The 72,089-nt window shown below is 38.2% G+C and overlaps 1 protein-coding gene across 2 annotated transcripts; it reads right to left on the bottom strand.

Annotated features, from left to right (window-relative positions):
• Nucleotides 1-16,084: 16,084 nt before the first annotated feature.
• On the bottom strand, nucleotides 16,085-63,761 carry ACSL4 (acyl-CoA synthetase long chain family member 4). 2 transcript variants are annotated; one of them, XM_049767564.1, is made up of 15 exons: nucleotides 63,711-63,761; nucleotides 47,182-47,716; nucleotides 46,300-46,477; nucleotides 44,922-45,031; nucleotides 44,667-44,805; nucleotides 38,032-38,182; nucleotides 37,758-37,881; nucleotides 37,017-37,088; nucleotides 34,362-34,501; nucleotides 30,910-31,082; nucleotides 27,450-27,524; nucleotides 23,304-23,495; nucleotides 21,613-21,727; nucleotides 19,642-19,799; nucleotides 16,085-16,745 (listed from the first exon to the last, which is right to left on the bottom strand). In XM_049767564.1, the coding sequence occupies exons 2-15, from the start codon at nucleotides 47,530-47,532 to the stop codon at nucleotides 16,588-16,590; spliced, it is 2,136 nt and encodes a 711-aa protein (XP_049623521.1). In that variant the 5' UTR covers nucleotides 47,533-47,716; nucleotides 63,711-63,761; the 3' UTR covers nucleotides 16,085-16,587. The 2 variants fall into 2 exon arrangements, with proteins under 2 accessions (XP_049623521.1, XP_049623522.1); XM_049767565.1 differs by having other exon boundaries at nucleotides 47,182-47,421.
• Nucleotides 63,762-72,089: the final 8,328 nt, after the last annotated feature.

Genomic DNA, 72,089 nt, shown 5'->3' with positions numbered 1-72,089 from the left:
GGTGCTTGTGGGTTTATCTTATAGACTCTTATTTTGTAATTATGTATATGCTCATTTTATCCAAATTTTATTGAGTATATTTCTAACAAATAAATGTTGAATCTTGTCAAAATAAAATAAAGATAGATAGATAAAATAACATAAAATAAAATTGGAGACATCAACTTCAATATCTACACCAAAACAAAGAAGTTCCAAAAATAAAAATAAAAACTAAATAAATAGATTAAAAAAGATTATTTTGTGTCTTTTTTTTCCTGAATAGGCATAGTAAATATTGAGGATATTAGAGAGGGAATTTTCATGGCCTAGTAGATACAAGATTTCTTCACCCTTGAAGTATAGTGTCATGGGTTTGACTGTAGTAGACTCCTTGTCTGTTCATTTACTCTCCCCTTGTTGCTTTTGTGGTATATGGAAGACTTCTGCTTCATCATGGGCAATAAAATCAGACCTCTGTAACTAGAGATCTTGGCAGCTTCACAGGTCAAAGAATGGAGCTTATGATGAAGTCTTTCTTTGTGTTTCTAGGAGTTCTGTTCCTTCCATGTCGATTTAATCTGTCTTCTATAGTTGGTGGTCATGGTCATTGTGCTGCTCCTCGGATGACGTCTGGAATAGAGTCTTTCGTTACGTTTCCAGAAGATCTGTTCAGTTGTGATAGTCTCCATCAGATCCCTGGAATTAGAGATCTTGTTTGTTTTACAGATCAGAGACCAAAACCTAGGCTAGAGCTTTTTTATTGGTCCCAGGATGCATACTGTCCAGTTATGGTTGCAAAAACCAATCATCTGTAGATAGCGATCTTGGCTTTTGCACAGATCAGAGGAGGACATGTCTTCTAATTTTGTCTTATCATTGGCTGGTGAGGTAGAACAACCTGCTATTAGATCAAGTTGTTCCCATTTCCTTGATTTCCATATCATTTTAGAACTGGCACATATTGGTGTCAGAGCAGCATTATGGATGCCCCAGAGGGAATTTGGTTCCTGGAGCTGTTGTAGAGAACAGTATCATTTCCATGTCTGGCATCCAGGAGTCAAGGCTGGATGGTCGGTGTCTAATTCCCTGGAGTCTAAGCTGGGTCCACATGACATGTGTTCAAGGTGGGAGATGCCCCTGTGTTGTAAAAAAGTAAGAATTCTTATCCCTAGTAGATAAGAGCTTGTTTTATACGTGATATTTCCCCTTTTTTTAGTATGCCTTTGCAGGAAGAAGTGGTGCTACATTATATTGCTGGTGCATTTGGGGGTGGAAAGAGAAGAAAACAGGAACAGGACAAAAAATAAAAATATATATGCTCACATATATATATATATATATATATAAAGAAAAAAGATTATTGAAAAAGTAAGTAAAAAGTAATGAAAGGAACAAAGTGATGTAGGAGATTACCTTACATTTGGGGGAAAACAGGTTAGGAGGTCATTACTAATACTACATTACTAATACTACATTACTAATACTGTCATTACTAATACTATCCACTTAGCTCTAACATTCTCCAACCCCATCCAGTGGCACAATGATCATTTTAGCATTATACATTTTGGACTGATCCCATTTCCATAGTCTTTTCTAGACACATATACTGATACTATTTAGAAAAGACTACGAAAATGGGATCAGTCACACATTTATAATACTAAACTGATCATTGTGCCACTGGATGGGGTTGGAGAATAATGCTTGTATAGTATCTGTGAACTAGAGAAAGCTTAAAAATCTCCAAAAGTCTAAATCTCCACTAACTATGTATTTCACTGGTACTACAGATGCTTTCTAGCATTCTACCCACAACCTGGAATTACATATATCTATAAAACAGTGGTACAGATTTCCTGTGGCAATGTGTTGGAAAATAACCAATCCACCCAAAATCTTCTTTCATTTAGTAATAAAAATTACTCATTAAATAATCAAGAGATGTTATAAATTTATTTTCCCTTTAGTAACAGTCTAAAATTAAAATTGTCACAGTATTTATTAGGTGGGTAAAATATCTAAAAACAGGACCCTTGGAATAATATACAATTTATACATAAATGATTATAGAGCTTCAACATCTTATACTTACTTTCATTGCATTTTGTGTTCACTTAAACTGTTTGAGATTCTTGACAGTTTGCTAGCAATTTAACATGTTAAAATTATGTATATCACTCAAATCATTTTAAATTATAAATATTCCCTTTGATCTTTTCATGTTATTTGTAAATAGGTTTACTATCTATTCAATGCTTTAAGGTATAAATTTTGGCCTTCAGAGAGATAGTACAGCAGGGAAGGCACTTGCCTTGCACAAACCCGGATTAAATCTGTGGCATCCAATATTGCACCCAGAGCACCAATAGGGGTGATTTCAGAGTGTAAATCAAGGCATAACCCCTGAACATTGAGAGATGTGGCTTAAAAACAAACAAGATATACAATTCATTCTCTACCTTCCACTTCTTCCCTGTCAGAAGAGCTTCTTGAGCATTATATCTCTATTACGTCTTTAATTCCAGTAAAGATGGAAACAAATGGAGTACTCTATTTACATAGAGTACTCACATCTTCATGATGAACTATGTTGTTATTCATCAAATATATCCATCTTTAAAAACCCACATGTGCAATCTGTTGGAATTATATACATTCATAGGGTAGACTGATTTGTATATCAGCTAAAATTTAAGTCTGAAGTTGAATTCAAGGGTATATTAAAACTGTTATATGTTTATAGAAAGAAATAAAAAAAGAAAGAAGAAAGAGAGAGAAGAAAAAAGAAAGAAAGAAAGAGAGAGAGAAAGAGAGAAAGAAAGAAAGAAAGAAAGAAAGAAAGAAAGAAAGAAAGAAAGAAAGAAAGAAAGAAAGAAAGAAAGAAAGAAAGAAAGAAAGAAAGAAAGAAAGAAAGAAAGAAAGAAAGAAAGAAAGAAAGAAGAAAGAGGGGCCGGAGAGATAGTATGGAGGTAAGGCGTTTGCCTTTCATGCAGGAGGTCATCGGTTCAAATCCCGACGTCCCATATGGTCCCCCTTGCCTGCCAGGAGCAATTTCTGAGCATGGAGCCAGGAATAACCCCTGAGCACCACCGGGTGTGACCCAAAAACCACCAAAAAAAAAAAGAAAAGAAAGAAAGAAAGAAAGAAAGAAAGAAAGAAAGAAAGAAAGAAAGAAAGAAAGAAAGAAAGAAAGAAAGAAAGAAAGAGAGAGAGAGAAAGAAAGAAAGAAAGAAAGAAAGAGATAGAAAGAAGAAAGAAAGAAAGAAAGAAAGAAAGAAAGAAAGAAAGAAAGAAAGAGAGAGAGAAAGAAAGAAAGAAAAAGAGAGAGAGAGAAAGAAAGAAAGAAAGAGAGAGAGAGAGAGAGAAAGAAAGAAAGAAAGAAAGAAAGAAAGAAAGAAAGAAAGAAAGAAAGAAAGAAAGAAAGAAAGAAAGAAGGAAGAAAGAGGGGCCGGAGAGATAGTATGGAGGTAAGGCGTTTGCCTTTCATGCAGGAGGTCATCGGTTCGAATCCCGACGTCCCATATGGTCCCCCTTGCCTGCCAGGAGCAATTTCTGAGCATGGAGCCAGGAATAACCCCTGAGCACCACCGGGTGTGACCCAAAAACCACCAAAAAAAAAGAAAAGAAAGAAAGAAAGAAAGAAAGAAAGAAAGAAAGAAAGAAAGAAAGAAAGAAAGAAAGAAAGAAAGAAAGAAAGAAAGAAAGAAAGAAAGAAAGAAAGAAAGAAAGAAAGAAAGAAAGAAAGAAAGAAAGAAAGAAAGAAAGAAAAAGAAGAAAGAAAGAGAGAAAGAAAGAAAGAAAGAAAGAAAGAAAGAAAGAAAGAAAGAAAGAAAGAAAAAGGAAAGGAGGAAAAGGAAAGGAGGGAAGGATAAGAAAGAAGAAAAACAAAAAGATCATGAAGATTACAAAGATAGTAATCTTTACAAAAAGTCTATACAAAAACATAAAGGAAGGAAGGAAGGAAGGAAGGAAGGAAGGAAGGAAGGAAGGAAGGAAGGAAGGAAGGAAGGAAGGAAAAAAGGAAGGTAGGAAGGAAGTAAGGAAGGAGAAGGGATAAGAAACAAGAAAAACAAAAGGATAATGAATATTACAAAAATCACCACCCTGTGATACTGCTCTGTACTGGCTCTGTATTGTGCTCAGGTATTACTTCTAACTCTGTATGGGGTACCATATGTCATGTTGAGGATCAAATGTGGGTTAGCCACTTGTATGACAATTGTTCCACTTGTTCTACTATCTCCTCTCTGCTCCACTATCCCATTCAAAGGTCCTAAGAAGATCCAAATGAGAAAAGAGGCTGGGGCCAGAGCTGTGGCGCTAGAGGTAAGGTGTCTGCCTTGCCAGTGCTAGCCTAGGGGGGATCATGGTTCCATCCCCCGGTCGGTGTCCCATATGGTCCCCCAAGCCAGGAGCGACTTCTGAGCGCATAGCCAGGAGTAACCCCTGAGTGTTACCGGGGCTGGCCCAAAAACCAAAAAAAAAAAAAAAGAAAAGAAAAAAAAATAGGCCAACTTGTCACTATGTGCAGAAGACCCAGTAATAATCATAGTAGTCCTAAAGAATCAATAAAACTCCCATGGGGCCGGTGAGGTGGCGCTAGAGGTAAGGTGTCTGCCTTGCAAGCGCTAGCCAAGGAAGAACTGCGACCACGGTTCGATCCCCCGGCGTCCCATATGGTCCCCCCAAGCCAGGGGCAATTTCTGAGCATCAAACGGGTGTGGCTGAAAAAAAAAAAAACTCCCCTACAATGAACCAATATAACATAGTAGCCCGCTACCAAGTCAATATGCTATAATAGAATGTATTCTTATATAAAAGGAATTAGCAAAGAATGATATAAAGGCATATATGTAACTTAAAATGGTTCCCAAAACATCAAGTGTTTAGGAATCAACTTAACAAAATATGTGGGAGATTTATAGCATTATAGTTTTAAATCATTTAAGAAAGAGAAAGAAGACCATAGGATCAACAAAATGATTCAAAAAACCCTATCAGAAATGGGGAGAGGAAATAAACAGACACTTCTCAGAGGAAGGCAGGTGGATTAACAGTAGGTACATGAAAAAGTTTTCAGGATCACTTATCTTTAGGGATAAACAAATCAATACAATAATGAGATATTACCTTACTCCAGTAAGAAAGGCACATATTAAAAATATTCGGAACAATCTGTGTTGACGGGGATGCTATAAAAAAAAAACCTCTCATCCTCTGCTGGTAGGAATCTGTTTCAACCCAGGTGGAAAAATTGTATAGAGTTTTCAGTAAACTTAGACTTGAGCAGGCATATGGCCCAGAAATTTTACTATTGCATATCTACACCCAGGATAAAAACATTAATTCAAGGAATGTATGCACAACATTCCCCATTGATACACTTTGTGTAATAGCTAAGACAGGGAAACAACCTAGGTGTCTAATGACAGATGAATAGATTATGAAGATGTGGTATATACACAATGAAGACAATGCAACTACAAGGAACCATGAAATCCTGCAGCTTTCTGCAACCTGGTTGGAACTGGAAGATAGAACGTTGAGTAAAGTAAACCGGAAAAAGAAAGACAAACATCGGATGATCTCACTATCTTCACTATATAAAATAAGCAGATGAGTAAAGGGGGGGGGGATGTCTAGATCACCCTTGCTCACAAAGATAAGAAAGAAGAACGGAGAAGACAAATCAAGTTGGGAAGAAGATGAAGACAGGAAGTAATGGGGAAACAAGCGTATTGGTGATGTGGAGGACTTAGATAGCTAGAAATCTAATGCGCATACTCACCGACACTGAAAAATGAGATCTAAGCTTCACCCATAGAACTTTGTAATGTGATTGTCAAGATGGCAGGCAGGGGGTTGGGGTCGGTTTGGGGGATGATGAAGTATGGAAACAGTGATGATACGAGTTCACACTGGTAGTGAGATTGGTGTTGAAATATTGTATATCTAGGGGCCGGAGAGATAGCATGGAGGTAAGGCGTTTGCCTTTCATGCAGAAGGTCATCGGTTCAAATCCCGGCGTCCCATATGGTCCCCCGTGCCTGCCAGGAGCAATTTCTGAGCATGGAGCCAGGAGTAACCCCTGAGCACTACTGGGTGTGACCCAAAAACCACAAAAAAAAAAAAAAAGAAATATTGTATATCTAAAACTCAACTATCAAAAAGATTGAAAGTTAAAGTTTAACTAAATTAAAAACACTTTGAAAAGCCTCTTAGAATACACTTTCTAATTATCTGGGGACCTGAAAAGTGCCATTCTAGCGAATATTCTCTTCCTTCCCATATCCCACATCCATTTAAGTAGCAAGCACCCTTCTCTGTTCCTCACAGAAATCATAACACTTTTGGGTTTGGGGAGCACTACCTAATCTCAGAAAGTTCTTCTCCCCCCACTTGACTCCTTGAAAATATTCTTTGATTTTAATTATTGTAGTCTGGGTCCCATGCTTTCTACTTTATATATTTTTACACTGGTCAACAACCGATTGAGAGAAGTATAAAAATTAAGAATTCCAATTAATTGTAGTTACTTTGCAGTTTTGCTTCAAACACATATTTGGCCTTGTCTTGTACCCAGGAAATACATTTCTTTTATATACTTAGGAAAAAAAGCCAAGTTTAACTGTATGTATCATTTAAATCTGACCTTAATTTGCTGGCTGCTAAAATCTAGATTAATATCCTAAAGCATGATCAAGTTCTATGTGATAGCATTGACTGGAAAGCCAATCAAAGTATCACAAGTTTTACATGCATTATCTCAATTCTTATAAGAAGACCCTTTTTGGGGCTGGAGAGCTAGCATGGAGGTAAGGCATTTGCCTTGCATGCAGAAGGTCAGTGGTTTGAATCCCGGCATCTCATATGGTCCCCCATGCCTGCCAGGTGCGATTTCTGAGCATAGAGCCAGGAGGAACCCCTGAGCACTGCCGCTGTGACCCAAAAACCAAAAAAAAAAAAAAAAAAGACCCTTGCGAGACTTCTAGGAATTACTCTAGAAACACAAAAACACAACACAAAAATGCAATCTGCATTCCTCTGTTCATTGCAGCACTATTTACAATAGTGAATAACGGGAAACAATCCAAATGCCAAAAAAGAGATGAGTGGATACACAATGGGATACTGAAATTTGCTTATACATGGATGGATATAAAGTGTATTATACAGAGTAAAATGAGTAAGAGGGAGAGGGATAGACATAGAATGATCTCAGTCATTTATGGAATATAAGGAAAATAAAAGTTAATATGGTAATAATATCCAGAGTTAAGTGACAAGGGCCAGGTGGACCAGTACATAGCTGGAAACTTGCCACAAATAGAGGAACACCGCAGTTAGAGCAAACAAGGGACCACTATGAGAATGATAATTAGAAATGGCCACTCAGGACAATAAGCATGATATCCCTTCATTAAAAATAGTGCAAACCACAGTGTCTAAAAATAAAAAAGAGAGAGGAGCAAAAGTCCTGCTCCAGGGACAGGCAGGAGAGAGGGAGGGAGGGAAACGAGGGACATTGGTGGTGAGAAACGTTCATGGGTGAAGGGTTGCATACATTGTAAGACTGAAACTAGGGGGCGGAGCGATGGTGCAGTGGTAGAGCGTTTGCCTTGCATGGGGCTGACCCAAGATGGACCTTGGGTCGATCGACGGCGTCCCATATGGCCCCCAAAAGCAGGAGCGATTTCTCAGTACAGAACCGGATTAACCCCTGAGTGTCACAGGGTGTAGTCCAAAAACAAAGCTAACTAAAAAGCCTGAAACTCAATTATGAACAACTTTGTAATCACAGTGTTACAACAGTGCTTAAATAATTTTTAAAAGACCCTTGTGAGAGTAGACACAAGATCATATACAGATGAGAAAAATACCTAAGAAATTCAATAACTTGCCTAAATTCACAAACTGAGATTACAACTGACCTTCTGAACTAAAAAGTTACTATATAATAATACAATATAACTAAAATGTTACTATATAATGCCATTTTTACAGAAGCTAGCAAGAAGAAAAAATATGTTTTGTTTGAAAGTCATGTCTAAATAACACTCTTATTTTTCACCAAAGAAGCTTGCCTGATTTCTTCCATTAGTTAATGGAAGAACTATGAGAACCCAAGTAAGCCCCTAGTATCTACTTCAGGAATATTTTTTCCACTCCACTTCTCAGACTAATTCGATTCTTTGAGCAATTTAGATTATATTTCCAGCTTTTTGATGATGAGGAAAATCGAAAAATCACTTTGAGATATTTGAAAAAAAAAAAAAAAGCATGAATATAAAAGGATGGTGCAAGGTCAGCTTTCCTGTTGGGCTAAAACACAAGATTATAATTTAAATGGTCAATATGGGTCAGTTCATGTCTAAAAGCCATCCTGAAAACGTTTCTTCCACTCAATCTTCTCTGGCAAGGAAAAGAAAATCATGTGGATATTTAGAGTAATCTGGGGAGAAGGAGTGGGGAAAGGAATCCCCAAGGCTTCGCTCTCTTGAATCGACAGTGCCATCTACTGGCTTTAGTCTCTGTCCATTCAGATTTTCTTTGAAGTGTCTGCCCTTTTTTATTTTTATTTTTTATTAATATCTTTATTTAAACACCTTGATTACAAATATGATTGTACTTGGGTTTCAGTCATGGAAAGAGTTTTCTTTAGGAATCTGAGTTAGTTTATTTGCTTTATTATTTTATTTAATTTATTTATTTTATTTTATTGTTTTATTTATTTAATTTTATTTTTGGTTTTTGGGTCAGCAGCGCTTAGGGGTTACTCCTGGCTCTACCCTCAGAAATAGCTCCTGGCAGGCTCGGGGGACCATATGGGATGCTGGGATTCGAACCACCGTCCTTCTGCATGCAACGGAAACACCCTACGTCTATGCTATCTCTCTGGCCCATTTATTTGCTTTAATGATATTCTTTTTACAGTTTTGGTTCAGTAACTCAAAATATCTAACTTAGAGGGGCCCGGAGAGATAGCACAGTGGCGTTTGCCTTGCAAGCAGCTGATCCAGAACCAAAGGTGGTTGGTTCTAATCCCGGTGTCCCATAGGGTCCCCCGTGCCTGCCAGGAGCTATTTCTGAGCAGACAGCCAGGAGGAACCCCTGAGCACTGCCGGGTGTGGCCCAAAAACCAAAAAAAAATAATAATAATACTAAGGTAAAAAATACATTTTCTTCAATGTTGATGTTCAGGACTTCCAAGTGCTCCCAACATGTGGGTCCATTTTTTCATTCTTTTTGGTGTCCTTTAATTTTTGGTTTGGGGCCAACACACGGTGGCATTCAGGGGTTACTCCTGGCTCTCAACTTAGAAATTACTCCTGACAGACTCAGGAAGACCATATGGGGCGCTTGGAATCGAACCTGGGTCAGTCCTGGGTTGGCTGCATGCAAGGTAAATGCCCTACCCACTGTGCTACCTCTCCAGCTATTTTTTCATGTTGATATTCTCAGGGATGTCTTCTTAGAAATATCTTGGTTTACTTTCTTTCTTTACAAAATAATGGGGTCTTTGACATTTCACATCACTCCATTTCTATTCTGGAAATTTTGGAATCACACAGGACCTTTCATGTGGATTTCATTTGGGGAAAAGAAACAACATGGTTTCATTTGTTTTTGTTGTTTGTTTTCAGCCTATGGCATGATTTATTTTTGTCTGTCCTGTTTGGGTTCAGATGGAACACCTCGGTGACCTCTGCAGATTGTCCCTGTTACTGCAGTTACGATGAATTGACCCCACCTCCATTTCACGTAGGATGGATGGTGAACAGACGGACACTGCGGGCTGCATGTGGCCAGGATGGAGAGAACTGCCCGCTGCACTTACCTGTTTCTCTTGCTACTTTGTTGTTTGTTTCTTTGTGTTGATTTTGTCCCTAGCATAATTTCCACTCTAAGTAAAACAAGTCTCCTAAAAAAAAAAGAAATATATTGGTTTGCGGGGCCGGAGAGATAGCATGGAGGTAAGGCATTTGCCTTTCATGCAGAAGGACGGTGGTTCAAATCCTGGCCTGCCAGGGGCAACTTCTGAGCATAGAGCCAGGAGTGACCTCTGAGCGCTGCTGGATGTGACCCAAAAACAAAAACAAAAAAAGAAATATCCTGCTTTGCCATCTCATTCTTTCCATCTCTGTCTTTCTAGTGCCAAAGGAACTCTTGGGCTAATCTGCAAAAAATAAAATTATGGAGCTTAAGGAAATTAGCAGATAACTAAAAACCTCCTTCCTTGATTACCTATGAAGATTGTTCCCTCTTCCATAGACTAGTTTTCAGTTTAACACTAAAGAGATCCTAGGAAGGGGATTTAAAGTAGGAATTTCTAGCAGGAAGGTCTCTAAAGGGAATTGAGAGAGGTTAATTTCAGAACTGCTTTTGATGAATTTTGTTTTGTTTTTATTTGTGTGTGTGTGTGTGTGTGTGTGTGTAATTTCCCAGAGCAGCAAGGAGTACCACAGAGAAGGACATGCCTGGAATGTTGGCGAACACGGGAATGTGAGTGGAAATTTATGGCTGGAGAAATCTGCTAAAACAGATTAAAAAATCTTTTGAGGGCTAGAGTCCTACAGGGTAGTATAGAAATTATGGAGCTTTCCTTGCATGCGGGCGACCCAGATTCAATCCCCAGCATCCCATATGGTCCCTTCAGACCTGCCAGGAGTGATCCCTTAGCACCCAAAAAGGAATAAGCCCTGAGCACTTAAAGGTGTGGCCCTAAAGCCAAAATACATATAAAAAAGAGGTGGGGGCTGAAGAGATAGTGAGTAGGGCATTTACCTTGAACTCAGCCAACCCAGATTTGATCCCTGATATCGCATATGTTCTCCTGAACGCTTTCAGAAGTAATTCCTCAGTGCAGAGTCAGGAATTACCCTTAAGCACTGCCAGGCATGGCCAAAAAATAAGTGAAAAAAAAGAGGTTAATCTTTTGGTCTAAGTCAGGAGTGGCGAACACGCGGCCCTCGAGCCGCATGCGGTTCCTGGCCAAAATGAATGAGGCTCTTTGCCTCTTATCATGATTTTGTAGACTGTGGCTCTTTGCCAAGTTTGTATTTTGTTCTGCTGCTTCTGAGGAGGGACCTCTGAGGAAAGATCTCTGAGCAGTAGTCCTGCGCCATCAAGTCTCCCATCCCTCGGTAACAGCTGCACAGGCCAGCGAGCGGGGGACCCGTGTGTCACATGTTGTGTTACATCTGGCCGTTAGTTCTTAGTGTGGAGGACGCAGCACACCCTCACCATCACTGAAGGATTTTGACCCTCACTCAAAACGGCAAAATGCAATATATGTTTAATAGATCATTGTTAAAATTATATGCTTTTGTGTGAGTGTTTGTCTGTTTTGGCAGGTGTGGCTCTCTGACTCTCACAGTTTAAAATTCTGTCTCTTTGTGTCGAACTTGTTTGCCACCCCTGGTACTTATTACCAAGTTAGCTTTGTTATTTCAGGAAGAATAGCTCCAATATAGTTATGAAGGTGAGTGTAACAGTCTTTTGTACAGAAACTGGAAGTAGTGGTAAAGCTTGTTAAAAGTAGCCAGGACATAGAGACAAGAAGGAATAACTAGAGTGATATTAGAAAGAATGTCACCAAGGCCCAGAAATAGCATAGCACTATATAAATAGCACTTGACTCACCCACGGACAATGCAGCTTGGATAACCTGTACATGACATAGTGCTCAACATAGTACTCCGAGCCTGCCAGCAGTGACCCATCCCTGAACCTAGAACCAGGAGTAAGCTTTCAGCACAGCTGGGTGTGGGCTAATAGCAAAACAAACAAAAAAGAAAAAAAAGGAAAAAGGGAAATTGCCAGGAAGAATGTCTTCCAAAGAAAAAATCCCAAGAATGATGTAAGTAGTGCCTAGGATAAATACCCAGGATACAAAAGGTCAAAAATTTCAAACATCCTGGCCTCCTACCAGAATCTTTTCTTTTAAGCATAATTCAGAGAGTTCACCTATTCCCCTTGAAAAGAGAATATAAGGGGCCAGAGAGATAGCACAGTGGTAGGGCATTTGCTTTGCATATGGCCAACCCAGGACGGACCTGGTTTGATTCCCGGCATCCCATATGGTCCTGAGCTTGCCAGGAGCGATTTGGTGTGGCCCCCAAACCAATCAATTAATGAAATAATAAATAACCTCCTTTAAAAAAAAGAGAATATAAAAGGAATTTTGGGACCAGAACCGTAGTTCTCAGTTCTTTTTATCTTGACAACCTAAGAACCTGAGCATCCCATAAGGTAAGTTCTAGGTGAAGTTCTCAACTACAGTGGTTACTAGTGGAAGGAGGGTGAGGAACCTTAGATGTTATCTGGAAAACTACACTTGGGGTGAAATGTCTGCCTTGAAAGGAGCCAACCCAAGTTCAATTCCTGGCACCCCAAATGGCCCCGTGTCCCACCAGGAGTGATCTCTGAGCACAGAACCAGGAGTAAACTCTGAGCACCACTGTGTGTTGCCCCCAACTCAAATAGCAACAAGAAAATTGTATGTTCCTTTTGAACTAGTTTTTTTTACTTGTATTATTATGGGAGAGCTCCCACGTGGTGCTCATAGGACATGGGGTTCCCTTCCAGGGATACTCGATCAACCAAGTCAGCAGTACAATGTCAGTGCTCAAGTATGCGATGCTGTTGGAAACCCTAGGAAATACAAGGACCACCCCTAGTTTGGAGCCTTCAGGGTAACCTCCAGTAATGCTTTGAAGGCCATGTGGGGTCCCAGAAAAAGAACTTGGTTCTAATCCCTATACTATATCCCTAGATCCAGTTCTTTGTGTGGTGGAGGTAGTTTCCATGCAGTGCTACAGAAACATGGGGACCCCTCACTTCCATCTTCAGCCATACTATCAGGGGTTTTGATGCTAGGGCTGAGGATGTGGGGCTACTAGGACCCTGTAATGTTGGAGATATCACCCCAACTGTGCTCAAGGGCTTTCAGGACTGCATCCAGTGATACTCGGTAATGGAGGGTATGGGGTACTACTAAAAAGGGTAATAAATTAAATTCCCCCTAATGTTTATTTAGTGCCATGGTCATAACTCATTTAAGAATACCTATTATAATCCACAAAACATGACAACATTCTGTTCCAGAGTATTCTATTTTAGTAATATTATGAAAGTAACAGCTTCGGGCCCGGAGAGATAGCACAGCGGCGTTTGCCTTGCAAGCAGCCGATCCAGGACCAAAGGTGGTTGGTTCGAATCCCGGTGTCCCATATGGTCCCCCGTGCCTGCCAGGAGCTATTTCTGAGCAGACAGCCAGGAGTAACCCCTGAGCAATGCTGGGTGTGGCCCAAAAACCAAAAACCAAAAAAAAAAAAAAAAAAAAAGAAAGTAACAGCTTCGGAAACTCCTCAAGAAATGGGTTAACTGCTTAATAAGATTTCATAAACCTAGAAATAGGAGTTTGAAGCTTTAAAATTTATTTTTGTTACGGCAATGTTGGTTTATAAGAGTGTAAATGTTGTATTTTAGGGGTACAGTTCCACACCAACACCAAAGTGTCAATATCCTTCCCTCCACCAGTTTACTACCTTGAAATTCTATTTAAGCTTGACCAATTTTTTTCTACTCATGTGCATTATAAATACATTTTTATTGTGACCAATGTAAATTACAAGATTCTAACAGGTATATTTAAGGTAAAAAGTGACAGTGAATTAGGGTCCTTCCCACCACCAGTGTTGTCCTCCCTCCACCTCTGTTCCCATCATGCAACCAACCATACCTCCCCCTTTGCACCCTGGACTGCTAGTGTAGCCAGTCCCTTAGATTGGGCATCTTGATTCTGTTGTTGATAACTTTGGGTTTGGTGTTTGGGTGTGATCGTTTTTTTTATTTCAACTCAATGTTCATATGACTGTTTGCTCCTGTTGGCCAATATTTTTTAAACTGGTCCATTTTGATACATAAAAAAGCACAACTTGATTTGATAATGAGTGGATTTATTGAAATTCAAGTGCAAACTTAAAGATGACAGAGTTTTTCATCAAGAATAAACACAAAAATCTTAGGACAATTCTACAATCATGCATTTTAACAGAAAGTAAAAATATGAATATAGTTTAATTTGTACCTACATTTTAAAATCAAAATATCCCAAATACCACATGATCTTTATCCCGTTCTCATCTTGTTATTTCTTAAACACTTTTTTCGAACACTTCCTAGCAGGAAAATATAGGCAAGTATTACTAATCAGTCTCTATGATCAAAGAAATGTTAATTACAGCATCTGACTTTTAAAATCATTAAACTCTATTTCTTTATAAAAGTCCATAACTATACCCCACTCTAGAAAAAAAACGAATATAAATATGAAGGTGGTAAAATACGTTCATGTAATTAAAGCAAAACAATCACGTGTTCAACTTAGAAATGTACATAACTATAGCAAAATCTTAAAGCACTCTTTTATTTGATGGTTATCATGTTTGTAACAGTGAACAATTTAAACAGGTATAAAAACATAGGATCAAAATCTGTAGGTTCAAATACTTGAAAATTCACAATGCATATGGAACTATCTGTGTACATAAACATGTCGTTTTAGATGAAAATTCGGAGGGTAGTGGCATCTCCCTGGTCCCTTAACAATATTTGGATTTTCACAAAGAATTAGCAGCACCCAACCTGAAGTGTTGTGGTTATATGTGTCGAAAGGACCTAGACAACAACTTAGTTGGCAGTGTTCTAGCTTTTGGGAGATGGGTGTGTGGGGTTGCAATGATCAGGATGCATGTCCTTACACACTTAAAATCACCATGACAAACTGCAGACAGGAACCACATATTGAAACATTCTACGAGAAATATCATTCAAAGATCAAGAGTGGGCCAGAAACAGTAGAAGCTAAATAGTAGTCTACTTGGTAATAAGGTTTTTCACTCTTCAAAGGCAAGTTTGGAAAAATGAGAATACATACACGTAACTTCAATGAGAACTTGCCACACAGTTTACATTGTGAGAACACTGAACACAAAACTTTACAAAAACTCCATTCTTGATTCTGAATAATACCAGATGATTTTTCTTTTTATCACCATATACATAACATTTAAATACTTCTTCTATAAATATTTTAGAGCAAAAAGAATTCATGTTGTTGCAGTGGTGGCCCATGTCTGTACAAAGCAAGGTAACAAGCAACATATACATATATATGTAAGCAACATATTAAGAAGAAAGTGCAAAGAATAACAGTATTAAGATTTTTCTCTTTACAGTAACTATGGTTCAAGTGTGAATATCTATCAGGGACATAGAATCCCACATCTTAATTAAAATTTTAAGAAGCACACATGCTAGGTTCCTGCACAAACAATCAGTCCCTTGAGTAAGTTTCCTTCTACACGTCTATGATTTCCAGTTTCTAAACTTCCCAGGTAGGGAAAAAATAGTTTTCTTCCCATTAACTTTACAAAACTCACCCAGTTATTCATTCAGAAAATCAAACAAATACTGGGAACTCATTCATTATAACCCACATTGCTAAAATTAAAGCAAAATTAAAGGCATTCTGAAGTATAAACTGCTGCTACAGAATAAAATGGGCAACAGCCTTAAATTACAAGTTCAATCTAACAGAAAGGTATTCTAAAATCCGTCCCTGTTGTCAAAGATAAATTCACAATCAGGATATCTTAGCCAGGTTTCCTGCTGAAGAATGATCATGATTCTACATGTTTAAGATTTGACAACCTTTATATTTAAGAAAAAAAAATGCTCTCTCTCAAGATTGAAATGACTTTCTTTAATGTTATTCTTAGTGGCATTCTTGTTTTGAACCGAGAAGGGAAATTTTCAGCAGTTTGAAAAAATGTATTTCCTCTTTCAAGTCACTCAACTAATTATATGTGGTTATTGACTTCAGACATCAAAGTTTTAAAACAGCACCCCAATTTCCCTTGAAATCTATGACTATATCATTTGAATGGGCTTATGTGATTTTGTTCATAGTCCAGGCACCATAATTCTTCACGATAGCACAATGATTCTAATTCTAATATATGTGACTATTTTGAACCCTAAGATGTTTTTCAAGATATTATATGACTTTGTATATCATATCAGATTGAGTTTTGTTTTCAAAATAAGGGTTGGAATAGATTCATAAAATGCAGATTTCATGTTTTGAGTAGTGTTAATGCATGTTTTTGTCATGCATAATATTTTATCTTCTTTTGAACTAGGAAGACAGAAGACACTGGGTGCAGTAAATATCTTCAAACTCTAATATACTCCAACTCAAGTTTATTGCGGTCAAAATGGAACATGTTTAAGAAACATATTGCTTAGGCTAACTTATAAAACAAATTTTGCCCTAAAATGAATAACAGCTAAAGGACAAGAGCTTTTTACTTTCAGCTAGACTATACCTACACAAAACTAAGTGAAAGAGATTCAACGAGTAGTCTCCTTTTGGTTGTTAATGTTATTGTCACTGTGTTCTTGTTAAAAAAACACTGTATCTTTAAAATGATTTACCTTACATTTTAACAGGTAGCTCAACAAAAGCTTAAAAGTCTAAAACTGAAAAGCCACTGGGGCCTCCTCCTTCCCAATTGCATGTCATACAGAAACATTTTATTTGCCCCCATACATGCGCTCAATGTCTTTGAGGTAATGATTCTTCAATTCCTTTCTTTTCAGTTTGAAAGCATCAGTGACCAAACCAGTTTCAGGAGTCCAAGGCTCAGGGCTCAGGCAGACCTTGATGGGAATTTCAAATCGCTCCAACTTCACTGAAATGACAAGGGAAAGAAAATGATAGGGGAGAGGGAAGCGAGGAGGGAGGGTGAAAATCAAAAGAAGAGGAGACAGAAAGCAAAATATGATTTTATTTTCTGTAGAGCTGAATAACACAGCTTATATGACAAATACAAATAACTCAAAGTCATCATTGGTCATTGTTGATAGACTACAGCTCAATTATGCGGGTGTCTGAAACTAAGTTCATCTGCAGTATGAGGTAAAGTGGACCTCAGAATGAGCCTATTTTGTAGATATTCCTATATATCTATGTATCTATCATCTATCTATCTATAAGCAATTATTTAGTTATCCATCCATGTTTTTGTGCCACACACAGTGGTACTCCTCAGGGGTGACTTCGGGCTCTGCACTCAGGAATCACTACCAGCGATCTTGGGGGACAATATGGGATGCTGGGGATCAAAACTGGACTGGCTGCAAAAGCAATACCAATGCCCTACCTGCGAGACTATCACTCCAGTCCTATAGACGTTCCTATATTTGATCTTAAGTTTCAGTACTCAAAGCAAAAAGTCTGCATTAGAGGTTACATTTTTGTGAATTACCAAATGTTATCTAGTACTGAAAATTATATAAGGCAGTGAGAAATCATGCTGCTGGAAATTATTTGCAAACTTGCAATCAAGTTAAAAGCATAAAAATTCCACATATAATATTTAAATGAATCACCTAAAACATTATGACATATAACCTGCAGGTGGCAGCAAATGTGGATATTTCTAGCTACTGGAAGGCATCAAAACAAGTATTTGACATTCTTATGATCTTACATTCTTATAAATTTAAGTATGGTAATGCATACTTATATTCAAAACATAAGGAGAGCCCTCAATGAAGTTGGTATTATTTTAGACAGATTTAACTAAATACAACAGAACATTTTATGCTGTTTGTGCATAAATCTCAAATATATTTGAAGCAAAAGGTTGACAAAATTAATCTTTAATGGCACAGGCAAATTTAGTATTTGTACATTCAACCCATGATCTGCTCAAGCACATGTCTCACTTCAAGCAGAAGCACATTATGGAAATCCATAAATTTTATGCCATTTTCCACTTGACAGTACTTGACTCACACTATTATAGGTTTCATACAATTAAAATGCAGTGACAAGTTGCTGAATTCACTTTCTAGTCCATTAGTACTTCAGAGAACTATGAAAAATGGGCCGATGACTAAGAAACTTAAAAACTTAAAATTCTTGTACATTAATATAAAATATATCATGTCAATATCACAACTAATCATCTTGAAGGAAAATTATTATAAACCATTATCATTATGGTAATAAAATAAGTAACCTCAATCTTATTATGTTCATAACCAACTGTTATTTAAAACTTGTCAGTGTTCACACTTAACAGTAAAAATGTTCCTCTTGGGAAAAACAATGTGTTTCATTTCATGTACTAACTAAAATTACACAATTATTTTTTTTGGGGGTCACACCCGCCAGTGCTCAGGGGTTACTCCTGGCTCTGTGCTCAGAACTCACTCCAGGGAGGCACGGGGGGGGCACCATATGGGATGGCGGGATTCAAACCATTGTCCCTCCTGGATCGGCCAAATGCTAGGCAAACGCCCTACTGCTGTGCTATCTCTCCAGCCCTACAAACTGATTTTTAAGCCAAAATGAAATGTCTTAAATAGCTAATCTCCAAAGCAGATTAGTAGTAACTCAAGTAATGAAACAAGTGTGCACATGTTTGTAATAGGAGTTTAAAATAGTGTGTTTTTATTTACTGCCCCTGATAAGTGTTTGAAAGCTGGGACTTGGTCTTTGAATAACATTATTTCATATCAACTGGGATTCTTTTCTATTCATCATATTAAACAAACTTACGTTATTCAAAGACCTGCTAAAAACAGTTTTGCTGGTATAAGAGGGAGTTACTGGATTATACAGGAAGGACCAGGGAGACAGGACAGTGTATAGTTCCTTGAACCCTGCCAACCTGGGTTCAGTCCTGAGACCCTATATAGTCCCCTGAGCTAGCCATGAACCAGTAGTAACCTCTGATCACTACAGAGTGTGCCCCCCCAAAAAACCCCAAAATATTTGGGCTAGAGAAATAGTACAGCAGGTAAGGCAATTTCCTTGCATGTGGCTGAGCCATTTTTGATCTGTTACCCCAGATAGTCACCTGAGTTCACCAGGAGTGACCCTTTCATGCAGAAACAGGAGTAAGCAATGAGTGCAACAAGATATGCCCCTCAAATTATATATGTGCATATAAATTTCTAGGAATACATACTAAACAAGGTTATAAAATGTTTATATAGTCCTTTTTGTAATATAGTTTGGGGGCTCCACCCAGAGGTATGTAGGGCTTACTCCTGGCTCTACGCTCAGGGGTCACACCTGGCAATGCTCAATGGGCTATATGGAGTGCTGGGGATCAAACAGGGGAAGACTTCAAGCAAGGCAAGTTCCCTGCCCACTATACTATATTGCTGGCCCTGTAATATTCTTATTCCATACTTCATAACATGTTATACATAATATCTTATTTATATAAGTAAAGCATACCCTGTCAGATAAAGGACTGGAAAACTTATCTAAATTTGAGTGAGATTTTTCTACATCTATTTCTCTTCCTCTGACTCATTTCACTCAGCATACTACTCTGTATATACATCCACATATAAGCACATTTCATGACTTCATTTTTTCCTAACTGTAGTATTCCATTGTGTGATGAGTGGCTAAAGAAACTGTGGAACATCTACACAATGAGTTTTGACTCTGAATTTTACTAGTCAAATAAGCATACAAGTTATCTTAAAGAGCCGAATACTAATCATAACCCAAATTATCATTAAACGACTTTTAGGGACTTTGACAGAAAATGAATTTCTTACTGGCATTTGCAGCTTCTCTAATTTCTTTCAGTATTTCAGCCTCCATGGCAGGGTTATTGCAGATATCCACCCAAGTTCCTTCTATTCCTTTCTGTTGTGCCAAAAGAGTCAGCCTTTTCTGATTAGGAACCACGAAACTGATAACGTAGGACTGGTCACTAAAGTATTAGGGAACGAAACAAAATAAATTGAAAATGATTATTCAAAAATTATTCAATTAAACAGTATATATTAGTCCCCAAGTACATTTCTCTCATTTGGTAGTCTCACGAAGAATTGGTATTAATGACAGATATATAAACAGAAAAGAGCTCTGGAAGAAATTCTTGAATGGTCAAAAGATCTTTTTCTCAATCATTATTTTATTCAAAATATATAGAACATAAATAGATTAATAAGTTTTAATGGCAAGACACTGAGGCTAAAAATAGATACCATGCTGAAATCTCTAGAGAGCTAATATTATCTATGATTAACAGAGCACTCACAAAACTCAACAACAATGACCAACAATCAGCCCATCAAAATGAGGAAAATGAACAAATACTTCCCTAAGGAGGAAGTATGGATCTGGTAGTCAAATGAAAAATGGTCATTTTTTATATTATGAAGGAAATGCACATAAAATGACAACGGGATACTCTCTCATTCTAGTGCGAAAGGTGCACATCAAATAGAAACAACCGGTATTGGTAGGGGTGTGTGTGGAAAAAGACACTATTCACTTCATTCGCTTTTGGAGGGAATGTTGTCTGGTTCAGTCTCTCTGGAAAACCATATGGAGACTTCTTAAAAGAGTAAGAAAGATTAGCCAGATAATGTGGGAGAGTGGTTTATCTATACATTCAAAGCACAGATTCAGCAACAGTGAAAACGTAAGATCCAAACTGCAGCCACAGAACTTTTCAATGTGCTTGTCAAGACAGAAGGTTAGGGATTGGGGCAGAGGAGATCGTGCAAACAGTGGTGGAGTAAAGTTGGCATTGGTGTCAAAATATTCTGAGCCTAAAACGCGAATGAATACCAATAACTTCATAAATCATACTTTTTCATTAAACAGAAAAGTTTAAAGTAAGAATAGGAAGCCAAAGAGACAGTACAGTATGTACTTGCACAGTTATGACCTGGGTTCAATGCCTAGCACCTCATACGGTACACTGAGCTCTGGAAGGAGTGACTGTGAAGTACACTGGATGTGGCCCAAACCCCCCCCCAAATTTAATTAAAATACAAGAATAAACTTGTTTCATGTTTTCCCTTTAATAAATATAACTCTGTATTTTTCTATTCTGGAGAAGCTTGTGTTCTCTCTTTAATATGTCTTCCTTCTTTATCTATCACTTTCTATATTTCTAAGTAAATTTTGTTCAATAAAAATTATCATACATCACTAAAAGTAAAGTAAAAATACTAACAGAATTTCTTTATGACCTAGATATTACATTTCTTGGTACCAATCCCAAGAACACAAAAATCAACTTTAAAATATGCAAACACACATAGCTAAGTGCAGTGTTTAGCATAGTTTAGTATGTTCAGTTAGGCAATAGCACAAATGGCAGATAAATAGGCAAAGAAGCTATGCTTAGACATGCAATGGAATACTATACAGCTCCAAGGAAAAAGAAAGCTTGCAGTTTTCTGAAATGTGGATGAAACCAGAAGTTATCATGTTAAGCAAAGGGAGAGAGAAATGGACAACTGCTGGATGACGTCACTCATCTATGGAGAAAGAAAACATGGAAACAATATTGTACAATGACAAACACTTCACCTAGATTATAGAAGTGAGATTACTAATGATGACATGGCCTTTGAGAAGGGGCTTGGATACTTATTTGATGGTGAGGTGTGGTAACAGTACATTAAAACCACGAGTGTTAATACCATTGTAGCCTTGACAGTGTAACTTTAGCTACACAGAATAAAATATATAGTATCTAAAACGCAAATACAACATTGAAAAGTTACCTTTTGGCAAAAGCACAGATGTTATCAATAAGTGGACAGTTCTTAAGTGCAGCCTCTACTTTCCCAAGAGATACGTATTCTCCAGCTTGCAACTTCACCAGGTCTTTCTTCCTATCTGTAGTTTATGAAAATTGTTATTACCCACGATTTATTTCATCAAAGTATAGTATTGGTTTTCTCTGAATCTCATTTACAAAAAGATACTTCTAAGATCCTCTACCTATAAGGCTTGCTAGACATACCATTATAAATAAATTACCCTCTTAAAGAAATTCTAAGAGTTGAAGTGATAGTTCCGATAGTACAAATTTGCCCTAGCAGATCAAATTTTTATGTGAAGTATTGTGTTTCTGGGATATCCTCATTAAATATTTATTTTCAGGTCAGTTGTGGGTCCAGAAATAGATTCAAATGAACCTGTAATGTGTGACTGACAGAAAAATGACCTAACTGGAACCATTGCCTCATTAAAGGCCAGGCTAAAGCAACTGTAAAAAATAGTTTGGGAAGTGGAAAGCTTGTCTGGAGTACAGGCGGGGGTGGGGTGGGGAGGAGGGAGAATTGGGACACTGGTGCTGGGAATGTTGCACTGGTGAAGGGGGGGTGCTCTTTACATGACTGAAACTCAATTACAATCATATTTGTAATCAAGGTGTTTAAATAATGATATTAATATAAAAAAGAAAAATAGGACATAATGTTTAGTCTAAAACTTACCTACACAAAAGATTTTTATATACACAGAGACTGACATAGTCCTCTAGTAATACAAAATAAAAAATTGAAGCAAGACCAATAGAAATATATAATACAATTAAGAAAATTGCCAAGGAAAACCATCCAAATTAAAAGGCAGACAGAAAAAAAAGTAAAACATATACATAAATCACATAGCAATAAAAATAGATCAGTAAATAAGACCCCCAAAAAATAGTTTGGGGAAGGCTGGAGGACTAGAGCAGTGAATAGGTTGCTCGTGTTGTATGTAGCTGACCTGGATTTAATCCCCAGCACCCTATATAGTTAGTTCTTCCAGGAGTCGTCCCTGAGCACAGAGTTAGGAGTATGCCCTTAGGACCATCAGATATATTTCCTCCAAAAAATTTAGCAGGTGCCAGAACCATAAGGGTTCAGCAGAATATGCAGCACCAGGATTGAATCTGTGGCTCCCATAAGCAAAGTATGCTCCATCCATTGAGCCATTTCCTCAGCCTCTAGCATCACTATTTTTTACTTTTAGTCATTGTGATTTACAATGATGTCAATGATAACATTTCATGCTCCAGTGTTTTAATATCACATTCTCCAGCAGTGTCTTATTCCTTCTATTACCGTCTCAAGGTTCCTGCTATTCAACCTTTCCCATTTCCCATCTCCTCATCACGGTAAATTCAGTTCTTTGGGGGTAGTTCTCAGATTTTGTTGTTTAAGGCAACTCAATCCCCAGCCTATCACTCTGGCCCCAATTTGATGCCTGTTCTACTCACCACCAATATTGTTACTGCTCTAGCCACCAAACAGTTATGTTATTAATGTCCCATTTTACAGATTGAGAAACTCGGTCTAAGTTAATCAACTTGCCCAAAGATTGAATTAACAGTCATGGAGCCTGTTAATGTTCAACTAACATTAACTTTCTTATATGCTGAAACTACAAAAACAGAAGAAAAATAGAAACGGAATATACTAACCTATAATCTGTAAACAGCCATCGGGATGGAATTCTCCAATATCACCAGTGCAAAACCATCTTTGTCCATTTTCATCCACAGAGTAATCCTCTGCTGTTTTCTCTTCATTTTTAAAATAGCCCATGGAGATATTCTGCCCACCAATTACAATTTCACCTCTGGGGTTTGGCTTGTCATGAATTGTATAGCCACCTGAAAGTCATAAAAGCAAATTACTCTGATGCCTTTCTGGTTCTTAAATCTTGTGTTACTCCATAAGAAGAGTAGCTGTTTGTATTTAACTCAAAATGCATATGTGAAGCTAGTGGGTGACAGTGATTTCAGGAAGATAGTGATAATCACAAATCAACAGCCATACCCAAAGTTTTGCTACTTACAAGAAACACATCTAGTATTTAGAAAAACAGACTCAAAATCAAAGGGTGCAAACCAATCACCCAAGCAAACAATTCCCTTAAAAAAGCTAGAGTGGCCATATTACTATCAGATTACAAAGTCTTTAGACCTAGAAAAGTTATAAGGGACAGAGATGGACATTTGTTAATATTCAAGGTATATGTACAACAGGAAGAAATCACACGAGTAAACATATATGTACCCAATGAGGGAACAGCAAAATATTTCAAACAATTGTTGACAAATTTGAAGGAAGACATCAATAGTAACCATAATAGTGGGAGACCCTCAACACCGTAATAGTGGGAGATCTCAACACTTCCTTGTCACCCCTTGATAGGTCAACCCGGTTGAAACCTAACAAGAATATACTAGGTCTGAAAGGAGAAATGGAAGATAGTGGCCTAAAAGATCTATATGGGGCTCTCCATCCCCAGAAAATAGGATACACATTCTTTTCCAATGCACATCGGTCATTCTCCAGGATAGACCATATGCTGAATCATAAAACATACTTCTATAAATAAAGACATAGAAACTGTACAAACTACCTTCTCAGATCACTAAACACTTAAATTAGAAGTGAATTACAAACAAATACAGGGAAAAACTTTAACACTGGAAATTAAATAACTCACTACTGAACAAACAATTGGTCAGAGGTTAAATCAAGTAGGAATTCAAAATATTCTTGGAAAGAAATGGGAATCTCTGGGACACAACAAAAGTGGTACAAAGAGGAAAATTTATAGTTTTGTAAGCACTCATCAGGAAGAAAGAAGGGATCTACATAAATAAAGTAATGTCACAGCATATAAAATTAGATTGGAACTCCAATAAAAACAATCTGAAAGATCAATGAAAGCAAGAATTTGTTCTTTGAAAAATAAACAAGATCAAAAAACCACTAGCAAAACTCACAAAGAAAGTGAGAGAGAAACTTAATAAACCAAATTAGAAATGAAAAGGTGCTATCACTACAAATACTACAGAAATTCAAAGAGTAATCAGAGACTACTTTGAGAAACTATGCCATAAAACAAGAGAACCTCGATGATATGGATAAATTCTTGGATAAATTCTAATAACCTCCCAAAGTTGAACCAAGATGATCTAGCATATCTGAACCGACCAAACACTATGAAGGAAATTAAAATGGTAATTAAAAAGTGTTCCTAAAAACAAAAGCCAGGCCCAGATGTATTCATTACTGTATTATTTCACTGTTTTCAGGATGACTTACAACCAATACTTTTTAGGCTCTACCAGGAAATTAAAGAAACAGAAACACACCCAAATAGTTTTCTAAGAAGCAAACATTATCCTGATATCAAAAGTAGACAGAGATTCCACAAATAAAGAGAACTACAGACCATTATCTTTTATGAACATAGATGTACAGATACACAACAAAATCCTAGCAAATATGATACCATGCCTTATCAAGAAAGTCATACATAATGAACAAATAGGTTTCATTCTAGATATGCAAGGATGCTTTAATATATGCAAGTAATCAACATAATTCATACCATATCAAAAGAAAACACATGATCATATCAATAAATTCAGAGAAATAAATTTGCAAGGTCTAACACCCATTTATGATAAAAACTCTCAACAACATGGGAAAGGAGGAAACTTTTCTTAATATAGCCAAGAAAGACCATTTACCACAAGCCATGGCACATATTATACTCAATGGAGATAAACTGAAGCACTTTCTTCTAAAACCTGGCATAAGACAAAGCTGCCCATTCTTGACACTCCTATTAAATTAGTACTGGAAGTACTTGCTATAGCATAGGCAATAAAAAGGTATCAAGGGCATTGAGATAGAAAAGGAAGAAGTCAAGCTCTCACTGTTTGCAATTGACATGATCTATATTTAGATAACCCTAATGACTACCAAAAGGCTTCAAGAAACAATCAATTCATTCACTACAATAGTAGTGACAGGCTAAAAAAAATCAATGGCCTTCTTACACATGAATTATGATAAACAAGAAATAGACATTAACAAAACTATCCAATTCAAAATAGTACCACAGAAACGCAAATACTTTGGAGTCAGTTTAATACCTTGTTTCCTTGATTTGCTGCTTAGTAAAATAATCCATCAGTGACCCCAATTACTGCCAGGACACTCCCAAACATTGTGCTGGGAGCAGGCCCTGAGCATCATAGCTGTGGACCCAGAAATAAGTAATCAAAAAAAAAACCCAATCTAACAAGAATAATTTTGATACTGATGTCCAATATAATAGACACATTTCCTAATACACCTTCCCTGCTGTACTATCTCCCTGCCCCTATTTAATTACTGTTCTTTAAAAAAAATTTATCTTGGGCACCATGACTATATTGATAATGGTTAAGTTTCATGCACAATACATTCCAACAACAGACTCTCCACTGGAGTGTGAATTTCTCTCTCTGTTCCCATCCATAACTAGTAAGAATGTCAATTTGTCCATTTTTATACTATATGGGAAATTCTCAAAAAATAGAATTGATCTCTCACATAATTCCCCAAAGGCCAAAACTTCTCTTTAGAACAAATATCTGCACTGCAATGTTCATGAACAATATCTAAAATCTGGAAACAATCCAAGTGTCCAAGAACAGATAAGTGGCTAAAGAAATCATGCTACATGTACACAGAGTGTGCGATTTTAAATGGGAGCTGTTTGCTCAGAGATCACCAATAATATAGAGATTAAATTACAGAGAATAAAAACACTGAGAAACATCCAACTTATGTCATATAAATCTCATGCATTTTCATGGACTGGAACAAACAATGAAATGTGTGCTAGTTAATTAAACCCTTTCTATGTGTGACTTCACCGCAAAGTGAACATCCTTTTTAGAAATCTTCTGCTTTTCAATTATTCATAATTTATCTTGAAGTATTAGGTTGTCAAATAGTTGCTGATACTGTACTATGTATGGATATATACAGTTACTATATATCTAAATTTCTAATAAAAGAATGTCTGTTTGGCTTTTGCCTTCAGGAGACTTACAAAAAAGGTATTTGTCAATGTCTGTAAAGTACAAATGTCCTCTTAGTGGCTTTGTGTTTGCAATGGCATAATAATTCAACTATGCAAATAAATGGAAGGCTGAATTAAAATACTGTACTTGAGGTACCACGTTTACAATAGTGTCAACACTTATGGTTTTACTGTAACCACACCTCACCACCAGACGCATGCTTACGCACCTCCATTATTATCCTTCTGTTCTAATCTGTCTCTTTCTTCACTCCTTTCTTGCTAATCTGAATATTATGGCAAAGGCTAAGATTCCAGAGATGAGTGAGTTCATTCAGTTTGTGTCCTCTCTCTCAAGTATTTCATTTAACATAATATCCTCCAGTACAATCCAAGTTGCAGCAATGGAAAGTTGAGTCTTACTATGAAAATAGGTTCTGCATTCAAGATCCGAGTATCTGGTAGTGCACAGGCATGTGTGTGTATGTGTGGAATTAGTGAGTTACAGGGAATGCTATATTAAGAATTGTTTTCTAAGTAGCAAGTGTTTCCAAATTCAGTACCACTATGTCCAGATTCCAGAGATTTTCCTTTTTCTGTATAGGGACATGAGGAATGTTATTGAGGGAAAAAACAATCATAGGGCAACAGAAAAAAGGAAAGTCATACTTGCTATCACAGACAACCTACCACTTGAAATAAGTGCTTGTCTACAGAGTTAGAATCATTTGAGTTAGGCATAAAATCTTACCTTCCTGCCAATCTTTTAGTTTAATTTCGCAGCAAATAAGAGGAGCTCCAACACGGCCAGTAGTATAGTCAGTAACTATAAGGGGAAATATTAATATATTAGATATAACTTTCCAGGTTGGGAATATTGGAATTAAAGCTAGAATCTAGATTATGATAGATGTGAGAGGAAGCACAATGGATGATCATTAGTAAATATTTCAATTTCAATTTCATTACAACAAAAGTAGCTAAATCATTTTGGTTTCATTTCAGATTAAGTACACAATTTCTACTGAAGGAAACGAGGATTTTGCCATTACCTTATATTCTGATAAGACAGAATTTTATTGGATAAAATTACATTTTCTCATATATGAAATAGAGTAATAGCAGAACCTACTTCATATAAGAGTATGCAGGGATCAGAACTAGAGTGATGTGCTGAGGTTAGGGCACTTGCCTTGCATGGGGCCTATCCGGGTCTGATTGGTTCCCAATCACTTTCATGAGTAATTCAGGAGTACACAGCTAGGAGTAACCCCTGAGCATTGCCAAGTGTGACCCCAAAACTAAAATAAACTGTACACCAGGACCAGAAATAATACAGGGATTAACGTACTTGTTTTGCACACAACAAACCCAGGTTTGATGCCCAGTGTGTTTACAATGCATCTGATCCCTTCAGTGCTTTCAGGAGTGACCCCCAAGTACCCAAGCCCAGTCTACTGGGTAGGGAGAAAGTTGATAATTACTGGCTCTGCATGGTTTCTTTAAACACTGCTGGGAGTGACCCCCCAAGCACTGGGCTGGGAATAGCTATTGAGTACCTCTGGGTGTGGCTCCCATTCCCAAAATGTGTATTCTATAAGATTCAATAAAAATATACATGAATAGGAGCCAGCAAGATAGCATGGAGGTAAGGCATTTGCCTTCCATGAAGAAGTACAGTGGTTCGAATCCCGGCATCCCATATGGTCCCCCATGCCTGCCAGGGGCGATTTCTGAGCATAGAGCCAGGAGTAACCCTGAGCGTTGCTGGGTATGACCCAAAAACAAAAACAAAAACAAATTTTATATATATATATATATATATATATATATATGAATAGGACCTAACACTTTTTTAGAAAAAATGTTAGCTACTACTATGAAATAGATGATGATAATCATGATCATATCACTTTATACTGTAAAACCATGTATTTGTGAAAAACCTATTCTGTATTAGAATTACATTAAACACTATGAGGAAAACACTTAAAAGGATAAAGAGACTGTTACTTCAAGAAACTTAACAAACTACCACAAACTACCTAGGGATATTTGCTTAAAGAATAATTAAACAGGGGTAGAGATATAGTACAATTTGCAAGGTCTTTTATTTGCACATATTTGACTTGAGTTAAAACCCAGGGAACACATAAGGTCCCTTGCATACTGTGAGGGGGGAACCCTGAGTGTAGAGCCAGGAATAAGCTCTAAGTACCACCAGGGGTTGTCCCAATATATAGACAAAAAAAATTTTTTTGTGGTTTTTGGGTCACACCCGGCAGTGCTCAGGGGTTACTCCTGGCTTCATGCTCAGAAATTGCTCCTGGCAGGCACAGAGGACCATATGGGACGCCGGGATTCGAACCGATGACCTTCTGCATGAAAGGCAAATGCCTTACCTCCATGCTATCTCTCCGGCCCTGTATAGACAAAAACTAATTAGATACTAAACTTGCTGGCATGGCATTAATGGTAAGCACAATATGTCTGCATAGATCAGAGACTATTCTAATGGGAAAGACATAACTGAAGAATTGGCATAGGAAGATAGCTATAATCTGTTACCCCAAAAAAGGCATTCCAAGGGAATGAACAGTGCGAACAGAGTGACAAGAGTCAAGAATGGCAGTATAAGAAAAATGGAAAAGACAATTTGGTCTGGCCTCACGGGTCCAATATTTGGAAATGACAGAATAATGAAGAATAGGTACAGTGGTGCCAAAGTAAAGGTCTAGATAACGAGAGAGGGAAGTGGTCATTCTGGAACAGAACTAGGTGCTGGAAGGAGATAGAGTGATATGCGTGATGCCATAGCAGTAAAAGTATTATAAACCACAGTGCCTAAAATGGACAAAAAGTAAACATGCCTCTCATACAATCGAGGGGAGGGAGGAAACTGAGGAGAGTGATGGATGGAAGATTGGTGGACACTGTGGGGACTGACACTACATGTACATTTTGTACATCTAAAATTCAATCATAAATACCTCTGTAATGTTACAATTTATGGTGATTCAACAAAAATAATATATCTACAGCTAGCAACAAGAGCTTACTACTAATTATTGACAATGACTTAATGACCTCATTGCATGTTATAATAACTTTCACAAGGTTTTTGTTGTGTACTCCTTTTATCTTTCTTTTCTTCCTTCCTTTCTTTTCTATCCTTTCCTTTTTAAAATAATTTAGTTTTCTTTACCTGGAAACAAATGTAATATGATCAACTATGACAACTATGTGATACATGTTATTTAAATAAAGTGATGTCTATTAAAAAGATAATCTAGAAAGTTAGGTATATGATATTTGATTGAGTTTATAACTTGGTGTATCTAACAAAAATATACAGAATGGATAAAAATGATATGCTATAGAGACAGAATTGAAAACAGCTCAGAGAAATGAATAGTAGTAAAAGCTGTGATGTCAATATTGGTACACAGAAAGCATGGTTCAATAAGCAATTGGAAGATTTGATAAAATTAGTGATATTAAAAAAACATCAAAAAAAACCATCAAAGCGGCTTCAAACCTAACACCCTTTAAGGATGGAAATACCATGGACACAAACAATATGGCAAGGAGAAATGATCTTAGATAGTGACATTGATTTTGGACACAGAGTTTTAAATAATATAGGATCATCCAAAAGAAAACCACTACGCTCTGATGATTTTGAGACTACCCCAGGAAATGTTTGAAAATATTTGGAAGATATGTTTCATTGCCCTACATTAGGGGGTTGTTTGGGAAAGCGTGAGTATTACTATCTATATCCTAACATCTAACAATGACTTATAAATAATTAAAATGTTTAAGGACCAGAACATTAGTACAGTGGGTAAGGCCTTTGCCTTGCATGCAGATGACCTAGGTTTGATCTCTGGTACCCCATATGGTCCCCAGAGCACCGCCAGGGAGTGAAAGCAGATGCAGACATAAGCCCTGAACACTGCTGGGTGTGGACCGAACACCTAAAAATGCTTAATAACATCTCAAAAGCTGCTTATGGGGAGGAAGGTAGTAGTACAGTGGACAGAATATTTGCCTTGCAAAGGTCCCACCCAAACTTCAGCAACCTACGCCCCCCCCCCCCCGAGCTTTGCCAGGAGTGATCCCTGAGTATAAAAGCAAGAAATAAGCCCTTAGTTCTGTCTTATGGTTCCCCAAACCAAAAGAAATATAACATAGGTTAAAATGTTTACCTTCAGTAACCGTTCCAGCGCCACACGACTCTGTCAATCCATAACCCTGACCAATTGGACAACAGAAACAGACGTTCATGAAGCGGTGAGTCTGAGGAGACAGCGGTGCTCCACCAGACAGCATCATTCGCACATTGCCACCCAGCAGGGCCTTCACCTTTTTAAACAGTACCCTTCAAAAAAGGGGAGATAAATTACCTTCATATATATACACGTGAATCTTGGTCAAACACTAATTTGTAAACTCTGTGAAAGAATTCAGAATATTAGCCAAGCATTTCTACCTCAGAACATGCAGAACATGCATTATAAGAGGAGCACAGGCTTCTCCAGAGTGGAAATAGGCAAGTAAAGAAACATAAAGATAATCAAGAGAGATCCACATTCAAGAGAGAACATGGACTTGAAGAGAAAGCCTATAAATCTTTTTTTTCTGTTTGTTTTGTTTTTTTTTGGGGGGGTCACATCTGGCAGCGCTCAGGGGTTACTCCTGTCTACACGCTCACAAATCGCTCCTGGCAGGCTCGGGAGACCATATGGGATGCCAGGATTCGAACCGATGATCTTCTGTATGATAGGCAAATGCCTTACCTCCATGCTATCTATCTGGCCCCTCTATAAATCTTTTTAAGAAAGAAAACAAATATAGATAATCTAAGTGATTTTCCTCTAGATATGGAACAGATAAATTATGGTGCTGGTCAAGATGTGTAGATCTGGCCTGGAGAGATAGCACAGCGGTGTTTGCCTTGCAAGCAGCCAATCCAGGACCTAAGGTGGTTGGTTCGAATCCCGGTGTCCCATATGGTCCCCCGTGCCTGCCAGGAGCTATTTTTGAGCAGACAACCAGGAGTAACCCCTGAGCATCACCGGGTGTGGCCCAAAAACCAAAAAAAAAAAAAAAAAAGATGTGTAGATCTGTGCTTTGCTTCTGGCTCACTGAACTGCCTTCCTAAGAAAGGTACATCTGTGTTTCCTTTTAAGATAATCAAGCAGCTAACATTGTGCTAAAATTTGTATCATACCTTTGTTTATGAAACACTCCTACCCCTCTCCATGAAACCAATCTTGTTCATAAACTGTTTGATAGATTTGATATTAAATGCTCACTATTCTAATAGAAGTTGAATGTCAATCTGGTGCCTATGGCACTGAGAGCTATTATTTCACAACAATATTATCACATAAAATGTCATTGTGTTTTTCAAGCACAGTGTGGTGACATGCAGTAACATTGAAATTAGAGGCCATTAGGACATTTTCCCAGAACAAAATGTGCCCCTGAAGAAACAATATGATGTGGTTTGTCCTGGTGTGTTATTTTCTCCAGAGCTCTTGTCTCCTCCCCCTGCAAGTACACATATTTAAAAAAAAAAAGAACATGCAGAAAAAAGGTTAAAAAGGTGATGTTTGGAGTAGCCAGTTTTCTTTCTATTCAGGATAAATCTTCCGTTCTGGTGACTGTCACTAACGGACTGGAAATGCCACTGGATGGGTCCCTTACCACACCTGTTCTCCATTCTAGGGGGTGTTTTTTCTCTTCCCTGGGGGGTGGGTCTTTCTCTTCCCAATAAAGTCTTCAGGTCTCAGGGAGAAATTGCTTTTCTGTTTCAGTTTTTCACAGCTGGTCTATCTGCCTACTGGTATCTCTTGCTAGTGAGTGAAAGAAAGGTTTGTGGTGGAAATGTCCTGAACCTGTTTTATTCCCTTTAATTTGTGTGGATTCTTTCCTGTGTAAGGGTTTTTTGCTTCCAGACCCATACTCCCCAAACCCTCGGAACTGGGGCATGAGTCTTCTGCTTCACCTGGCACCCAGAACAGGGACCCCACCTACAATGGGTAAGATGTTTTCTTGGATGATTTTGAGGTTACTAGATTAAGAATCTAGATCCTGTTTGATTCAAAGTTATGACAGTGGCATAACTTTGGGTCCAGGGACCCTGGCCTTTCTTCACGAATATTGCTACCTTCTTTATTTCAACAATCAAGAGAAGAAATGCCAAAGAAGTAATTTTCATATTGGTCATTCTGATATTGATTCTTTATGTTTTTTGGTTTGGGGCCACACCCAGCAGTGCTCAGGGTTACTCTGGGCTCTGCACTCAGAAATTGCTCCTGGCAGGCTTGGGGGACCATATGGATGCTGGAAATCGAACCCGGGTCCTTCCTGTGTCGGCCACGTGCAAGGCAAACATCCTACCGCTATGCTATCTCTCTGGCCCAACTGGTATTAATTGTAATCGGCATTATAATTTATATGTACCATGCAATACAATATGCACAAGCCAAGCTTATTGAAATGCCTCCAACTATTTCTGAAACACCCCCAACTTCAGAAAACAAAAGCGCTTTTCCAGTAGTGTCAAGTGGTCAAGCCAAAAGCCCCGAGGATGGTAATCTGCTGCCAATCACTGGCACTAGGCTAGAGGAATTGCCAGCGGCTGAGATTAATATACCAGATGAAGCAAATGCCAGCACAGGAAATAATCCACACAGACTGAAAGAAATAAAACAGGTTCACGAAAATTCTACCCCAAGCCTTCCGCTCATTAGCAAGAGATACCAGCAGGCAGACAGACCAGTTGTGGAAAACTGAAACAGAAAAATAGTTTCTCCCTGAGACCCGAGGTCTTCACCCCCCAGGGTGGAGAACAGGTGTGGTAAGGGATTGATCCAGAGGCACTTCCAGCCCATGAGTGACATCATCATCAAGGAATAATTATCCTGAATAGAACAAAACTGATTATTCCAACAGGTGATACCTGAAGACACCTTGAAAACTGCCAGAAAAGTTCATAAAATGTCAAATTGTGTTTTCTGGAGCAGGAGAGATAGCACAGCATTTGGGGGTTTGCTTTGCATGCAGTGGACTCAGGATGAATAGTGGTTCAAATCCTGATATCTCATAGGGTCCCCTGAGCCTTCCAGGGGCAATTTTTGAGTGCAGAGCCAGGAGTAACCCCTGAGCGCACCTGGGTGTGGCTCAAAAACCAAAAGTGTCTTCTCAGATATACTATAAATAAAAATGATATCAACATAAAAATTTCTTTGGAATGCGGTCATCCATCTTACCACACATCCACTGAAAAATATTTCCATTCTCCAGTCCCTTGTACTGCATTTATTACAAGTTAGATATATACTTGTTTATTAATATAATTGTGCAGAATAAATCTTTAAGTCTTTATATCAGAAACACATTTTATCTCAACTGTTTTGACTCAAAATTAATTCTACTCCAGTTTCCTTTCAAGATACCAAATTTTATAATTATTCACTAAATCAACTTAAGAAATTGCCACAATCATAGAAATTCATATTGAATAGGAATAAAAAATTTAATCTTAGGGTCACATTGCTGATCTTCAAAGAAATTAATTTCTCATTTATAATTGATCTACCAGATATACAAATACAAATAGGCCCTAAGGAAGTCTATGAAATATACTTACAGATTGCAGAGTGGTGCATCATAACCTTTTTTAATCTGTTCCAATTTGTAATCATACCCTATCTTGAACATAGTCTTCTGAATATAATTCATTTCTTGGACTTTGCTCATAACATTCTTATAAATCCGATCCATTATTTCCTAAAATGTAAGGGAAATAATATTATGAGAGTTCCAATAACACTGAAAGGGACTACTTGTAGTCTTACTTGCAATACCACATTTTTACACTATGCTATTTCAATATCATACATTTTAAGTATAATGGATATTACTTTGTTTGAAAATAATTTCACTAACTAGTTCACTATTTCAAAGGATTAAGAGAGGACAAAGATAGTTTAATGGACTGAGCACATGCTTTACATGGAAAGCTTTGCATGCTGGGTTTGATCTCCAGCAAACAACAAAGGTATGAAACATATTTTTGTTTGTTTGGTTTGGGGCCACATCCAGCTGTGCTCAGGGATAACTCCTGAGTCTGAACTCAGTTATCATTTCTAGTGAAGTTCTATGGACCATATGAGGTGATAGGTATCAAATCGGGGTCACTGCATGCAAGTGAAATGCCCTACTCAAGACATTCTGGTATTCAAATATAATATTTTGTTTTCATTTCCAAAGAATTACAACAGCATAATTGAAATATTTGTCTACACCTGTGATAGGGAAATTCCAATTCTTCCGCATAAGTCTTTATTAGTCTATTTAATTACCTTTTATGTGGGGAAAAAAAGAGTATGAAAATAAGACAGATGGCTCTCCAACACTAATACCAATGAGGAAGACCTTAATGAGCAAGGAATATAATACATCTGACAACAAGTTGGAGAGATTTATGGCTAACTCAACCCTTTATTTCAAATGAGCACTAAAGATTTTGAAATAAGTCCATGCTTTATAAAAAAAGTGATTAATGTTGGAACTTAAATATTATAGTATGACAAATGGACAAGTTAGTTTTCTAAAAGGACTCTAACAGAATCTCACCGAGGATTGAATAAGAAAATCCATCTAAGACACTTAGCATAACTCAGTAGGGACTATACAAACTTTCAGCATCCTTTTATCATATTGTTAGCTGCATGCTTCACCTTAGTCTGTAACCTTGCTGAATTGTTTATCACCACTAAAAAGGCGACCCTGACCTATTCTTATCTTTCTGTCCTTTGGTAATGTTAGAATTAGACTAAAATCATAAAGTATCTTCCATCTGTAATTCTTAGAAAGACTTAGAAAGAATACTTCATTCTATAATCTTAGAACTTCCATAAGAAAAATAATTCTACAAATATAGTGGGAAAGGATTTGAAGTCTGATTATAATATAGCAACAGTGATACAGTCCTACAGCAGTTTCTGAAGTCTAAAGTATTAGAATATTTTGATTATACCAGTCGAAGACACTGTTCACTAGGTATTTCAGAATATTTGTTTAAGCGTATCATTAAACATTCATTGTTACCAGGCTATTAAATCTAGCATTGTGTTTTTGTAAAAAAAAAAAATACAGCATATTAAGATCTTAGATAGCTAAAATTAAACTTTTTTTCCTTAAGCAGTTCTCTCAAAATATCATATTCTAAGTCACAATAGGAGAATGAAGGCTTGTTATTCAATACTCAATTCTGTCAGTCACTAGCCCCATATGCTGGATATGCTAGTTGGGTTCTCAAAGAAGGCCTAAGGGTTCCTCATTTTATAAAATCAAACAAGTAAACAAATACTTAGATCCCAGTCAACATTTAAATTATTACAAACAATTCTCACATTAGGTAACTTGCCCTTAAATCACTAGGTCATATCATTACCTATAAGGTCCAGAATGGGCAAACATTAGCAGACCTGTATTTTAAAAGAAATTTCTGGGGGCCAGAATGATAATACAAGCAGGTAGGGTGTTTGTGTGGCACAAAACTAACCTGGGTTTGATCTCCAACATTTTATATGATCCTCCCAGCACCACTAGGAGTGCAAATCCCTGAGTGCAGAGCCAGGAGTAACGCCTGAGCATCACCAAAAATGAAGACTATCATTTTAATTTTCCCAATATATAATATTTAAAGGACCATGGTAGCTCTATTTTCTTTTCTTTTTTTTTTTTTTGTTTTTTTTTGGTTTTTTTGGGCCACACCCGGTGACGCTCAGGGGTTACTCCTGGCTATGCGCTCAGAAGTCGCTCCTGGCTTGGGGGACCATATGGGACGCCGGGGGATCGAACCGCGGTCCGTCTCCTAGGCTAGCGCAGGTAAGGCAGGCACCTTACCTCCAGCGCCACCGCCCGGCCCCGGTAGCTCTATTTTCAACAATGCCTAGCATGTGTGGAGATCTAAGTAAGATTCCTAACACTGTAAACAAACAGAAGTTTACAGATACCTAGTTATAACACTTTCTATTTTTAATTCCTAAAAAATACTTTTTGCTTAGAGGTCATATCTATTGATGCTGGGGGTCGGGGTGTGCTTCTCCCCCCTCAATGCTAGGGGAGGGAGACCCCCAGCAGTCCTCAGGGGACGGTGCCAGGAAAAGAATCCAGGGCTCCTGCATGCAAATCATATACTGTCAGCCCTTTCCATATAAATCATCTCTGCAAACCAGTGTTTCATTTTTCAGACACTCAAGGATAAGCAATAAATGACATTTCATTTTATACTTACAGGAACAGCAGCCATGAGTGTAGGCTTCAGTACAGAACAGTCGCCTTTGCTTCCTTTTTTAATTTTGCTCGACTATATTACAGAAAAAGCAAACAGATAAAGACAATCAACTTTAGCTCAAAGGTGTAAGAATTCAAAGACAGAAATATATGCAAAACTTATGCCTGAAATCTGATTTTCCACTGCTCTTTGAGTTCTCTGTTAAAGCTATCATAATCTACCCATCAAAAGTAATGTATTGCTCTATCCTATATAGTATTTCTTCCACCACAGTTTAGTCTTCTTTAGAGGAGAGACTCTGATCCAAAATAAAGAACAATGTGCTATTTTGGTAAGCCAAGCATTCTTATTAATAACACAACCTCCCTTTTCCTGAAAATGTGCTTACTGTGTAGCACTAAAAAGTATGTGAAGATAATTTTAGCTCTCTTTGATTGGCCAAAAAGCAAAGTTACATACATCCCCAAGTTATCACTACATATATTAGCAATGGAATAAAACACTGTTATAGCACATCAATGGAAAACTAAAAATACTCCCAGTGACCAAGTGAGGATAAGTAGATATATATGTAAATGTCTTTATATGTATATCTTGTAAACTGTTATTTGGAGGGATTTCACATGCCAGATCTTTAATATTATGAAGTTTTCCACTCTGAAAAAAAGTTCAGTTGAATTCTGTCAGCTAGACAATGTAAGATAACATAATCTATGCTAATAAACTGAAAGGGCTTCTAACCTGGTCAGAAAGTGTAAGTGGAGAGGAATAACCAATCCTACAGCCGTAGGTAAAGCACGAGATCTCCGCTGTCAACTCGAGAACATGAGCCAAAGGCAAGTAGCCAATATATGTGTCCTTCGGTCTAAAACAATATGAGAGAAGCATTTTATTAATTCTTAAATATACAGCAAATTATAAACATGTATACGTTATCATATTAATATTAATTTGAATTGAGAGGATCCACACATGCTCTAACTTCGCAAAAAATAGTTGCATGCTTAATTCTTACCCCAGTCCAGGAATTCTCTCACATTGGCCTGTCATTCCAGCTATTAAATTGCTATGGTGCATCATCACTCCCTTTGGTCGACCAGTAGAACCACTGGTGTACATGACGATAGCCATATCTGAAGGAACTGGTCTGTTTGGAGCAACGGCCACTAAAAGAACAAAAAGAACCATTTCTCTTATGCTGAAAAGTTAAAGTGTGAAATAAAAACATGTACGGAGCCTGGAGTTATTCCCATGACAGTATACTACAAGGGCGGAGAAACCCTGTATCTCTTAGGCCCGGGGAATTCCCTTTCTAATCTCCCCAATTTTTACTGTGCGTATGCAAAAACAAATTAATTAAATTTTTGTTATTGTTATTGCTTGTTTTTGTGCTTTTGTGTTTTGTTTTTTATCTCAGGACAGTGGTTATTGTTTGGTTGTTGTCTTTATTGCTGTGGTACTTTTCAGGGTATTTTTGTTCGATTTTTTTCTTGTATTCTTCTTATGTTTTTCTTCTTTTTTCCTTTTCTTCTCTTAAATTGATATTTATAGCCTCTAGAAGGACTCCTCCTGGGTTTTTTGCTTGTTTGATTTTTGCACTTTTTTTCTTTCCTTCTAACAGAACCACATAACTTGAACCATCTTGTTCTGCCTCACAAATTGAGGGAGAAATAATGAAGGGTACCAAGATCAAACAGTCGTATAAACTTCAAGTAAAAATAAAAAATGATCAGACTTGAACACCAAATCCAAAGCCACCTACAACAGAAACGATACCCAATCTACAACAGGCTAGACACAGAAGGGACCACTTATACTAGCAGCCCTGGGGGCAAAGGAGGGGCATATGGGATGCATGCTGGGAACAGGGGTGGAGGGAGAACAACATTGGTGGTGGGAATGCCCCTGATTCAGTGTCACTATGTTCCTAAAGTGTGAAATACAGATAAGGTTTTAATTTTAGCTTAATCGTCAACTTAATTTATTTTTATTCATTTTAATTATCTGTGTTATGATGGGGAATTGAACCCAGAACCTCGCACACACACTAGGCAAACTCCCTACTAATGAGCTATAATTTTGTCACTGTTAAATTGCATACAGGTAATAAATATTTATCCATTTTATTTTCCGACAATGAGAATTTCAAACTTGATATGGTCCATTTCTTAAAATTCTGATCTGTTCATTCTTCACCCACTGCAATAAAAGTGCATTGGTGAGGAAATATTTTAAGGGCTTTGGGAAATCAGGATAGAGTACTCTATGTATGCAAATCAGGCCTCAGTTTCCCTCTATGAAAACTTATATGGATGGAATAGATCAGTGGTTTTCAATCACTGATCTAGGAGTAAAAGTTTACAAACTTCTGGACTAGACCAGATTAGATCATGTCTCCTAACCACAAAATTATACATAAGACTCACTCATGGAAATGAAGTAAGATAACATCTCTGGACTATGGCTATAAAAATTCTAATTAGATACATTTGGGACAGAACACATTCATAAAAACCCCTGATTTAACTTGACATTTTCCTTTACCACAAAAATGACTCATTTTATTTTAGGCTTTGAGGGCTATCTGATCTTTGCCACAGCTTCTTTATTGTTATGCAGTTAGGGGAGTCATGGGCAAATTAAACAAATTAAACAAATAGACATGACTGTTTTTTTTTTTTGGCTTTTGGGCCACACCCAGTGGTGCTCCGGGGTCACTCCTGGCTATGCACTCAGAAATCACTCTTGGCTTGGGGGACCATCTGGGGTGCCAGGAGCTAGTACCGTAGTCTGTCCTAGGTTAGTGTATGCAAGGCAGGTGCCCTACCGCTTGCACCACTATCTGGTCCCTGACATGACAATTTTTTCATTTTGTTTTGGGGCCATATCTGGCAGTGCTCGGATCCTACTTCTGGCTCTGTGTTCAGGAATCCCTGCTCGTAGGCTCGGGGGATTATATTGGGTGCCAGAGATTGTACCTGTGTTGGCCACATGCAAGGCAAGTGCCCTCCCTGCTGTCTTACACTCTGGCCCATGTTTTAATCCAACTTTATTTTGGGAGGGCCAAGAGATAAAATACAGTGGGACAGGGCTCTTGCCTTGAACACATTCAATCTGGTTGAATCCTTAGCACCCCATATAGTCTTTTGAGAACCACCAGAAATGACCCCTGAGCACAGAGCAGGGGGGTAAGTGCTAAGACTGCTAGGTATAACCCCACTACCAAAAATAAATTAAAAACCTACTTTATTTTGAGAAAAACTGAAGGCTATAACTTGCCAGCCTACACCACTGAGTTATATTTCTTGAATAATTTGTAGTGCGAACCTTTCTTATCACTTGCATTTAAAAATGGACCCTTGTGGGGCCGGGCGGTGGCGCTAAAGGTAAGGTGCCTGCCTTGCCTGCGCTAGCCTTGGACGGACCGCGGTTCGATCCCCCGGCGTCCCATATGGTCCCCCAAGCCAGGAGTGACTTCTGAGCACATAGCCAGGAGTAACCCCTGAGCGTCAACGGGTGTGGCCCAAAAAACCAAAAAAAAAAAAAAAAATGGACCCTTGTGAAAATCAAATACTTAAAACTGAAGAAAACACATAACAGAAACATTAAACCTTTTTGCCAAAAGGTAAAGAAAAGAGGGACCAGAACAATATTATAATGTGTAGGGCACTTGCCTTGCATACCACCTACCAGGTTCAATCTGTGGTAGCCCTTATTCTACCACAAGCTCACCTAAAGTGATCCCCCTGCACAGAGACAGGAGTACACCCTGAGCACCATTGAGTGTGGGTCAAAACAAACACACAAAAAGTAAAAGAACAAAAGAAAACAAACAAGGACCAGAAAAATAACTCAAAGGGAATGGCTGCCTGGCATGGCGGAGGACTGCATTCAATCCAGTTTGTTACTCAGATTGGCTTCATGGCCTTACCTAGCACTGTCCAGAAACCCTGGTAGCCTCCAGCACTGATATAGTTGAGCTGCAAATAATGCCATGCCAGGCCTAGAAACTTCACCATCAAGCCCCAGAATACTGTGGGGAGTGGCCCCAGGACCCTGAGCAATGCTGGGAAGAATCCACCCCCAAGAAATTACATACAAGTAAATTTAGTTAAATATTCATGTAGGGGCCCGGAGAGATAGCACAGCGGCGTTTGCCTTGCAAGCAGCCGATCCAGGACCAAAGGTGGTTGGTTCGAATCCCGGTGTCCCATAGGGTCCCCCGTGCCTGCCAGGAGCTATTTCTGAGCAGATAGCCAGGAGTGACCCCTGAGCACCGCCGGGTGTGGCCCAAAAACCAAAAAAAAATATTCATGTAGATGAAAATGAATTGGAAATACTGTGCACTGTGACTTGAAAGTATCTTCAAGAGTCTTGCAGTTACAGACATATCTTTTTTGGTATTCAATTATAGTAATTCAACAAAAAGTTACTACTTCCCACTTATTAAGTTCTAAAAATGCACTACTCCCCAGTACTTTAAATGTGACCATAACCATAAATGTGCTTCTTGCTATAAATCTAGATTGGATTGATAATAGAACTACCAACTAGAGCTAATATATATCTGAACTAGTCCTATGTTTTGAAAGGCTTTATTGAGCTATAACTTATACATATGTAGTTCATGTAATTTAATGATCCTGTATCTATAGAAAAACCACAATCAAGATAACAGATACATCCCTTACCCCTAGATTCCTTGTTTCTCATAGCTTCTGTTATTCTACTGAATCATGAAAACAATTTCAGTGCCAAAATACTAACTTTATTTTTTGGTCTTGGAGTCATACTCAAACAGCACTCAGGGATTATTCACTGTAGTTCCTGGGACCATATGTGGTATGAGGAATCAAACATGGGTTGGCCACATGCAAGGCATGTTTACTATCTACTCTGCTTTTTTTGTTTGTTTGTTTTTTGTTTTTTGTTTTTTGGGCCACACCCTGTGACGCTCAGGGGTTACTCCTGGCTATGTGCTCAGAAGTCGCTCCTGGCTTGGGGGACCCTATGGGACACCGGGGGATCGAACCGCCGTCCGTCCAAGGCTAGCGCAGGCAAGGCAGGCACCTTACCTTTAGCGCCACCGCCCGGCCCCCCTACTCTGCTTTCTATACCCATTCCATCCCTAACATGTTCTCATAAATAGTAGACATTTGAGATAATATAGTCTAGTCAAACAGCCTCATTTCCTTTTCAAAGTACACCAGAATGAATAATATTCCATAGATATTACAAAAATTAAATAAAAATGAAATAAGATTATTGATTTCCATTTTTTGTTGTTTTTGTTTTGTTTTGTTTTGTTTTGGTTTGGTTTTTGGTTTTTGGTCCACATCCAAAGGCACTCAAGGCTCACTCCTGGCAGGCTTGGGGGACCATATGGGAAGCTGAGGATCGAACTGGGGTCAGCTGCATGAAAGGCAAATGCCCTACCCACAGTGCTTTCGCTTCAGCCCCAGATTATTGACTTTTTGAACCCAGTTTATACTGTGTATTATAAGATAGATGCATGTCACTATAAACTTGTCCATATTAACGCAATGAAAATAACCAAGAGGGAATTCTTATTTCAACCATGGATTTTGGGTTCAATAGTGTGCCTACAGATAGGGTCATCAAATATAAACATGCCTCATTTTTAAGACATGTTGATAATTGAGGCAGCAGCATGAAGGATGGTAAGTTTAGTATGTACCTAAACTTTTCTATAACATAAACTAGTTTTGAAAATCAGTTCACAAAATACATTCTCTTTATATAACAACTAAAAAAATAAAATGAAATTGCTTGATTACCATTGAAGACACCAGATATAAAGCTATATTTATATGGGCTAATGTATGATTCTGCAGAGAGCTACTGTCACAGTTTATAAAATAAACAAATAAGAAGTGCATCCTTCCTTTGATGATGTTCTGAAGCAGTAGTAGCAGATAGGTTACATTATTCTTCATTTATTCCACAATCTGGGCCTTTTTACCCTCCCCATTTAGAGATAAACATGTAAAAAGTATTATCACAATTAAAATCATATATAGGTTTCCTGCGTGCTTCCATTTTGAAGTGAAGTAGAATGTTCCTATTTGGTATGATTTGATAGGGATTTCATTGGGAAAGGGCATTTTCTGGCAGTGTTCAGAAGTTTTTCTATATAGATTAATGGTCACAGACTCCCTAAATAATACAAAAATATTATCAAATAGTGAAATTCTACTTTTGAATAGTAGGAGTTCCCTGTACTCAGGGGAAGTATCAAAAAATCTTATCTAATGTCAAGATGAATGGAACAAGGTGGGGTATGTTTGTGTATTATGTTATTGCTCACACAAAATTAGATGACTGATACAGCCAGAGTTTGTGCCAAAAGCATTTGATGAACCAGTAGAACTAGCAACAGACTAAGCAGGACTTCCTTGTCAAGTTTATACTATAATGCAAGATTCCCAGTTGCTCAGAGGTGACTCCCATGGCTCTTCTGAAATACTGAACAATAAAGTGAATTTTTATTGTGAAGACAAGGGAGTAAATGACTTTCTGAAAAGCTTTGGGTTCCCTAACCTCAGGAACCATTTGTTTGCGTAACTGTCACCCAATGCTCCTTCCCTTGCCCTGGCTCTTTCCTGCAGAGGAGGGAAGTCGCAGATACTGATAGTCTGGCTCCTGCTTATGCTACGTATTTGCATCTGACCGAGAAGTCCTGTATTTTCAGAAAATGGTGCAGTTTCACTTGTTTGCTTGCCAACAGTAAGTCTCTGAGCCATCATCTACCTGTGGTATTGTAAACATGCATTCAGTCTTGAATCTTGGTCAAATAATGAAGAGCTGAAGGGACTCAACTAACACTTTCTCCTATAAATGGAAACCCTTTCCTTATCTAGCAGAGGATTACAACCTTCACACTAACAGTAAGAAGCAATCGTTTAAATGAACTATTTTGTTTATTAACCCTCCTCTCTGATTAGCAGATGACATTTTGTTATGGGATGCGATTCTATGTTTCATCTCATATAAACAAGTAGGATACATTTGGTGGAACTGCCAACTACTACCCCAGTTAGTAGATGCAATTTAAACATGACTCTCCACAAACTTGTGTGTTTTCTCTGCTAGATCTATTCGCTCACTAGTGTTAGAGGCCAGACTGACAGTAGGGCACTTGCCTTTCATGCAGCTAACCCGGTTCAATTCCTGGCACAATATACAGTCTTCCAAAACCCACCAGAAGTAATTCCTAAGGACAGAGCCCAGAGGAAGTCTTGGGCACCACCAAGTTTGCACCCCCCAAAAGAAAAGATCACTAGCATTAAGCTTTTCACTTAAAGTTATTAATAGAATGTCTGAGATCTCTTTCTTACAGGAGGTCCAGACTGAAAGGCTGCAGTATGTTATTTGAAGGGGAAACATGTGCCTGACAGCAATTGTCATGTCTTAAGCATCGAGGATATCTCAACAATTTAGGCACTTCTAAATTGGTGACTGGTTCTTTTGAGGAAAATGGAAGGAAAATAATCATATAAGCTAAGAGCATTTCTAATGCCTTTAAGTGGTTTAATAAAATTAATTTATGGTTTTGGCTCACATTAGTTCTCCTACCCAACTGAAGTACCAATTCTTGAGTAGATCGGTATATTTCTTTTCAGTACTTACAGTTCTCTGGCTTGGATCCCAACTCTTCCACTGACTGCATACTGTGAATATGAAATCCTTCAGGGTACTCTGCTTTATTGATCATTTTATTGTCCACGTAAATGATGTGTTTAACAGATTTTATATCTGACAAGGCCATCTGTGGAAAAGAAAGAAAATGTAGTCATTCGAAATTGACCTAAAATATAAATTTTGAACCGTACTCATCCAGTCAGATAGCACTACTATGAATTAAAAGAGAAAATATCTATTTACCTTAAGTTTACTCTCTAGAAGTTCAACACTCGTAATCAGGTATGTAGCCTCAGATTCATTTAACCCATGAACTACAGCATCTTTTCCAAGTGTGGCATATAAAGTCACAACTAGATAATAAAAAAACACAAAAATTAAATTCAAGATTTATGGCAGAGATTACCTAAATTAATCTTGAATGATAAGATATCTTATAAGATATCTTATAGTAAGTTTGAGGTCATAGTCTCTGTTACCCTTCAACTTTGCCTTAAACTTTCTAGGAGCACCCAAATTTTCCTTACAATTTCTTCTGTTTTAAACTTTCTAAACCAAAGGGGGAAAACACAAAAATAAATAACAGAAATACCAGAGAGGTCAAAAGTCAGTTAAGATTCTCAAGGCCAATAAAGTCTAGCTTAATTCTTTACCTCAGAGCAGAGATCCCCCACCTTATGCTCACCTGTGGTATACACATTTACATTTACCAGTCCCAAGACTAGATTGAATAAATACGTTAGACTCAAATTTTACTTTTCTCAAGTCACCTTCTCACACCCTCTAAGAAGCTTTTTTTTAGTGGTTCCAAGGTCTACGTCTTAATTGGAAAGCCAGGATCTACACTTTAGGAGTTACCAGACAAAAGTGAAAAACCAAAGTCTTTTGTAAATGAAAAAACATGTACTAAACAGAGCAGACTTAGAACTTCAGTTCTAGATTGCTCACACAAAATGAGCAATAAGATTTTAAAATGCCACATTTTTTCACAGATAATTTTTGAAATGCAAACTCTTGATGTTGATACTTCACCGATAATATTGTTTTATTCATCAAACATTAAATGCTTACTATGCTACAAGTATTGATCTTGATATTTAATCTTTAAAGTAAAAAATAATAATAAAACTAGTTCAATGACAAAACAATTGCTAAAAACAACCCAGCAGTACACCCAATTTTACTTTCTGGCTGACACATCTACCTACAGCCAATGTAAAGTGCCACGTGCTTATTTTGCATGTAAAATGGAGTATGTCAAGTAAAAGTAAAGCAATGAATTAGAATTATCCTAAGCTGTGATTTTTAATTAGCAATTATTTCATGTGTCATCTCCTAAACACCTATCTCTCTCCCAAATCTTATAGGTACAAACACTTCCAATTAAAAAGTAAAATTCTGAGTTCTATATTTTAAGCTACCAATTTCTTATCCTAGCTCTTAGAAGCTAATGAACATAGGGGAATTTTAGAACTACAAGATTACATACTGTTTTATGGATATATTCTAGGTAGAAAATGCCCAAAGAACATCTTCCTTGAATACAAGAGAAACTGAAAACAATTTGACACATAAGCAAAAGGTTCCCTACCTCCGTCTCATTGCAAACATAGGCACTTACGAGGAAAGTTGTATTTAAAGCAGGTCTGTGCTGCAATCATCCATTCAGCTCTGGTCTCACAGAAAATGGCAATGGTGCTCTTTGGTCTTAGTCCTAAGGCAGTGAGTCCACTGCCAAAATTATTTACTCTGTTATTCACTTCAAGATAGTTCATCCATTTATAGTTTCCAAGAATTAGCTGAGAAAATAAGGCATTCGCTGATATTAGTATTAGCTCAAACAAAATCTATCTTGGTCTGGGAAAAGAGCTTAACAGGCTGATTACATGCTATGCGTGTCAGAGGCCTCAGTTCAATCCAATATAGTACCTGGTCTCCAAACACCACCAGAAATAACCCTTGAACATGGAGCTAGGAATTGTCCTTGAGCAGTACAACAGAATCTCCAAAAACCAACAAAAATATTCATAGAAATTATTTAAGTATATAATTTAACTGTGCTCTTTTGGGATATAGAGACAGCACAGGAGGCCTTGCCTTGCATGCAACCCAGCCTGGATCTGACCCACAATATCATACATGGTTTCCTGAATATTGCCAGGTGTAGCCCCCAGACCAAAAAATAATTAAAAACATTTAAGTAGGGCTAGATAGAGAGAGAGTATAGTGGGTAAGATACTTGCTGTGCATGCAGCTGACCCAGGTTTGATCCTGGCACGCTTATAGCCCTCTAAGCAATGTGATTCCTGAGCACAGAGCCAGGAGTTAAGCACTGAGTACCATTAATTAAATGCTCTTAAGTGAATATACAAAAGTTATGAGTCCATTCTGATTGCTAAGTGGGTATTTTGTATTGAGTATACAATTGAGTATACAAGCACTAAACTAGACATATGGTAGAATGTCATGTCTCCTTTGTCCAAATAAGCACAAACATGTTTACCTTCTTAAAAACCTTTCCATTTGGCTGCATTTCATTTTCTTCACTTAGGATCTCCCTGGTTCCAAGGCTGTCCTTCTTCCCAAACTTGGAAACAGCATGATCGAATAATTTATCCAGAGTGTCAGCGCCAGGGATGTCTATGACAGCTAGCGAGTCGAAGTGTGTGACAGAGCGATATGGACTTCCAGGTTTGTCTGAAGTGGGCTTAGCTTTTATTCTCTTTGCCATGGCGTTTTTCTTCTTGGCGTTGGTAAGAAAATACCATGGAATAAATATAAGGGCACTGTATATTGTTATTAACAAGTGGACAGGCAGCAAAATAATGGTGAGTACATTTAGCATAAGTTTCATAATGGCAAGGCTTCTGAAATGATGTTTATTTCTTGTTATTCTTTGGCTTCAAATAGATTTATTTTGCTGAAGAAGGCAATTATGGAAGCAGCAGTAAAGAGTAGTAGCAGTATAGCCAAGGCAGTTGGATTTTAATGATACAGAAAAAAGTTAGTAATCTTTGGAAGCTGACAACAAAGTACACCTGTAGGCGAAGACAATGACCAAGGCAGAGCAAAGGAAATAAAACAAAACAAAACAAGAGTATTAACAAGTTGATAGCACCTGTGGTTTAAATATTCAGGTCCTAACAATAATGGATTTGTTTCAGAAAGCTGAAATAACTGGTCTGAAAAGTAATTTTTAAAAATCACTTTCCCGTTTCTAATCATCATTGCTAATAACTTCAATCCATTTCTTTGCTCTAGGTCTTCTTGGTATCACCACTTTATTGCCAACTTCAATGCCTGATTTTGACATTCAACTTGAACTAAACTAGGGGAGTGTGGTCAGTGGCAATTTTCTCTCTTTTAAATACTTATTGCCAATCAGACCTTTTCTGAGGGGTATTTAGACTCGTGCCTGGCAAAGATCAGGAACATTCTCAGCTCATTGCTATGGGATTGTTCCCAGAAATGTCAGAGATTCAACTAGGGGCTCCCACAGGCCAAAATGCATGAGTTCCAACCCTTTGAGCTATCTCTCTGGCCCCAAACAAGCAACTTTAAATACAAGTAGGCTTTGTATCCAAACAGAAAACTCATCTACTAATTAAGGTTTATTAATATAATATTTGCCATAAACATCTGTCTGGTTGTATTAAGTTCAATTGTGAAGCAATGGAATTAAATATTTTCTAGTCCCCAAGTTTGAAATGACACAATCATTAAGTCATTCCCCAAGATAGTGTCCACTTGGTGCTCAAGACTGCACCAGTTGCTTAAGTGTTCAACTCCAAACCATTTAAGGGCCAAGAATGCTCTAAGAAGAGCCAATGTGCATGAATATTTCTGAAGTATTCCCCCACACAAAATTCAGCGTCTTTCAAAGACTGGGGGGCAGAGCTAATTCCTTCATTCAAAGAAAAACTAGTTCAGACTGTCCAAATAGGAAACTAACATGCAAAAAATATTTAAAAGGCTAGCGAATATGTATTTCATGGGGGAGTCTGGATTGGAACCTTGCCATCACATGTTTCTCTTAACACTGCTGGGAGTGACCCCCAAACACAGAGTTGGAAGTAGTCTCTGGGTAGCCGAAGGTTTCACGCAAAAAGTGGAATTGCCTTGGCTACATCATGGAATGGGGGTGTCCAGAGTTCCACCCTAGAATTCCTTTCTTAAAGTAACCACTGAAACATTTCAAGCCCTACAAAACTATACAGATATGTACAATGAGGTGCAATATGAACAATGAGTGTAATACAAATAAAGATGTTCAAAATGGCTTTTGTGAGATGTGTCTTAACTTGGAGCTTATTATTAGGGATCTGAACATGATATTGGAAGGTACTATGGGTATGGGATCCACTGATACAAAAATAAAGAGATAGGACTCTGACAAACGAAGGATGACAAAAATGACACTAGTTGGCTGAGGAGAGCTCAACAGGCTGCACACATACTTTGCATCTTCTAGGTGTAGGTTCAAGAACCAGTACCACATGGTCCCTCAAGCAGGGAGGGAACCCAGAACACAAAGACAGGAGCAACTCTTGAGCACTGCTGTGTATGCCCCCCCTCAAAACAAACAAAATGACACGGACTGGATTGGGATACAGCTAGAAGAGAATTGGCTAACAGTCTACAAACTACCAAGTCAAGCAAAATAGTTTTTATTTGCTTAGGCAGAAAACTGGAGACTACATGATATGAAACACACCACAAAGAGTGGTGGGTACAGTTAGAAAAATAAGTATCCCCAAAACTATCATGACAATGGCAGTGAGTGAAAGAAATAGAATGCCTGTCTGGGAAACAGGCGGGAAAGTGGAGGAGGAAGGAGATGGGGAGAACTGGTGGTGGGAATGTTGCACTGGTGAAGAGGGGTGTTCTTTTAATGACTGAAACTTAACTACAATCATGTTTGTAATCACGGTGTTTAAATAATGATATTATTTTAAAAGAAGAAAACAAGGCTAGTGCAAGTCAGATAATTAGTGACTATCAGAAAACCAACGCAGAAACAACCTCTGAGTAGGCTTGCATTTACTAAGAAAGATCTTTTGATGAGTGGAAGAGTGTTAGCTGACTTGAAGTAAATAAATGGAATTAACTGAATCACCGGGAGCGCAACTGTTGTGGCAACTGACTAACACACTTAACTGCACTGGAGCTCAGCGAGTTGTGTGTTTGACCTCGAGCCCAATCAAATGACTGCTTGATTTTGTCTCTGCATTTGCACACGTTCTTCAGCTGAGAATGGTGAAATAAGAAGCTACAAGTGAAAAGGGCCCATTCAGTTCTCAAAGCTCTCAGTAACTATCTGTGTAACCTTTCATGGAAACCACATGTCTGGGCACTGGGAAATAAACTTAAGGGCATCAAGACAACACCAATGCTCTACTGCCAAAGCACATCCTGTACCCTAGCCGGGGCCCTTTGACAAGCCGAATGGGAAATACACGCCCAAATTCCTCTCAGAAAGACATAGAAAATAGAATGTCTGATTTCAGGAGATTCGTGTATTTTTTAAGTCGGTTTATAAAGTACAAAGGATAACCCTGAAATAAGAAATTTGGTCCTGGGTCATCTTCAAATTTAAGTTGCAAGATGTACACTACCTACAAATTGCCTTTTTAGGGTTCTGTATGCAAAACCCACTATAATAATGCTCTCCTCTATACATTCCAGGATGACCAATATCCACAATAATAGTCACTTTTTCTAATTTTCCACATACTTCAAAATATCTACCATTCATTCTGATTTGTGATTATATTATCATCTCTAAAAATGTAAGCAGCTAGAGACAGTACATCAATACATACACAGTAGGCAAGATTCACAGAGCATTCAGGTAAGTAAATAGAGGACAACACTCTAGTCTAGAGACTTTCAAATTCTATCTGGTGATGGTGAATGTCATGGTTCAGTCATCTGAATTATTATTGGTTGGTTGTTTATTCTTTTGGGGATTTGTCAGAAGTGCACAGAGTGAACTCCAGGCTCTGCACTCAGGAATTATACCTGACATGGCTCACGGGACCATTTGGGATGGCAGGAATTGAACCCAGGTCAATTGCAAGCAATGAACATGCCCTTCTGACTGTACTATCTATCTACCCCGCCCATGAGATCTTATATGGGAATAAAAATATAAGCAGAGGTGAAAGGTATCAGATCTGCTCTTCAGGGAGATGTTTTATCTCCTTAAAAAGATTCCTTGGAACCACCAGATTACCTGATTATTTGAACCACCAATAAGTCTTACTTCTCTTTCATTCCACAGAGAAGCCAATGATTGACAACAGTGTCAATGGCAATGCTGGCCTATTCCAAACTTGTCTCTCTCTCTCCCCCCCAAAGGCAGTGGCCAATGATCATCTGAAAAATCTGTCCCTTTCAAAGGTCTTTCAGAATTAAATTTTATATTTACTAATGCAATTGTTTTCTCAAAAGATATCTGAACTACTATGTGTATTGAGGACTTTATAAAAAGTCAAGTAAAACAGGCCCTCAGTGGAGGCAGGGAACACAGTTCACAAATATATAGTGTAGAATGTGAAAAGAAATTGCTAGAAAGATAGGGGTGATAGTACAGTGGGTGAGGATCATGCCTGAATGGGGACAACTCCAAATTGACTTGCTGGCACCACATCTGGTCCTCAGCAGCCCACTAAGAGTAACCTCGGAGCAAAGGTAGAAGTAAGCCCTGCGCATTGCCTATTTTGCCCAAAAGACAAAAAAAGTATGATGGGAAAGTATATCCAATTTTCTTGGATTGAGGGAAATGAAGAAGAAAAAAATCCAGAAAGGTTTCACTAAAAACAAACCCCACAAATATTAAAGTAAGCATGAAGGCATGCAGAAAGGGCATGTTTTCAGAAAGAGACAAACTGAAAATGAGTCCTCAGAATAAAAAGATCCCTTTTGGGCTCTCTTCGCAAAGTGTCATTCCACTTTTATGATCTATGTCAAAGGGGAAATTGAATTATTTAAAAGTGTAACTAAAATGTAGTAGCTCTGAAAAAATTAGAACAAATAAACAGTTTTTGAACACAGAACAACCAAGATTGTAGTCCTACTCAAAGACATTAATAAATCTAAGAGGAACCTGGCATCACTTGCCTGTCATATAGTTTTCAGGTAAAAGGGGGACATGAGGAAAAAGTGTAAGATGGTTGAGGCAAATCACCAAGGAATCTGGGTTCTAATATCAGTGTCAACCATTTAGTGTAACTTTCAACAAGTTCTATGATCCCATATTTCAAAGACTCATCTGTATTTGAGATATCACTAATAAAGATAAAATTGGGCGCTGCTATGTTTACCTATGTCTTGAAACCCTGAAAAGAATCCTACTTATTAGAATCCATAGGTGGTACTAATCTCTGGAATACAACTTTCAACTCTTTCCCATCTCTTCCACGCCTTTTCTGGCCACCAGCTTACTAAATTACTCAGTGACTTACTTGGATAAACCCAGTTCTCTATCTAATCTGATCTGGACCTTTTCCCAAACATCCAAAGTGGGTCAAAAGTGTACCTATGCCTATCTCTATAAATCCCAGTGCTCTGAACAAAAACCTCAAAGTATCTTTTTTTCTCACATATTCTATAAAATACTCATCAGTACTCTAGTATCCTACTAATTCTCCTCGTACAACAAATATCTAGCTCAACTATTTTTATCATCACCCCAGCTACCATCTTGTTTCAAAACATTGTTAACTTTCATCTGGACAAATACAAGAGCTAATTTTTCTTCCAGTTTCCATCATTATAAATCCCAAACCCAGCAGACTGTGTGTGCCAGTTAAAAAGAAAGCTGTCCCTTTCCTCTGCTCAAATTCTTTCAAAGGTTTTTTTTAATTATTTTTTTATTGTGACTGAAGTTCATTTACATAGAATTATTTTCAATACATAGTGACAATGAATGAAGGGCATTCCCACCACCAATGTTATCCTCCCTCCACTCTTGTTCCCAGCATTTCTCCCACATCTCCCTCCTTTAACCCCCAGAATCCTACTGCAAATGGTCGCCGCCTTACAGCTTGTTATAGGTTGGGTATCTATTCTGTTTGGTGTTCCAGTCTGGTCTTTTTTTTTATTTACACTACATGTTCATGTGACTGGTCCTGGTATCATTTCCCCCCCTCAATTTATGAGGTTGAATGATTCAAATTATGCTATTCTGTTGTAGGTAAAAAGGTTAAGGAAAAGAGGAGAAAAATTTGGTATCAACTACTAAAAACATCACCGAATAATATCCACAAAAGTGGAAAAGAAAGAAAAGAGTGGAAGAAAAAGGAGAAGGAAAATAATATCAAAAAAAAAAACAAACAAAAAATAAAACAAAACAACACCAGAAAAAGTGCTGCAGTGGCAGGGTTTGTGTTACCCCACTTTTTTTTGTATAGGCACAGCAAGTATTGGGGAAGGAAGGAAATTCCCGTGGCCTAAGAGATTCAGGGTTTCTCCACTCTTGAAGCATATTGTCATGGCTCCATATCTTCTCACTGCCTTATCCCAGGGTTGTTTGTGTGTGTGTGTGTGTGTGTGTGTGTGTGTGTGTGTGTGTGTGTGTGTGTGTGTGTGTGTGTGTGTGGTGTCAGGAACCTTTCTTCTCTGTTGTGGATGAGAAAATAAGGCCACTATAGCAAGCAATCTTGGTATTTGCGCAGGTCCTAGGACAGGGCCTAGGATAGAGTCTTTAAGGTTCTAGAGGTACTGTTCCACCATTGTTGGTGTGTTCAGTTTTCTGTATCATGTGCTCCATGTTTTTGCTCGTTCCCTAAGCTGAAGTCTAGGAAATTATGGTTCCAATGGTTCTGTTCAGTCTCTGTTGTCAGAATTGGGCCTCTGTACTAAGTCTTGATTTTTGTAAAAGACCTGGGCTATAGCCTAGGGTAGGGTTTTCTTTAATGGGTCTCAAGGTACGTTCTGTTCAGTCACAGTTGTTAAAGTCAGTTTTCTGTAGTTAGTGCTCTTATTTTTCATATTCAAAGGATAATACTTCTTCTGATTTCCACTTAGTGTTAGGTGATGTGATAGGACCTCCTGGTCTTAGGTCAAGTTTTCATTTCCTCACTGTCCTCGTTGTCATTAACACTGGCACAAGTATATCTCCCAACGCAGGTTAGTTCCTGGTGTTGTTGCATGGGTTTGTTTCAGTTCTACGTCTGGGATCTGGGATTTGAGAATGAACTAACACAGTCCAATCTCGTGGAGACTGAGTTGTATCCACATGACATACGTCCAGGATGGGAGGCACCCTTGTATAAAAAGTGTGAGTTCTTATCCTAGAAGATAAGATCTTGTGTCTGAGTCCATGATTTCCCCTTATATTACTGTGCCTATGTATGGTGCCCTTTTGTATTGCTGGTGCTATTCCAGGTAAGGATGACAGACCACACATACAGTATCTGTGGTGTGGTCTGTGCTTTTATCACAGGCAAGACGTTTTCTTGGTTTTTGACCAAGCAACACCAAAACTGGTGAGGGAATTCCTGGTTTGCTATTCAAACCCAAATAGTGCTTCCTTGAACATCTTATCTGGTTTGCTTGTTTATATTTTTGGGCTTGTTTATTTCCTCTCTGGGTGCTTGTATACTTTTGAAATTTATATGTGAGAAACAAGTAAGAGGGTAAATATGAATTCAATGAAAACTATTTGGGGGACCCGAGTGGACAAGATGCTTGCATTGCATGAGGTCAACCTGAGCTCAATCCTTGGCATCCCATATGGTTCCACAAGCACTGCCAGGAGTGATTCTTGAGTAGTTCCTTGCTCCACTAAAATAAGGGTTCCAATTCTCACATTACTCTCTCAGAGGAAAAAGTAATCCAAACAATTGCTATCTTCATTCATTGTGGCACAGTCCAACACATGTTCCTGCTACTTCTAAAATATACTTAGCACGTTCCTTTCTCAGAAACTGTACAAACTGTTCTATGCCTAAAATGATTTTCCAAGACAACCTACATGATTTATTTCCTAACTATATTTTGTCCTTACACAATATCACCTTCTTATTGAAGCCTACTCTATAAAATTATACTACCGTATTTCCAGTCCTTTCATCTCTGTTTCTCCTTAGCAAATAATATTTGTACCTAATAAGTTTTATTTTTCCTGATACTGTCTATGTCTCCACTGGAATATAAACTCCATCAGATTCATTGTGTGCTGATGAGTTTTTAGCAACACTTTGCCATAGGTTATCAGTTAAATCAACTTTTTGGCTAAAATAAGAGCATACTCAAAACGGCTCTGAAACTTCAAATGCAATATCCTATGAATAAACTACTTGAATTCTGTTAAAAATCTTTTGTGGATGCCAACATTCTACAAAACTGTATCCTCCTAAAAATCCTGCTAATTAAATTGAGCATGATTTTATTTGCATAGGAGAAACATGGAACTGGAACTAAGTCCTGTTGCACACAGAAAAACATAGTGTCATAAAAGTGCCTGGGTTATATCATTTGTACTGTGTGTTTTTTCCCCCATATTTTTCACAAAGGCGTAGTATGATTCCACATATGAAGAGGGCTACTTAGTCTCTCTGGGTTGTGTTTTCTTGAAATCTCCTTGAGTAAGATGTATTTATGCATCAGCTAGAAAGGATGGAGCATTATCCTCAGTCCATCGCTGGATGGATGTTTGTTTGTTTGTTTTTCTAAAATTGACATTGCATATGGAGATGTGCTGAGTAACCAACATTCACAGAACATTTACTGTGGGTAAGACACTGTATGTCTTTCCCATTCATTGTATCTCTTTTTAAATGTTTCAGGCATCTATTTTTGATGCAGTACCCCCCTTTACTGATGCTCTCACAGTCTAAGAGATATTTTTAAAAATGTCCAAATAGCACAGCTAAAGAGGGATTTGGATTTTGCTTATCAAGAAGAAGCTGAAGAGTTTGGCTTTTACAAGAGGTGAAAAGTGAACTTAGCATTCAGCATGTGTTTTACGGACAGCCATTCTTGAGGCAATGAGCTCTCAGGAACAGGAAGAAGAGCCCACCAAACTCCTTCCCAGTACTGGTGTATGTTGTTCTTGTCAGTTTGGCTGTTATTGTATGTGTGTGCTATTTGAAGATTATTGCATTATTTGGTTATTAGTGGACTATTTTTTGGTCCCTGGAATTCACAACGATCTTCCATATAAATTACTGAAAATTTCTTTATTTTGAGTTTTGGTCATTTCTGTTTAGGAAAGATTTCCTAGGAACTCTATTTTCAGAGAGCAGGGGAGATTAACTCTGTAAGTACAATATAAAGCATGAGAGTAGTAAACTGTTTATGAATAAATCCTGCATTACACGTAAGCACTGACATTTCCAATATCCTAAAAGATTTTTAAAAGGAAAATAAAGTCCTTTAGGTATAAGAAGTCCCAGACATATTTTTTAAAATTTAGATAAACTTTGACATTTAATTTTTTTGTGCGTGTGTCTTTATTCATCTTTGACATTTAATTTAAGGTCAACTATAATGATAGAATTTTCATTCCAGTTACTTCAAATGCTGTGTTAGGTTGAATGCAAAAAAATAGGTATTAGTAACACATTAAGTTCTAATACACAAAATAAGCAAATAGATGTTTAGTAGAAGCTTAATTTAAAAGATATAAGGAGCCAGAAAGAGAGGTCAGGGAGTCAGGAAAGCACTCTCTGCATGTGCCAGGCTTCAAGTTTCATTTCTGGCATCACATGGCCCCACCTCAGCATGGCTGAATATAGCCCCAGAGGTCCCAAAGCACCACCAGATGTAGCCACGGTGGCTCTCAGCACTACTGGGTACCAATGAATCAGCACTGCATCCTCAGCACTGAACTAACCAGCCCAGAATATTTCTGGGAGTGACCCTGGACTCTCGGAGCACTTTTGTGAGGCTCAAAAACAAATGAAAATTTCAAAGAAGAAACTAGCTACACTAGAATCATGTGAACCAGTAGCAATGTAAAAGTGTAAGAAAACAAAGAAATTGGGGCCGGGCGGTGGCGCTGGAGGTAAGGTGCCTGCCTTGCCTGCGCTAGCCTTGGACGGACTGTGGTTCGATCCCCCGGCATCTCATATGGTCCCCCAAGCCAGGAGCGACTTGTAAGCGCATAGCCAGGAGTAACCCCTGAGCGTCACAGGGTGTGGCCCAAAAACCAAAATAAAAAAAAAGAAAACAAAGAAATGAAAGTTCATTAAGGCCATAGTTCTTAAAGTTTTAGACAATGGACTGAATGAAGCAAGATTCATCCATCTGCCAAGTTGAAAGTCACAAGAAAGCGTAACATCATTTGTCTTTGGTATAAGACCTTATACAGAAGCCAAAATATGTTAATCTGAAAATCAATTGTGAGTTGTGTGTTACTCAAAGAACTCACATTTGCAGGTATCACACGTAATTTCAGGGTAATTGAAATGCCAAATAAGCAATTTGCCTTCTGAAAAGGTTATGCGCATAAAACATCAAATCTTAAAATTATTGAATTTCTAGGAGAATAAACAGATAATAATATCAGCTGCACTTTTGAAAATCATATTTCTACACAGATGTTGCACCACTAAGACTTTTTAAATTTCAATTTTCTTTGACACACTTTCAAAAATTTCCAAATAGTCTTAAAACAGTGATCAAGCTTAAATACGATGTTTTAAAAAGTTGCATTTTGTTAATAAAATCACAATTTATCAGAGCTAGACTACAACATAATTAGCTTATTAGTTTCATAATAAATTTTAATGTGACTATTCAGAAAATGAAAAGCAGTTAGAGAAAAAAGCAGTTAGAGGCACTTGTTAGCAGCATTTTTGGCTCACAATGTGAGAAATCAAATAATCATGTGAAATATATTCCCTTCTGCTTCTTGACTCATCTGACTCAAATTGATAGAGCAATTGAATCAATAAGAGATGGTATACACAATCAAACATTAAACCTAATCTAGAGTCACTATTAGAATACATTTAAAAGCTTTAAAAAAAGACAAATCCAAATCAAACACCCAGGATCTACTATAGCGATGCCCTATAATACCTGTACCTGCACCTCAATATTTTTGACTAGAGGCTTCGGTCTTTGGGTGCATTTCCAACAAAATACACTAAAACTATTTCCTTCACCTGAAGATTTGTTAACTCCTGAAGTCTCCATCCTGCCAGTCTCTTCCCAGCCTTTCCCAGGAAAGCAAGGACCTCTGCTGCCATGTTGCTCTCTCCAGCACTGGCAACAAGTTCCCTCCCACAGTGCCTTAAGAACATCCCCAGCATGCATCAGATAATGTTTTTTCTAGGTCGATAGGGGAGCATAATTGGGAGCCTACCTGGGTGTATTCAAATGAGACTTAGGAGGCAATGAAGTTGCCTACACATTCTACATACAGTGCTTCTACAATTATCTGTATATTTCTCACTTCGAGTCAGCCCAACAGACTAGATTTTGAAGTATGCAGCTTTCTAAAGTAAGAAGTTTCTTGTATCTTATTGAAGCCAAAGATTGCATCGAGAGCATTTTGAAATGACGACCAATTACAAGTGGCCATTGCTGACAGAGCTTGATGTTCCCGCCCTACTTTATTAAACATCATGTAAAGGGGAGGCAAGCTGATTTCTGAGATTTACATGCTAGGAGAGAAAATTAAAGGGTTCAGTGCTGGAGTAAGAAAGCCAAAAGCTCCAAGACAATTTCAATCAATATTCTACAGCTGCTCCTGAAAAACACACTGCAGGTTCCTAGAGACAAAACCTTGCTGCTAAATGGAGTTGTACACTATGCCAGAGTAGAAACTTAAACTCTAAGTGTTTCATTTACTGGGAGTTTTTTCTCAATGGGAATGATGATTTTGCTCACTGTGAATGAAAAATAAGTGGATTATGAAACTGAACTTGAAAGTTAACTTTTCATTGTAACGTGTTTGTTCAAGTGAGGAACAGACTGTCTAAGGTTTGCATTTATCTCCTGTCATCCTATCTATTTATTAGAGTGAAGCAAACCAACTAGAGGCTGACAACGATGAGTGCAGGTTCAAAAAAAGTAATAACCAGCCAAAGAACTTTCCCAGGAACAGAGTGTTTCACGGTGAATTTTGAAATGATTCCTTTTGCTACATGATCTACCTTCTTCATATGCTAGAGGAACCAGTTTAATAGGTCAGTTCTTTGCTAATGCTGCTTGCAAATACTTCATATGATTAAAATTGCACAACAATGTAGCCTTTGAACTATTTTTATAACATGGTCTAGAAGATACTAGAAACCAGCTACCTAGTCAACATAATATTAAAGATATCATGGTTTTGAGATACGGTTATTGGTCATGGCCCTCACTCACTCCCTTTCTTCTCTATTCTTTCTCCTCACTCTTCATATCACTTCAATAAAATGACATGACTTCCAAAAATGGTTATTGGGTGGTAGAGTGGTTAAGGAATTTGCTTTATATCCAAATGACTCCAGTTCAAGGTCTGACACTGGCAAGAACAATATGGTCAGGAGTACAAGTTGCAAGCACAACTAGATATGGACCAGTCTCCCCAAATGACTATTATGATCTAAGGACATGGCCCAAAGGGGTGCAGCAGATGCACTGTATATGGAATTCCTAAGTTCCATTCCTGGCACTGCACTGTCCCCAAGTAATGCCAGCTGTATCCAAAAAAACAACGACAAAAACCAAAGTGTCTGTGAAGCAATGGTATAGTTGATTGTTAGGATTTTAAAAAAGTTCACAATGTCTGAGCTAAACAAATCATCACAGCCAACCACGAAGCTTACATTATTATAATGATTATGGAAATAGATGGGATAAGAGGATAGAGATGGAGCTCAACATGTTTTGCAAGCAAGAGTTCCAGGCCTATCGCCAGCACCACCTGGTCCCCAGCTCCCAGAGAAGCAACTACTTAGCAATGAACTCTGAGTGCCCCTAAGCAGCACTATGTATAGCACCAAACATATAATAATATGTTTGTAATAACAAACATAACAGTAGATCATGTATGAAGATGATGCATCTTTGTGTTGTGCAGAGAAAGTTCATCTTTTTAAAGATTATAAACTTAAATGAGAATAAATCTAAATTGAATTAGTTAGCAATAGGTTTAGACTCATGCTAAAGTAACAGTTGAGAAATATTTATATATTTGAAAGCAGTTTAAAGGACACAGAATTGCTTGGATATATTCACAATACCTCATTCATGAAACAATATAGAAATAAATGGTTATTTCATGAAATCTTCAATAAAACTACCTTTCCTTTTCCATTTTAGATCTATCTTAAAGTGATCAAATAGAACTTGGACTGTTGGCACTGAAATTCTACAGGCATTCAGTCAGCTCTCAAACCTTAGAATAGAGAAAAGTGTCCAACTACAACAAAGGAGAATGGTAACATAAAATGGCATTTTGTTCTTTTTGTTTGTTTTGTTTTTCGGGCCACACCCTTTGATGCTCAGGGGTTACTCCTGGCTAAGCTCTCAGAAAGTGCCCCTGGCTTGGGGGGAACCATATGGGACGCTGGAGGATCGAACCGCAGTCGAGATCTTTCCTTGGCTAGCGCTTGCAAGGTAGACACCTTACCTCTAGCGCCACCTCGCCGGCCCTGCATTTTGTTCTTAATATTTAATGATTGATGTGTCTGACACCTCAGAAATCAAAAGAATTCTTTACTAAAGAAGGAAGCCACAAACATAAGAAGCCATGGAAATGACTCCTATAATTAAAGTCTCTATGGTAGGGATGTGGCATACTTTCTTTTTTTTGGGGGGGGGCACACCCGGCAGTGCTCAGGGGTTACTGAGCTGTCTGCTCAGAAATAGCTCCTGGCAGGCACGGGGGACCCTATGGGACACCGGGATTCGAACCAACCACCTTTGGTCCTGGATCGGCTGCTTGCAAGGCAAACACCGCTGTGCTATCTCTCCCGGCCCATGGGGTGTGGCATACTTTCCATTCTGCTCTCTCTTCACTTGTTTAGCTGGCCCATGATTGCTTCACCAAAGTTCATGAAGCAAGAGAGAGCAAGGGATTATTTTGATTTGGAAGTATTTTAAATTAGCAAAGGCAAAACTTGGCCAATTGAAGGACTATCTCTACTATGTCACATACAGTTCTAAGTAAATAGAACTGGCTGGACAGATATTCTGACTAATGCTTCTGATAACACCTGCTGTTCACCTTGATAGTGTTGACTGTCCACATGCACACTGGCTACAACTGTAACTCTCTGCTTCACTCTCTTCTATGTATATACACATACATACAAGAAAAAATGGGACCAGACTTTCTTTGGATAAATAATTATACAAACTTGATTAGCACTGTCATGATGGTAAGTCTATTTCTTTTTTTTCTTTTTTTTATTTAACCAACTTTATTACATACATGATTGTGTTTGGGTTTCAGTCATGTAGAGAACACCACCATCACCAGTGCAACATTCCCATCACCAATGTCCCAAATCTTTCCTCCTCCCCACCCGACCCCCACCTGTACTCTAGACAGGCTTTCTATTTCCCTCGCACATTCTCATTATTAGGAGAGTTCAAAACGTAGTTATTTCTCTAATTCCAAAAAAATATGCTATCCCTTGGTATCTTTCCTCCTTGATCAAATCACAGATAGGCTAGCATATGGTGTAATTATTTGTATTCTAGAGACAGCTGATTCTAGTCTGCTGATGATAGCCTTTAGCCATGTTAAAAATCACATGAAAAATACAGGATACTGAGTAGAATATCACTTCACTCTAGATATATATCATCTTTTATATTTCTTTATACTTGAAATTCAAAACTAGTATATTAAAACAACCAGATTAGGGAGATACTGCAAAGAGCTGGAGTGCATACTTTGTAAGAGAGGGAATTGCAAGTTCTATACTTGTCACTGCATGATGAATTGGGTGTAGTCCCTAAGCATGGAGGAAGTGGTGAGGCGGGATAAGAAAGGGGAGAGGAGGAGTGTGAGCAGAGTAAGAAAAAAAAGAAGGAAAAGGAGGAGAAGGATAAGGGGAGGAAGAGTTGGAGAAGGAGACAGAGAAAGAAAACGAGAATGGGAAGGAGAAAGTGGACAAAGAAAGATAATAGCACCTGCTAGATAACCAGTTTCCAGTTCCTAACCTATTATAATGAAATCAATTCAGAAGACCAGAAATACTAGAGAGGTAGCATGTGTATGCAGTGCTTCAGTCCTGGTTCAGCAGCTCTGTTGAGATGTCATGGAACACATTACATTACCTATTGTCTAATTTCTTCATCTGTAACATGAGAAAATCAAATTCGTATTTTAAAATACCACAGACCAGCTATCAGTCTGGGATGCTCTGCAATATATATACACAATGGAATTCTACACAATTGACAGAGAAACATGCCGTTTTCTGCTCCATGGATGGAACTGAAGAGCATCATGCTGAATGAAGCTAGCCAGAAGCAGAGGGATATATACATATATAAAATATAAAATATGGGATAGAAAAGGACATTGTAGGGGCTGGAGTGGTGGCGTGAGCTGTAAGTCATCTGCCTTGCATGTACTAGCCTAGGATGGACCATGGTTCAATCCCTCGGTATCCCATATGCCAGGAGCGATTTCTGAGCACATAGCCAGGAATAACCCCTGAGCGTCACTGGGTATGGCTGAAAAAAAAATAACAAAGAAAAGAAAAAGAGAAGGACATTGTAAAAAGAAAAAAAAAGAAAGAAAAGGACATTGTAAGGAAATAAATACCTGAAGGCAACAGATTCTGAAAACTGGCCTCTAGAAGAACTGAGCTGAGGGTAGGAAGAATGAGGAAATGAAAAGGATCAGGAGAGTGGGTGCGAAGGGGGCCCCTCTGGTGGAGAGTGTGGCATTGGAAATTTGTGCCCAGAAAACAGAAATCACAGCACTACCCACTGTACTATCTCTCCAGTCCCTAGATACTTAAAGGTCGGTTTTACGGGCTCAGATGTAGGATTGATCCCAGAGAGATACCGACAGCTAAATTATTCCAGGTAGTCCCTCCCAGTCACTGCTAGGGCAAGAACTCTAAGGCCTTTGCCAGATGTGGACAGACCAAGTCTCCACAATGCCAAAGGCTGTTCCAGCTCCAAATGTTGCCGTGGCCCAGATACATGACTGATCTAGGAGAGATACCAGCAGCTGACTGTCCTAGCACCAAAGCTCCTAAAGTATGCGGCTACATTTGCAGCTGCAAGCCGCCTCCAAACCTCACAAAGCTGTTAGTTAGCCCAGGAGGAGCACAGCAAATTTGATGGGAGAGTTGGATAGAAGGCCACCGATCTCAGTGATTGAAAAGAACAACACAGAAGGTCCCACTAGCAATTAACAGCTTAGTAAGTCCTAGGACAATGACTTTAGTAATGGCATGAAGTGACGTAATACAAGCAATATAAAGTAAATTACTTGGCTACTGCTAGGAGAGTAGGCTTGGTGGGTGGGTGTGAAACTGGGGACACTGGTGGAAGAGCACATTGGCCGTGGTACTGGTATTGGAACATTGAAAACTTGAAACAACTGTATTGCAGACAGCTTTGTAAATCAGGGTGTTTCAACATGTTATATGGAAGAGTTCTACTTGACAGACAAAAATCTAAGGCAAACCAAACAGCTTGCCAATGAAACATAGCCTATAAAGCCTCGGTAACCAGGAATGGAATTTCAATCTGTGACTCTATTTTTATAGACTCCAAAGGAAATTACCACATGAGGTTTGTAAATGACTTTCCCTTTTATAATTGTGTGACAATGTTTAAATATTGCAAGCTGCATCAGATTAAAATGTTTTGTTTTAGTTTTCCAAATACTTGTTTTTAAACACAAACACATAAAATACTGGAATATTTTTCCCACCATTATATCACATTCCTTGTTATTATGGAGTGGGAGGAAAACCTGGGGACACTAGTAGAGGGCAATTAATACTGGAGAAGATTGGTATGGAAATATTGTATGCCTGAAACTCAACTAAGAATAACTGTAAATAACTGTGACATAGTAATTATTTTTTAAATTTGTAGAGGAAAAATACTTACAGACTTCTTCCTTTTCTCTTAAGAAGAACAAGTATATCTTCTGATTTCAATCTGCATTGAGAAACAATACTTATGAATAAAGAAGCATAAGAAAATAGGCCCTTTAAAAAGTTCAAGTATACTTTATATTTATTATCTGTATACCTTATTTTGTAACTTTATAAACTTACAAACTTAGTCTGCATCAAATCCTTCCCCCCACAAAAAATATAGACACCACAATGGAAGCTGTAATACAAATATTCATATTACCAATCACCATGCTAACTAGCTGGTATTAATTCAGCAGTTAATTTTCTCTTTTGGCACCATTAGAAGATGATGGACTGGCTCATGCCCAGGACACTCGTTAACAGAGCATGACTTTTTAACTGGTAGAATGATTTTTCTTTTGGTTTGGGGCCATACCTGGCAGTGCTCTATGCTTAGGAATTCCTCCTGTTTGTGTTTGGGACCCATATGGCATCCCGGGGAGTACCAGACAGGTCAGCCATGCACAAGGCAAGCACTTGACGTGATGTACTACAACTACTTATTTATTTAGTGTTTTTTGGCCACACCAAGTGATGCTCAAGGGTTACTCCTGCCATTGTTGGGAAGACCAGAGGGGATCCCAGGAATTGAACCCAGGTCAGCCACAGATGAGACAATTGCCCTGCATGCTGTATTATCACTCCAGATCAGAGAAGTACTTTTTAATATCAAGATAATATCCATAATCCACTTTTTGGGACTGGATGTCAGTGCCAATGCCAGTATGTATCTGAACACAATTCATTAGAATTACTTATAAACAGCAGACCTAATACTTAACATTCTCTTAGATTTCTCCCACAAGGCTAATATTTTTATTAACAAAAAGAGTGGAAAGCCCTAAATGTTTGTAGGTGTATAAAATATTTGAGATAGAAATGAAGTTCAATACTAAACTATGAAATAGTGAAACAGCTTCTTACATTCAAATATGTCCAAAGAAGCTCACAATAAGAGTACTGTGAAAGACATTTGTAATCACTCTGGACAAGAACTGTGTGTTAATAGTAGATAAAGTGATATGCATGATGCCATTCAGTAATAGCAATGCAAAGCACAGGACCCAAAAGGGACAAGAAAAAAGAAGAGAGGGAGGGGGAGATGTCTGTCATAGAGGTAGGTGGAGGATAGAGATGAACAGGATGGAAGCTGGGACACTTGAGTCATATGAAATGAAAGAATAGGTGTACGACTGAAACTCGACCATTAAACACTTTTTAACTCTGTCTGTCATGATGATTCCATAAAAATTATTTTTCTAAAGTAAGGTTACATGTCCTTACTTCCGGAGATGAGTTCAGAAAACTAATTACAAAGACCACTGCCTACAAAATCATTATCAAAATCAAACCAGCAAGGGGAGAAGAGACTATAAAACTAAACCTCAGTAGTGTGCTGGCAAGCTAGTACGAGGGGTAAGCCTCTTACTATCCTTGTATGGGGCTGACTCCCTTCGGTCCCCAGCACCACACCACAGGGTGTCAAGCAACCGCCACCTGGAATGAACTGAGCACAGAGCAAGGAGCAGCCCCAGTGCAGTATTCAGTGTGGCTTCCAAGCACAGAACAATCACAATCCCAACTTCCACCATAATAAACTATCCACTAGTTGAGTTGGATTGGAAAATGCATCGGCACTTGGGAGAGGATAGATTAGAAGAATCAAGTTGGCCATGGAACCCTGGTTTCAACTTCTGGGGGCCGGAGAGAGGAATTGAACCCAGGACTTCATAGCTGTGACTCATGGACCCGATCACTAAGGCACATTTCCAGCCCTCAGACATTCCTTAATCAAATAATACTTTTTCAAGTACCTATAATTCAAATAAAATAGTTTCTATTTTATTTTAAAAAGGAAAGTAACAGGTGCCCAGCAGACCAAAAAAATCATACTTTTTTAACCTAGACTGATTAAACTTTATTTTTACACAACAAAATACAGCCTGAATTTTCCTCTCTGCATATCCTCCTCCTTGCAAAAATCATGTCATCCCTCTTAAAACCATTCCAATAAAATCAATTGAAGAGGCTGGAGAGATAGTACAGCAGGGAGGCTGCATGCCTTGCACATGGACAATATGGATTACATCTCCAACACCCCATATGAGCCCTGCCATTAGTGATCCCTGAGTGCAGAGTCATGAGTAAGCAAGCCCTGAGCATCACAGGATATGTGGATGAGTTTCAAATTAAAATGAAAAATATTAAAAATAAATAAAATCGATTGAAGAAAAATTTAATATTTAAAAAGAGAGAGAGAGCACAGCGGTGTTTGCCTTGCAAGCAGCCGATCCAGGACCCAAGGTGGTTGGTTCGAATCCCAGTGTCCCATAGGGTCCCCCGTGCCTGCCAGGAGCTATTTCTGAGCAGACAGCCAGGAGGAACCCCAGAGCACCCCGGGTGTGGCCCAAAAACAAAACAAAAAACTATATATATATGGAAACAGATCAATTTTTAAATGCATGCTTTGTATGGAGATGGTCTGAGTGTGACCCTCTTCACCTCATGGCTGCCCAAGAAACACCTGGAGTGGCCCCTGAGCTCTGAGCTAGGAGTAACTCCAGGGTACATTTGTGCATTTGGATGCTGCCCAAATTCATCAACAGTACAGAAGAGCCAATCAGATTATTGCCTAAAGAACTAGGTCCTTCTACTTACAGTTTAAAAGACAGAGGATTTGTCTTAAATTATAATGCAAATTCTAGCCATAGACATGCAAACTGTAATATAAGAAAAGTATTAAAATTATTAATCCTTAAGTTAGAAAATTTTTTAAATTAGCAAATTTTTAACACATTGAAGCATTATGTTTTTTCTACCCAACATTTAACTGTTAGAATGGGAAAAATAAAAATATAGCATGCAGTGTTTATTATCATGCAATTGCACAATAAAGGATTATAGAGAAAATCTCACTAACCAAATAAAATAGAGCTAACCTATGTCCATATAGCTACCAGGCATGATTAAGAAGAAAACACAATGCAAACACACAGAGATATTGTTCAAGATTGGGCAACCGTTATGTTCTGAGACAGATTTAAAAACATTAATGTGTTTCAACTTTGTCCCTTCAGCAGCAATTAAATTGCCTTTTAGCTCATATTTTGAAAACATTCTAGAATTAAAGTCAGTTCTAACTTTGTGATAACATCTTTTGAAATATTTTATTCCAAGCATGATGAATCTCTAGTGTTTCATGTTTCAAAAGATAATCTAAATTAATTTATAAAGAGACTGTTTCCCAAAAGAATGGAAAATACTAACAAAGTTCTCTGCAAATTGTGATGGCAAGAAACTACCACAAAGTCTTAAGCAGTTAATAGTAAAAGCTAAAAGTAAAATATGGAAAGTTCCTTAAAGACAGTATCCTAAGCAATGGTCTTATAATAGGTGTTGTTTACATACATATATATACACATGTGTGGTTTTATATGTATATCATATACTAGAAATGACAGTGGATGAAAAGTATCAAAATATAGCCCAAAGCTTAGAAATACTAAAATAACACAGGTACAAAATGACATAAATTCTATTGTTGACACATGTATTTGATTGAGTCTTCACAGAAAATACATCAAGGAATGTCATATTAATATTATAATTATCAACAAATATTATTTTGTTATTTATGTTTAGTAAAGCTTCTCATGCTTACTAGACATAGTGTCGTCTTACTGCTCATTTAGTATCTTTCAAATTTCCATTAATAAAAACTTTAATAAAAATGTAGCAAAATAACAAGAAAATAACAGTTCAAAAATAGCTTACATGACATGAGTAACTGAAACTTTAGAAGACACTGCTCAGAATATTGGTGACAGCAAGTTCTCTCTTTTTTTCCTGGTCCTTAAACTTTTTTTTTTATATAATAATTTTATAATAATAATGATAATAATCTTTTCCTTCCTTCCTTCTTTCCTTCCTCCCTCCCTCCCCCTCCCTCCCTCCCTCCTTCCCTCCCTCCCTCCCTCCCTCCCTCCCTCCCTCCCTCCCTCCCTCCCTTCCTTCCTTCCTTCCTTCCTTCCTTCCTTCCTTCCTTCCTTCCTTCCTTCCTTCCTTCCTTCCTTCCTTCCTTCCTTCCTGCCACATCATCCATATGATGCTCAGTGCTAAGGGATCATTCCCAGTGAAACTTGGGTCACCATGTGGTGACATAGATCTAATCCAGAACTTCTGTATTTGCAAAGGATTTGAACCATCATTTGAACTACCTTCTTTAGCCCATCCTTAAGACATCTCCCTGGCTACAACACATTTATAGTATTATAGAGAAAATAAAAAGATTCTGTGGGCTTGGAAATGGCTCAGAAGCTAGAGCTCATGCTTTGCATGCTGGAGCCCTGGGTTTTATCTCCAGCACCATATGATCCTTTAGGCAGCAATGGGAGCATCTCTCCCTCAAAATACATAATATATACACTGTGACTGATCTAAGAGTTTCAAAGGCCTATGATTTATAAACAATAAACAAAAATATGTGAATAAATTTTAATTCAAGATTCCAAAGACTAGCAAATTCCTAGGTAAAGATAACTTATGTTTGGGGTCCTCAAATTCAGTCCTACAAGCTATATTTGTGAATAAATTACTTTTCAAATTTAAAAAGAGATTGTAGTGACCAGACCAATAGCACAGTGGGTAGGGCATTTGTCTTGCATGCAGCCAACCCAGGTTTGATCCCGGGTATCACACGTAGTCCCTGGAGCCTGCCAAGAGTAATTTCTGAGGGTAGAACCAGGAGTAACACCTGAACAACAGGTATGGCCCCAAACCAATAACAAAAGAGATTACAGGAAGCTGGAGAGATAGAACAGAAGGTAAGATATTTGCTTTGCATCAAGTTGAACCCAATTGTATCCCTTGCACCACATATGATCCCCCAAGAAACATGAGGAATTTCTTTAGTTCCTGAGCAAAAACTAACCAGGAACAGCCCCTGCACACCATCAAATATGCCCCAAAAGCCTTTCCAAAAATACATTATTTTATAATATAATGGAGCATTAACACTTACAAAGAGAAAATCTTATAAAAGGAGTTACTCCTGACAATGTTCATAATCTATATGCAATGCTGCAGACTGAACTAGTGTTGACTACATGCAAGGCAAGCACCTTAATCCATGTATTCCAGACCCCAGCCCAATTTTCCAAAAAGCCACAGGTGTTGTGTATGTGTATATTTAAACCAAAGTCAACGATACTGTGAGCATGAGGTCTAATTCACAAGAATCCAACAAAAATATGCCTGTCAATGAAGGAGGGTGGAGGGGGCCGGAAGGGATCCTGGGAACAGTGGTGGAGGGAAGGTGACACTCTTAGTGTGATTGGTGTTGGAATATTGGAGACTTGAAGCTCAAACTACACTCGAATGTTTTATAAATTACAGTGCCTTCAAAGGTGAGGCAAATATTAACTCTAAAAGAACATTTAAATGAATAACTTTTTTTTAAATGAATAACTTTTTTAAGGTTACACATGATTACTTCCTTGAGTCTTTGCATTGAACACCAGCCCAGTTGGCCAAGGAACCCTGGCAGGAACCCAGATGATCTTCTGGGCAACAGCTGTGAACTCCCTGCAAAAAAAGTCACACCCACTGGGCTCAGAAGACTCCACAAGCCAGGACTTCTGGGTGTCCTTGACTGGTATGTTGGGGGCTCTGGGCAGGACAGCTACCATAGGCCCCCTGGGTTGACCATTTAGTCCAGGGGACAGAGATCCCCCCACACCAGGATGGTCTTCAGGGCCACGCCTGGCTAATCAGGCCCTGGGGGGAGGGGGGAGAAAAATTCCTCCCTAGGCATCCACAAACTACAGAGGCAGGGCTGGTCTCAGAAGACTCCACATGCCAGGACTTCTGGGTGTCTTCGACTGGTATGTTGGGGGCTCTGGGCAGGACAGCAAGCCATAGGTCCCCTGGGCTGACCACTTAGTCCAGGGAACTGAGATCCCCACACACAAGGCGGGTCTTCAGGGCCACGCCTGGTTAATCGGGCCCTGGGGGGTGGGGGGGAGAAATTCCTCCCTAAGCATCCACAAACTACAGAAATGCCCCTTTGCGCACAGCCTGTATTAAGAGTATTCCTTATCCTTATGTTATGTTTTGCGTATCCAGAATGTCCATTTTGTATTCTGCCCTTTCCCACACCCCTACAAAGCTCATTTTAACTCCTTAAATCTCTCACCCCCCCAAACTGCACAATCCTAATCACAGACCAAAGCTGTGCATTGTGTGTAACAACCCCAAACTGTTTCAAGAGACATAAAATGCTTTTTATCTTCTCTTTATGAGCTGTTCAACAAGGAATTTTGGTGAAAGAGTCCCCCAGTTTAATGCTTATGATTGAAGCATGTCATGGGGATTGTTGGACTTGTTCTTATGGCCCCCATATGCGCCAATAACACCACGTGGCATTGCTCCTTTTTTTGCATAGGCACATTAAAATGAGAAAATACTATACATACAAATAAGATCCTATCTAATAGAAATTGGAACACACAAATCTTTAGCGCAAAGGGACCTTACACCCTGAACATTGACATAATGACCTGGCACTGGCTTCAGAAGAAAGGGCATTTTCCATTCACTCCTGAACCAGGGAAGCTATCCACGAAACATCTAGGTTTGTTTATAACATCACCTGGAAGCAATCCTCTACCATGGAAGACCCTACCACTGCTCAGACATCGACCTGCTCAAAAGAGACTTCCCTTAACACTGAGAAGACTTAACAACGACCTGCTTATAGGACAGGGCTCCCTGCATTGCCCTTTTATGGTGAGGTGAAATGAAAGGACGCTCCACATCCTGACTTCAATGTAGGATATGCAGATTTCAGGATCTTTAATAAGGAAACATGATACCAACAACAGACACTGTGTGAAAAATAAAAGTGTGTTGGCACTACAGACAATGTCTTAGATTGGACGATCTAGCTTGCCTGGAGCCTAGAGTTGGTCTTATGCCAGGAAACTTCAGGGGTAAGGTCTCTTTGTATTTAGGCCAAGGTTATTCCTTTCCATGCCCCTCATATTTTGGTGGGCCTATGCAAACAACAATTGCCACTCTAACACCATTTTGCTGTGCTCCTTTGACTCTAATCCTTAAAAAAAACCCACTTAAACTTTTGAGGTTAACAAACTAATATGCATGTACATGGAAATGTAAAAAATATACTATGCCTCTAATGTTTAAGGAGTTACATAATTTTTATGGCTTTAGATTGCCTCATATGCTGTTAAGAAATATTATAATGTGTTACAGTCTGGGGACTTGAGGGACAAAGTAATTGTACATGGATTTTGTTTTATTTATCTTAATGTTCTTTGGCTGAAAGTTCAAAGTTAAGATATCAGCAAGGGAATTTCTTCTGAGAATTATGTTATGGGTGATTGTCCTTGCACTGTAACTTTACCTTGTGCTCTTTCTTTGCATCTTTCTTCTCATAATTAGAAATAAAAAATTAAAAAAAAAGTCACACCACAATTTTCCCCCAGTAGGGGACATAAAATGTACAGCAATGACGTGGTTAAATGCAGTAGACCACTAAGAAAATCACATATTGTTTCTGTGATACTCTTTGTGGCAAGCTTCCTACCATAGACCAGTCTTCATGGTCTTTGTCTCAATTGTCTGCAGGTATTTCTACAATTTTTATATCCACAAATTAGTGCTATCAGTCGATAGCTATCTCCTTCTGATTCATTTCACTCAGCATAGTGGAAGCAAAAGTGCATTATTTCTATCTTTTTTGTTACCTGGGATTAAATTAGCAACCCGATCAGGAGGGAAAACACATTCTTTAAAGCTCTCCATTTATCAGCTGCATTTAAATAAGAGCATTTCAAGTTGCTGGGCTGGAGTGATTGATAGTACAGCAGGTAGGGCACTTTTCTTGTCTTTATTTTTGGAATTCAATTTTTGATTAAGTTCCAGTCAACTTCTGCCAAAGTATGGCTAAGAAATCAATATTTGAGGATTTGAGAGAATCTAAAACTTATATTGACAACACATTTTTGTCAGATTCTCTAAAGTTATTTCCAGGATTTACATTAAACAATAAAAAATAATGGAGCTGGACTATGTTAATTTGAGACTATATTAAAATAATTACATTTAACTAGCAAGTGTAATTGGAATTCAATATAGGAGATGGTTCAGTAAAAATAAAATTAAAAAACCTTGATGCATTTTTCCTAACTGAATTATCCAATATGCTACTTGACCTTACTCAAACGTTTATATAGCCCATACAGACCAATCCAAACTATTTTTTTTACTAACAGCCCCTTTGATATCTCCATTAACTCAGTTACCTTAAATTCAACAAGAATGAGAT

This window comes from Suncus etruscus, chromosome X (assembly GCF_024139225.1).
Source record: "Suncus etruscus isolate mSunEtr1 chromosome X, mSunEtr1.pri.cur, whole genome shotgun sequence".
Classification (NCBI taxonomy): Eukaryota; Metazoa; Chordata; class Mammalia; order Eulipotyphla; family Soricidae; genus Suncus; species Suncus etruscus.
This window is presented reverse-complemented; position numbering and strand designations above follow the sequence as displayed.

Coding starts and splice junctions, on each gene's coding strand:
- ACSL4 (XM_049767564.1), bottom strand. CDS start 47,532: ATGAAACTTATGCTAAATGTACTCACCATTATTTTGCTGCCTGTCCAC. Junction 38,183..44,666: donor GGGATCCAAGCCAGAGAACT/GTAAGTACTGAA, acceptor TTGTTCTTTTAG/TGGCCGTTGCTCCAAACAGA. Junction 37,882..38,031: donor GAGAGAATTCCTGGACTGGG/GTAAGAATTAAG, acceptor ATATTGTTTTAG/ACCGAAGGACACATATATTG.